Genomic DNA, 69,161 nt, shown 5'->3' with positions numbered 1-69,161 from the left:
GGGGGGCTGTAAACCCAAAGCAGGCAACACTGGTGGATTCACTGGGCAGTCACCAGCCTGAATATGGCCATTGAGGAAATGTTGGATCAGATCCTGAGGGCTGCTCCCAGGATACCATACCTCAGTGGTGAGCGATAGCTGTCTGGATCAAATGTAGGTCAGTTGTCTGCCAGGGAAATTCCTTAGCCTCTATCCTGTTTCCTCTGGGTCTATACATCCTTTGTGGCCACAGCACCTCTTTTTTGTTTTGTTTTGTTTCGGTGCCACATCTGGAGTTATTCCTGGCTCTATGCTCAGGAGAGTTCCTGGTAATGCTCAAGGGACCCTATGAGATGCTGAGGTTAAAACAACCTGGATCGGGCCCGGAGAGATAGCACAGCGGCGTTTGCCTTGCAAACAGCCAATCCAGAACCAAAGGTGGTTGGTTCGAATCCCGGTGTCCCATATGGTCCCCTGTGCCTGCCAGGAGCTATTTCTGAGCAGACAGCCAGGAGTAACCTCTGAGCACCGCCAGGTGTGGCCCCCCCCCAAAAAAAAAAAAACAACAACCTGGATCAGGGGCCGGAGAGATAGCATGGAGGTAGGGCATTAGCCTTGCAGGCAGAAGGACGGTGATTCAAATCCCAGCATCCCATATAGTCCCCCGAGCCTGCCAGGAGCGATTTCTGAGCATAGAGCCAGGAGTAACTCCTGAGTGCTGCTGGGTGTGACCCAAAACAACCAACCAACCAACCAAACAAAAAACCTGGATCAACAGTGTGAAAGGCAAAAGCCCTACCTGCTGTGTTTCTTTCTTTCTTTCTTCCTCCTCCCTCCCTCTTCTCTCTCTCTCTCTCTCTCTCTCTCTCTCTCTCTCTCTCTCTCTCTCTCTCTCTCTCTCTCTCTCTCTCTCTCTCTCTCTCTCTCTCTCTCTCTCTCTCTCTCTCTCTCTCTCTCTCTCTCTCTCTCTCTCTCTCTCTCTCTCTCTCTCTCTCTCTCTCTCTCTCTCTCTTTCGTCATACCCAGTAGCGCTCAGGGGTTACTCCTGGCTCCACGCTCAGAAACCTCTCCTGGCAGGCTTGGGGGACCATATGGGATGTTGGGATTCAAACTGATGACCTGAAGCATGAAAGGTAAACGCCTTACCTCCATGCTATCTCTCCGGCCCCTCTTTCTTTCTTTTATATTTATTTAATATATAAAATCTTTATTTAGGCACCATGATTACAAGCATTATTGTAGTTGAGTTTCAGTCATAAATAGAACACACACCCCTTCACCAGTGCAACATTTCCACCACCACTGCCCCCTCCCTCCTTCCCAACCTTTGCTTGTATTTGAGACATGCATTTTACTTCTCTCACTCATTAAGATTGTCATGAGGGACCGGAGAGATAGCATGGAAGTAGCGCATTTGCCTTGCATGCAGAAGGATGGTGGTTCAAATTCTGGCATTCCATATGGTCCCCCAAGCCTGCCAGGAGCGATTTCTAAGTGTAGACCCAGAAATAACCCCTGAGCACTGCTGGGTGTGGACCCCCCCAAAACAAAACAAAAGAAAAGATTGGCATGATTGTTGTTAGTGTAGTTATTTTTCTAACTGCACCACTACTCTTTGTGATGAGCTTCATATTGTGGCTGGTCCTTCAGGCCCTCATTTCTATTGTCTCTGGGAATCATTACAATAATATCCTTGATTTTTCTTTTCTTTTTTTTTTTTTTTTTTGGTTTTTGGGCCATACCCGGCAGTGCTCAGGGGTTATTCCTGGCTGTCTGCTCAGAAATAGCTCCTGGCAGGCATGGGAATCCATATGGGACACCGGGATTCGAACCAACCACCTTTGGTCCTGGATCGGCTGCTTGCAAGGCAAATGCCGCTGTGCTATCTCTCCGGGCCCCCTTGATTTTTCTTAAAACCCATAGATAAATGAGACTATTCTGTGTCTATTTCTCTCGGCTGCATAATATTCCCTTGTATATATGTATCACAGCTTCTTTAGCCATTCATCTGTTGAAGGGCATCTTGGTTGTTTCCAGAGTCTGGCTATTGTAAATAGTGCTGCAATGAATATAGGTGTGAGGAAGAGATTTTTTTTGGGGGGGGTTGGGCCACACCCGGTGACGCTCAGGGGTTACTCCTGGGTTGGGGGACCATATGGGACACCGGGGGATCGAACCGCGGTCTGTCCTAGGCTAGCACTGGCAAGGCAGACACCTTACTTCTAGCGCCACCGCCCAGCCCCAGAGGAAGAGATTTTTGGATTGTACTTTTCTGTTCCTAGGGTATATCCCTAGAAGTGGTATAGCTGGATCATATGGCAGCTCAATTTCCAGTTTTTTAAGGAATCTCCATATTGTTTTCCATAAAGGCTGGACTAGAGGACATTCCCAGCAGCAGTGAATGAGAGTTCCTTTCTCCCCACTTCCCCTCCAGCACTGATTGTTCTTGGTCTTTGTGACGTGTGCCAGTCTCTGTGGTACCTCTGTTTTCTTGGGGGAATCATTTCCTCTCTCCATTCCAGGGTGGAGAATGCTGAGAACCACAGTTGGTTTTAGGGATGAGCAGTATCCCCCAAAGGCTCTATCAGAGCACATGGCTAAATTTTGGGAGACCAAGCACATGGTGGGGGGGGGGGGACACAGCTGTTGGGGCTCTATCTCAGGAGGAAGGGTCTCTCTGGGTCAGGGGTTAGGGTGGAAGCATCCGTGGTGATCATTTGTGCATGCAGGCAGAGTTGAGTTGGGGAGCCCTGCAGAGCCATGTACACTCTCGTACACACCAGAAGATAAACAAGCGCCTGCGGCTCCTTGGCTGGTGCCCAGGCCGGGGGCGGAATAAACAAGCCCAGTGACTTTCTGCTAAGCAAGCGCGTGTGGCAACAGGCGCCATGGAGACCAGCGACTGTACTGGTGCTGGAGAGGGGACATTGGGTATCTGGCTGGTGCCTGCGCACAAGGGCTCGGGTGGCATGTCACAGTCGCCTCGTGGGCGCTCGTGTTGGTTTTCATGTTCACGTCCACTCCTGTCAATAGAAACCCACCTTCAGCAGTAGCCCACTGACCTTGGCATCTAGCAGGTAACCCCAAAAGGCTGATTTATCTCACTCAAGTTGAAATCAGCACATAGCAGTCTCTGGAGAAGGTGTGTGTGTGTGTGTGTGTGTGTGTGTGTGTGTGTGTGTGTGAAAAAGAGAGGGAGAAGCAGGAGGTGGGGATCACCTATGGAACATCTATGGCTGCAAGTGCCATATGCACTTCACTTTCTGTTAAATTCTTCTATTTGCTCCAGAAATGCACATAAACACCACCAGCAATGCCAAGAAACACCTGAGCCAGGGCCAGAGTGATAGCACAGTGAGGAGGGCGCTTGTCTTGCACCTGGTCAACCTGGAGCACTGCCAGGAATAATTCACGAGTAACCGCTGAGCATCATTGAATGTGGCCCATAAAAACAAACAAGCAGGGGCCAGAGCAATAGTGCAGTGGTAGGGTGTTTGCCTTGCACGCAGCAAATGGACCTGGGTTTGATCCCCAGCGTCCCTTATGGTCCCCCAAGCCAGGAGCGATTTCTGAGCACATCGCCAGGAGTAACCCTTGAGTGTCACAGGGTGTGGCCCCCAAAACAAACAAACAAAACAAGAAAAAATATACCAAGCAAGCAAAAAAGAAGCATCTGATCTATAAAGGTGATACTTCAAAGTGTTTGGAGTGCATGCTTTATATGTGGGAGGACACCATCGGTCTATCCTTGACATCACATGGTCCCGGAAGAGACCCTGGCTGTTACCAGATGTGCTCTCTGATTATAAAACAAACAAACAAACAAACAAAAACAGAGGCTAGAGCAATAGTATCCCCTAAAGGGAGTTTGTCTTGCATATACGATTTGATCCACAGCACCCCAGTTAGTCCCCTCAACCCTGCCAGGAGTGATCTCTGTACAAAGAACCATGAGGAAATCCTAAGCACCACCAGCTCTGACTCCGCCAAATACACAAAACCCACCCAGAACATTCTTCCTTGCAGTGTCTACAATCTCCTATCCTTCCCCAATATAAACACCCAGGTATGTTTGGGAATGGATGGTCCAGAGAGGAGTATTTTTGATTTATTTGCTCAAAGAAAGTGGATTAAGTAGATTTCTGAGGATGAGAGTGGGGTGATGATGTTTGTTTATTTTTTTGAAAGGGAGGCCATAGGCCAAATAAGTTAGGGTCCTTTGAAATGCTGAGATTGGGGCCCGGAGAGATAGCACAGTGGTGCTTGCCTTGCAAGCAGCCAATCCAGAACCTAAGGTGGTTGGTTCGAATCCCGGTGTCCCATATGGTCCCCCGTGCCTGCCAGGAGCTATTTCTGAGCAGACAGCCAGGAGTAACCCCTGAGCACCGCTGGGTGTGGCCCAAAAACCAAAAAAAAAAAAGAAATGCTGAGATTGCTGGTATGGCAAGTAAACTTTCACTGGTCAGCTAAGGATTCAACAATCAGTCTGACTGAACTTCCCTTCGGGAAAATGAGGTAAGTTGGATACTTTTCTCCCATTCTTGTCAATGGAGAAACAAAAGTCCTGAGAGGTTCAATAACTTGCCAGAATCACACAACTGGAGCCAGAGGCCAGGGGCTGGGGCACAGAGGTAAGATGTTTGAATGATCCTCAGCATCTCATATGGTCCCCCAAATCCACCAAGAGTGATCCTTGAGGGGAAAGTCAGGAGTAAGCCCTATACACTGCTGGGTGTGGCCCCCAAAAAAGATGTATGCCTCCTATGCGACAGACCCTGGTGTCCAAGAAATGTACAACTCCCACGGGACAGTGTGATAATACGGCAGGTAGGGCATTTGTCTTGTACACGGTTGACCCAGGTTCATCCTATATAGTCCCCTGAGCACCACCAGGAGTAATTACTGAGTGCAGAGCCAGGAGTGACTCCTGAGCACCACCAGTGTGGCGCCTGAACAAAACAAAAATAAAATCAACAAACAACCCTCTAAAACCAATCAAATGAAAGCTGGAAGCAAACTCTAGCCTTTCCTTCTCAGATATATGGTTTAAGTACACACACACACACACACACACACACACACACACACACACACACACACACACACACCCCGGATGATTGATCTCTAGAGGGTCACCTTCTTCACTCACACACACACACACCCTTGCTTCTGCATTCACACACACACACACACACACACACTCACACACACCCTTGCTTCTGCATTCACACACACACACACACACACACCCTTGCTTCTGCATTCCCGGATGATTGATCTCTAGAGGGGCACCTTCTTCCCTCCCTGACCCCACTTATGCATTATCCCCATTGAGCCTCACCAAACAACCCTGAGACTCAGAAGAGGCTCAAGTCTGGGTGACTGCAGCTCATACCAGCCTCCCCCTCCCCCCAAGATCTCTGCGGCAGCTGCAAGCCCCCGGCCCAGCTGGGGGCAGTCTGGGAGTTAGATGGGTGACTCAGGCTGAATCACAGCCCAACTGCTCCCCCTCGCTTCTCAGAGAACCTATTTTGAAGGCAGAGGTGGACCCCGGGGAATGAGGGAACAGCAAATTGGGGGAAGGGTGCTCCAGGAAGAGCGGTCAGCAAAGGTTGGGACTTGGCGGAAGGGCCCCAGGGTCCAGATCTGGGATTTCATTAATCCCATAGCCCACTGGAGTTTGAGGCCAGATTCAAAACAAAAACAGTGGGTAGAGCAATAGTACAGCGAGGAGAGTTCTGACCTTGCACACAGGTGACTGGGGTTTGGTCCCAGGTATCCCATAGGATCCCCTGAACACCACCAGGAGTAATTCCTGAGTACAGAGCCAGGAGTGATCGCTGAGCAACAATAGTGTGGCCTCAAAACAAACAAACATTAAAAGAGCCAGATCTGGGCTGGAGAGATAGCACAGCAGTAGGGCATTTGCCTTGCACGCAGCCAATCCAGAACAGACGGTGGTTTCGAATCCCTGGCATCTAAGCCTGCCAGGAGCGATTTCTTTTTTTTTGTTTTTTTTTTTTTTTTTTTTTTTTTTTTTTTTTTTTTTTTGTTTTTGGGCCACACCCGGTAACGCTCAGGGGTTACTCCTGGCTATGCGCTCAGAAGTCGCTCCTGGCTTGGGGGACCATATGGGACGCCGGGGGATCGAACCGCGGTCCGTCTCCTAGGCTAGCGCAGGTAAGGAAGGCACCTTACCTCCAGCGCCACCGCCCGGCCCTAGGAGCGATTTCTAAGCGCAGAACCAGGAGTAACCCCTGAGCATTGCTGGGTGTGACCCAAAAAACAAACCAAAAAAAGAAAAAAGAAAAAAAGAAAAAAAAAGAGCCAGATCTGTGCCAGAGCGATAGCACAGTGGTAGGACATTTGCATTGCACGCAGGAGACCCAGGCATCCCATATGGTCCCCCCAAGCCTGCCAGGAGCGATTTCTTTCTTTCTTTCTTCCTTCCTTTTTTTTTTTTTTTTTACGCTCCCCATCAGGAGCAATTTCTGAGCGTAGAACCAGGAGTAACCCCTGAGTACTGTCGCCGGGTGTGCCCCCCCCAATAAAAGCCAGATCAATTTTTCTCCCCTTTGGTGTCATATGTATTTGGGGGCCACACGCCAAGGTGCTCAGGGCTTCCTTCTGGCTCTGTGCTCAGAGATCACTCCTGGCGGGCCTCAAGGAACCCTCAGGAATGTCTGCGACGGAACTAGGTCTGTATATAAAGCAAAAGCCCTCCCTGCTGGACTATCTTTCGCTTAGGTCCGAAACCAGGCTACTGGGGCCACCTTCAGTCAGGCTGCCGCTTCGTCTTGTAAAGACCCCCAGTGGGTGCCGGGGGTGCTGTGCACAGGCTGGGGGTGGGCGTGTGGGAGCGAGGGAAGGGGCGTGGGGGTGCCGGCGACAGCTTTTCCTCTTCTAGCCAGGGTTGGGCCTGGCCTTCATCCACCGCAGCCTGGAGCTGGTTTCTAGGCAACGGAATGGATGCAGAGATGGCTCGGAAGGGAGAGAGAGCTATAAATAGGGGAGGAAGAAAACAAAAATAAAGTTCCCGAGGGATCGGTGGAAACACATTATCAGAGGACGGGGGTGGAGGGCGGAAGGAAGGAGAGCAGTAAATGGGGGCACATGGCAAGCCCCCAGCTTTTTCATGAGGGTGAAAGGGCTGTGTGCACAGTGAAGAACCTCAAGTAGGGCTGGAGAGATCGGATACATTGGTCCAAGCCCAGGTTGAATCTCGCGCCCCTTAAGGCCCCTGAAAACACCACCAGGGGTCACGCGTGAGCACAACCTGTAATTGCTCCTGAGGGCACACCAAATGCTAAGGGAGCTGGGCACAGCTCAGTCGTGTGTGGAGGGAGTGTTGAAGTCGCCTCTCATTGGAAAACGGACCTATTTAAACAGGCAGCCTTGAGGGTACCAGGTAGAAAGGGGAGGAAAATGTGGATTGGGCGAAGCAGAGAGATCTGGGTACTTGGCAGAGCTCAGCCTCACTGACCACAACGCCCTCCTGCCCACACTACCAGGCAGATGGGGTTACCAGCTCCACCTCTTTCCAGAACCCCATGCCCTCTGCTTTCCAGCCAAGTTTCAGTGCCAGGCTTACTTCCTCCAACACAAGCTTGCACCCCAATGCAGTGTTGATCACCATCCTCCTTCCTGGCTCTATCCTTCACAAGGTGTCAGTCCTGCATAAAAATTCACAATCAGGGCTGGAGAAATAATACAGTGGGTAGAACAATACAGCTGGTAGGACGTTACCTTGCACACAGATGACCATCCTCGGCATCCCATACTTGGTCTCCTGATCCTGGCCAGGAGTGACTCCTGAGTGCAGAGCCAGGAAGGTGTAAGCCCTGATCACTTCTGGATATGGATAACCCCCCCCCCAATGTTTTTTGTTTTGTTTCAGGGCCACATCTGATGATGCTCAGGGGTTACTCCTGGCTGTCTGCTCAGAAATAGCTCCTGGCAGGCACCGGGGACCATATGGGACACCGGGATTCGAACCAACCACCTTTGGTCCTGGATCGGCTGCTTGCAAGGCAAACGCCGCTGTGCTATCTCTCCGGGCCCCCCAATGTTTTTTGTTTTGTTTCAGGGCCACATCTGATGATGCTCAGGGGTTACTCCTGGCAATGTTCAGGGCATGTTCATATGGGACGCTAGGGATCAAACCTGGGTCAACTGCACGAAAGGTAAGAATCCTACCCACTGCGCTATCTTCATCTAAGTCATTGTGTGTGTTTTGTTTTTGTTTTTCTTATTGAGACACACCTGGTGGTGCTCAAGGCTTTCCTGGTTCTGCATTCAGGAATCACTCCTGGTGGTGCTGGGGGGTGGGGCATATGGACTGCCCAGGATCAAACCTGGATGGGTCAGCTACATGCGCGGCAAATGTCTTCTGTTGCACTACTGCTCTGGCCTCTCATTGTATATTCTTTGTGTGTGTGTGTGTGTGGTTTTTGGGTCACACCCGGCAGTGCTCAGGGTTTTTTCCTGGCTCCGTGCTCAGAAATCGCTCCTGGCAGGCACGGGGGACCATATGGGACGCCGGGATTCGAACTGATGACCTTCTGCATGGAAGGTAAATGCCTTACCTCCATGCTATCTCTCCGGCCCCTCATTTATATTCTTGTCCCTGTACATTTCTGAGTTCCATTAGAAGGCTAGTTTGCCCTGTCCATGCTTCTAATAACACAGAATGATAAAAAATAAATGCACACAACACACAAGCCACCCCATATCAGATCTGAATACTATGTAACACACCCACATCACAGAGATAAATGTGCGTGCACAGCTCCTCCCCACCGCAACACGCTCCGTAACACACCTCTCTTGCACACAATGAAATTGGACCAACCCTTGCTGGCCCCTGCACTAACTATCCTATCCAAGCAAAATTCTGTTTGGAAAATTCGAGAATCTGGCTGGGCACTGGGAGAGGATGAAGGTGGACTCTGGCACTTCCCAGCAACATAACTGGGTGCAGGTACATGAGGGGGCATAAAAATAATCATTGAGGGTGGTTCCAAGTTAAATTGATGAAATAGCAATGGCGACCTAGAGATGGAGCAAGAGGTGAAATTGACAGCTCTGTTGGAGAAGGGTGAATTGATGGAGCGTGGCCCAAAGTGTCTAATGTAAGGTGGTGGGCCCCATTTTGATCCCTGGGCACCGAATATGGTCCCCTGAGCATCCCCAGGAGTGATCCCTTGGCATAGAATCAATTCTAAACCCAAACCGAAAAAAAAATCGACAAACCTGTTGGGGCCTTCCCGGGATTGCAGATTCACTCACAATTGTGTGGTATCACAATGGATACCAGTCAGGAATACTGTGTGTGGATGAGTCGAAAATGACGCCCTCCCTGGCAAGCCCCTCGCCCAAGAAAAAAATCACGGTCTTTGAACAGAAAATCAGGTGTGTAGCAAGAATGGGAAATAAACTTCCCTTTGGGACAGATGGTGAACCTGGTTTTGGTGTCAAAAAACAAAACAAAACAAAACAAAACAAAACAAAACAAAAAAAGTGAGAATCAGGGGTTGGGGCGATAGCGCAGCGGTAGAGCGTTTGCCTTGCACGCGGCTGACCAGGACTGACCTGGGTTCGATCCCCGGAGTCCCGTAGGGTCCCCAAGCCAGGGGCGATTCCTGAGTGTCACCGGGTGTGGCCCCCCAAAAATCAAAAACCAAAACAAGTGAAAATCAGCTGCACGATCAGCCTGGCCCCCGTAAATCGTGTCTTCATTTCAGCCCAAAGGAATCTTCGGATCTGAGCGCTTCAAGGGTGCGTCCGAGTGACTCCAGATCCACTGCCCGATCCTCCCTGCGCTAACTTGGGCCGCCCACTTCCGAAAAGGGAAAAGGGATCCCCTGAATACAGTGTAACACACCCACACCATAAAGATAAATGTGCACGCACAGCTCCTCCCCACCGCAACACACGCTCCCTAACACACCTCTTGCGAACAATGAAATTGGACCATCCCTGCTGGTCTCTGGTCCTTGCACTATCCTATCCAAGCAAAATTCCTGGGACGGACAGGACTGCAGACATTCCGAACAGGGCTGCGGAGCGGACGGGCGCCCGGGAGGATCGCCCTCCCTAAAACGGGACCTGCGCAGGCGGAGAGGCCGAACCACTGCGGCAGGGATCCGCAAGATGGGCGTGACCAGTGCGAGAGTGGGCGTGGCTTAGCGACGCGCCAATCAGAGCGGCGCTCTCGTCCTGCGGAGGCGGGCCCCCATCATCGGCCCGCCCAGCCCAGCCCCTTCCCTGGCCTGGCAGTGTCAGGGCCCCCAAAGCCCAGGCAGACGCGCTGCGGGCTCCGGGCAGCGCCTTCGAGCTGATTGATGCAGGGGCCCACCGGCCGGCGACGCACCTTCAGCCTCAGGCGCCCTGCTGGAAACAGCAGCGGCAGCCCGAGCTCGGCTCCCCGCAGTGTCCGTGGCCTTGGGGGGTTTCCTGCCCCGGGGTGCAAGAGTCTGCGGTGCCCACCCCGCCGCTGGTCTCGGAGGCCCCCCCGACCGGCCCGCGCCCGGAGGCGCCTCCCGCGCTGCCGTCACCCGCTTTCCCTCCACCCGGCCCGGCGGGCTCCTTAGAAGCCAGCAGGCGGCGCATCCTCCGGCCTCCTGGCCAGGTCCTGGGCGTGGGGATGCGGGCACAGGTGGGCAACCGTTGCCCCCACCCGCCTGTCGTCCGATCGGTCGAAGGACGAGGCCAAGACGAGATCTGAGGCGGCCCCAGCCTAGCTGGTGGTGCGTCCGAGTGTCCCCAGAGAAAGGACCCCGTCCCCGTCTGTCTGCCCCAGTCCCCCAGCCCTGCCCAGCCCTGCCGTGCGGCGCCAGCTACAGACAGATTGGCTTTATTCATGGACACAGGGGCGGCCGGGCCCGCCCCCCGGACACGCTCACACAGGGGCTGGGGTCACTTTCCATGCCACGATCACGACACATGACGCCCGCGCTGGGAACCCGGCCGGCTGGAAGAGGGGAGATGGCGCAGCCTGGCTCCGGGTTTGGGGGTGAAGACAGAACTAAGAAGGGGCTGGGGCTGAGGGAGTGGAGTGGAGTGGAGGGGGGAGCCCTCCTAGTCTCCTCAAGGGTGGGTGTGGGGAGCTGTCACTTATCCGCTCTTGGCTTAAAAACACAGAACATGCGACATCCTCTAGACGCTGGACGCGAGGGGAGGGGGGTCGGGCAGGGAGCTCCGTGGGGGCGGGCGGGGCTCCAGACAGGGCTGCTGCCCCGGCCCAGGCCACACACCCGGGTCGGACACGGGCTGGGAAGGAGAGACGGATGGACAGACACGAACACAGGCTCCGAGGGGGCTGCCCCGGAGCGAAGGAAGATCTGGACTCATGTGTGCATATGTGTGTGTGTGTGTGTGTGTGTGTGTGTGTGTGTGTGTGTGTGTGTGTGTGTGTGTGTGTAGGGTCAAAGGACAGCCCTGGCTTATTTTTGGGGGGGATAGGGAAGAGGGAAAGGATTGTGCTGCTGGTGGGGGCGCCGTCCTTGGGCCCTTACGCCTCTGGCTCATATTCCTGATAATCCTCCTGCATGAGGGGGTGGGAGAAAGAAGAAAGGGAGAGAGAAAGAGGGAGAGATGGGGAGAGAGAGAGAAATAAGAGAGAGAATGAGAGAGAGGAGAGAGAGAAAGAGAATGAGGGTGAAAGAGAGAGAGGGAGAGAGGGGGGACAGAGGGGAGAGAGAGGAGAGGAGAGAGGGAGAGGGAAAGGGAGAGAGAGGAGAGAGAGGGGAGAGAGAGAAAGAGAGAGAGAGAGAGAGAGAGAGAGAGAGAGAGAGAGAGAGAGAGAGAGAGAGAGAGAGAGAGAGAGAGAGAGAGAGAGAGAGAGATTGTTGAGAAAGGGCTGGATCCTGGCCCTGAAAAACCTACTCCTCCTCCCCATGTTGCAGAGCCATGGGGAAGCATGGCATAGTCAGCGTGCTCCTGGGGTGGGTTCCAGGCCAACCCCTCTTTTTTTCCCTTCCCACCCAGATGCCAGCTCTTGGGTCCTGAATTCCAGATAAGTGGGGATGGGAGGGCTAAAACGCCCAGATCCAGTATTCTCCTGCCAGGGAATTCCCAGCAGCAGGAGAGGTCAGTTCTCCTGAGAATGCCCCGAGTCCCACCAGCCATCATGCCTCTCACCTGTGGTGGCTCATCATAGCCCTCCCCTTCTGGCTCCATCATGGGCTCTATCAGAGGCTCCTCACCAGCTTCCTGGGCCACTTCCTCTGGCTGTAGGCAGAGAAGGGACGGGACTGGTCAGAATCGCTGGGGAGGACCCCCTCTTCTTGCTTCCCCGTACTCTAAAACTTTTGACTAATTGGTCCAAAGGAGATGGCTGGGCTTTGTATGACCAGAACCTTAAAGTACAGGCCAGAGATCTAGAGTCCAGGGAATTGGGCGCTCGCCTTGCAGATGGTCCACCCAAGTCAGTCCCTGGGGTCCCTGAGCCGGCCAGGAGTGATCCTGGAGTGTAGAGCCAAGAGGAAGCCCTGAGCACTGCTGGGTGTGTCTCACAAAAGCAAAATAAAATGAAATGAAATAAAAAAATATCTTTTGGTGTGCCTTGGAAGTGAGGAGAAGGTGTGAGGTGTGGAACCCACATTCCCCCCTTCACTACAGGAAGCGAGGATGGGGTCCCCAGAACACCTGTCAGCTTCCCTCTTTGCCATCATCCGGCTGCCTGGCACACAGGGTGGCAATCAGCACACTGTCACACCTATTTCTCTCTCTCCTCTGTGGAAGGCTCTGGAGGACCCCAGGGAAAAGCTGGGAAGCTGTTCAGGGCTGAAGGGAGGTGGAGTGGGGCCAGGGCGCCTGCCGGGGCTCTGAGCCATTCCCCTGCCACCTTCTACCCGGCCTCCCCCAGGGCCCTGCCTGGCCTGGTTTCTTCAGCTGCAGCTATTTTAAGCAAAGCTGGAAGCAACAACTCATGGCGCAGCTTGGATGTGTGAGTTAAGACTCTCCCTTCCCCCTGCATCTGCTGCGGGGGAGGAGTGAGGAGGTGAAGGTGTGAATGCTGCAGGGCCACCCACCTGCAGACCAGCACAGGCTCCCAAACACTGGTGGTCAGGCTGGCATTCACACAGTCACTCAGGGGAGAACTAGTCTGTGCCCCGGTCATTTTGTTTTCTTTTGGGGCCACACCCGGCAGTGCTCAGGGTTTACTCCCTGCTCTGCACTCTGGGATCACTCCTTGTGGGATCAAACCCACGTGGGTTGAATGCAAGACAAGGATTCTATCCACTGTACTATCATTCTGCCCCTTCCCAGGTTTTCTTGTTTGGGGGCTATATCTGACTATGCTTACAGTTTACTCCTGGCTCTCTATGAGTTGCAGAGACTGATTCTGGCTTGGCTGTGTACAAAGCAAACACTTTGCCTGATATTCTATTTCTCTGGCCGTGCCTGTGTCATTTGGAAGACACCCACTTCTGCACATTAGGTGCAACCACTGTCCCTAATCTTCTGAGAGGAGAGTTTTAAGAGCCTGGGGGCCAGAGCAAGAGTACAGTGGGGAGGAAGCTTCCTTGCCATGGATGACCCAGGATTGATCCCCAGCATCCAATTCAGTCCCCTGAGCCCACCATAAGCAATCCCTGAGCACCACCAGGTATGACCCCCTCCAAAAAGAACCAAAACAAAACAAAACAAAACAAGTCTGAGGAGACTGGAAGACAGCCTAGCAGGCAGATTCAGCTCTTTTGCCTTTGTCTGTCCACTGGAGGTGCCATATTATGACCAGGCTCCACCAAGGCAAGGGGCCAGAAATGCCCATTGGCCCAAAGCTGTAGAGTTCTTCCCCCTAGATCCAGGAAGCACCTAGAGTTCTGAGGGGAGGCGTGGGAGAGGGGAAGGGAGAGAAAAATAGGAGCAGACTGAACATATGAGCCCAGGTGTTTGGTTTTGGGCCATACCCAGCTGTAGACCATACCCAGGTCTTACTCTTGGCTTTCTGCTGAGGGATCACTCTTGGCACCACTTAGAAAAACCCATGTAGTTCTGGGGATCGAACCTGGGTCAGATGCATGCAAAGTAAGCAAGTAACCTATTAATCTCTCTAGCCCAAGAACCCTGGGTTCTATCCCTGGCACTGCATGATTCCTTGAGCACAACAGGGAGTAGCTTGAACACTGCCAGGAGTAGCCCCTGAGCACTACCAAAAACAAGCATACTTTTTATTTCAAACCCCAGATCAGGACATGAGAGATAGTACCATGAGTGAGGCACTTGCCTTACATGCAGCCCACCAGAGTTCAAGCTCAGCATCCATCCCATATGATCCCTGAGCATCACCAGGAGTAGCCCCTGAGCATTGGTGTGTATGGCCCAGGAATTATGGAGGAGGAGAAGGAGGAATTTCCCAGGATCAGAATCATCACAGAGCGTACAGAAGTGATCCCCTTCCCCCAAAAAATACTTAGGGAAAAAAGTCAGAGATAGACACCTGGAAAGGCACACTGCTTGTTCACACAAGACTACTGCTGCATTATAAATATTGACCTTGGGGACTCCCCCAGAGAAAATGTCAGGTGCTAGTCAAAGGCAGCTCTGCCTAGGCCTGTCCCCTGCCCCAGTGCCTGTCCCTGCCTTATCACTAAGCAACTCTAATGCCCTAGGTCTTTTTTTTTTTTTGGTTTTTGGGTCACACCCGGCAGTGCTCAGGGGTTATTCCTGGCTCCAGGCTCAGAAATTGCTCCTGGCAGGCACCGGCCGGGATTCGAACCGATGACCTCCTGCATGAAAGGCAAACGCTTTACCTCCATGCTATCTCTCCGGCCCGCCCTAGGTCTTATTTATCAACCTACCCCCATCCTTCATTTTCTTTGACAGGAGGGAAGATTTGATCTACATCTGACAGTACTGGGGGCCACTCCCAGCACAATGCTTAGGGAGTGCTCTTGGTGGTGCTTAGGGAGTGCTCAGGGATCAAACTCAGGATTCCTGGGACCAAAGAGAGATAGTCCAGCAGATAAGGAGCTTGTCTTGAGCATATCAAAACCAGGTTTAGGGGACGCTGGAGAGATAGCATGGAGATAAGGCGTTTGCCTTGCATACAGAAGGACAGTGGTTCGAATCCCGGCATCCCATATGGTCCCCCAAGCTGCCAGGAGTGATTTCTGAGTGTAGAGCCAGGTGTGACCAAAACCAAACCAAACCAAACCAGATTTAGGGACTGGCTGAAGTGACAGTACAGTGGGTAGGGTGTTTGCCTTGCATGCAGCTGACCAAGGCTCGATCCCTGTGCATCCCATAGGGTCCCCTGTCAGGAGTGATTTCTGATTGGAGTAACCCCTGGGTGCCACTGGGTGTAGCCCCAAAACAAAAACAAAACAGGTTAAAAATTCAGCACCACATATGGTCTCCAAATTGGTCAGGAGAGATCCCTGAGCAGAGCCCAGAGTGAGTTCTGAGCACAGTGGGACAAGGCCCAAAACAAAACAACCACCAAAAATAATCCACCATAATATACATACACACAAAAACAATTCTGAAACTCCTGTATGCAAAGCCTGCATTCTAAGCCCAGCATTCTATCTCTTCCTTAGGAAGGCACTCTGGCTTTGGAGTATGTTATGAAATCAAGCTAAACCTCAGTCTCTCCATGCACAGCCAGTGGTATTCAAGAGTTACTCCTAGCTCTGAGCCCAAAAATCACTCTTGGCAGGCTTGGAGGACCATATAGGATGCTGGGATCAAACCCGGGTTTGCTGCATGCAAGACAAATGCCTACCTGCTGTGCTATTGCTCCAGACCCCCAAAATCAGTGGTTAAATCAGTGGTTCTTTTTTTTTTGTTTTGTTTTGTTTTTTTTGTTTTTGGGCCACACCCTGTGACGTTCAGGGGTTACTCCTGGCTATGCGCTCAGAAGTTGCTCCTGGCTTCTTGGGGGACCATATGGGACTCCGGGGGATCAAACCTCGGTCCGTCCTAGGCTAGCGCAGGCAAGGCAGGCACCTTACCTCCAGCGCCACCGCCCGGCCCCCAAATCAGTGGTTCTTAAAGTGGAGTTTGGACTTGTCCCTGGGCCTTTTGTGATTCTAAGGATGGAGCCAGTAGGCTGGGCTTCTCCTGCCTGATAAGTAGTGCTGATGGCTATCAAAAGAACCTATAAGTCTAGCATGTCCATAGTGCCTGCCTTAGAGATCAAGAATCACAGCCAAGGGACCAGAGCGAGTGCATAGAGCAGGTAGGGTGTTTACCTTGTTCACCCCCAACCTATGTTCAATCCCAGATATCCCATATGATCCCAGGTGGTAGCAAAGAGTGATCCCTGAGCACAGAGCCAGGAGTAAACCGTGAGCAACCAAACCAAGCTAACAAACAATAAAATAGAGCACAGCTGAGACCTGCTCACAGTTCGAAACTCAGGAAGGTGAGGGTTCCAAGTAGCCAGATCTTCCCCTCATCGTATGCGCCAATGGAGTGGTCTTGTTTGGAAGAGTGACCGATCGCCCCCACTTTTGTGAAGCAGGTCTGCACAATCCATCTGTCCCACTAGCTCTCCCCCCCCCCCCTACGCTTGCCTCAGGACCTTTGCAACTGCTGCTCTGCCCTGCCTGAAACTCACACAGCATTGGTCAGCCTCGTGGGGGTATCAGCTCCAAGGGCACCTCCTAAGACAATCTCCCAGTTAAAGTCACCACATTTCTTTCCCCTCCTCCTCTTAGCACCCCTGGCAACCAGTCATCTTGGTTACTGCTTTGCTTTTTCCTACCTTGCCCAGTCGGAGACCCCTTCAGAGACGCAGCCTCCTCAGGCCGCCTCTAGGAGGTCCTGGTCACCTAAGTACGGTCTTGCGTGGGCGTGGGTGCCCGCTCGCTCACCTTCAGGTCAGCCGGGAATTCCTCCTTCTTTACCAGGCCTGTGGCGGCCGCGATGTTGCCGGCCCCGGAGAACACTGCTCCACCCAGGTGGGACGCCTGCTCCTTGGTCTTCTCAGCCACTAGGGCGGGAAATGGCGAGGGGCTCGTGGAGGGGTGGAGCCCCCCCCAACACCCCGGGATGCCCCCACCTCCCTCCTGGGGGCCATACCTGAGGCCACGCCCTGGACCACGCCCTCTCGGGTCCTGCTTCCTGCGGAGAGGAGGAGGAAGTGAGGCTAGGGCCCAGGTGAGGCCAGGGTTTGAGCCCTAGGTGCACCGCACAGGGCCCTCTGAGCCTCTCTTCAGCATGAGGCTCGCTGGTTTTCGCTACCGTCTGCTCCTCTGCATCCTGGGTGCTGCTGGGTGCACTGCAGTGTCAGACACAAGAAACCCAAGCGTACCTGGGGCCGAGTTTGATCCCTGGCATCCCATAGGGTCCCCCAAGCCTGCCAGGAACGATTGATTTCCGAGCGCAGAGCCAGGAGTAGGTCCCAAACGAACAAACAACAACAAACCCCCCCCAAACCTCAGTTCACATACAAATCCCACCCCAGCTCCTAAGTGACTTAACTGGCTAAAAGTTTGGGTCTTTCTGATCCTCAAACTCCAGCACTGGGTTTAGGGCTGGGATGAGAAACTTGCTGAAGGCTATGTATTTAAATAGGTGCCTGGTCTCCCACATTCCACCTGTACCCATCCCCACCACGCCCTTCTTCCAGGGCCCACATTCTAACAGGGGTGCACCTCCCTCCTCCCAAGTGCTAACTGTCATCCCTTGTCCCCACTGGTGGCCAACACCCTTGGGTTGAGGGGAAGATTGTGATATGGCCTCAAAAATATGGGGGGGTGTTGATCTGAGGTGGTAACTTGGTAACACAGGGGTGCTCAAGGAAGTGGGGTCTCCCATCCTGAGACCTTGCCAATCACACCAAAGCAGAGGGAGCCAGAACTGGATATCTGGAGAGACAGAAGTTGTGCAAGGTGATGTGGGAGTTGGGTGGTTTGGGGGAAATATGGGAAAGAAGACTTCTCAAGGAGAATCAGGGTTAGGCAGACCAGGAATAAGGGGAGGGCAAGCTGAAGGCGTCCCTATGCATTCCCCCCATAGACATTTACTAGCACCTGCTCTGTCACAGGCTTAGGTACCACCACACTAGACATCTGATGAGAGAGGGGGACAGGGATGGTCAGGTGTGACTCCACCCTGATACTATGTGTAACTTAACCGGCAAGACCCCACCCATTGCTGGGAGGGGCCTTGGGAAGGTTAGATAAGGCCTTTGACCCAAGGGATTAGGGTCTTTTGCCAGCATGGAGGTTGGAGAAAAGATGGCTGAAAGGAGTTAAGGAGCAGGGCAAGCTAAGAATGGCTGAATGCTTAAATAGGTTTATGATATAGGCCACACAAGTGATGGCCAGGGCCAATAAAGATGTTATCTCTCATGAAGCCTGTCTGAGTGAGTCTGATTCCTGCCGTGACCACCTGAAGTTGCTGACCCGCCAGTTAATGGGGGATGGAGCCACATGGCCAGGGCCTAAGGACAAAGGCCTCCATCCACCATCCAAGCCCTACCTAAGGGCTGTAAGACTACAGTCAGGTTCCAGGGTCAGAATCTCAAGTCTTACATTGATTACATTGGCCCTTCAGGCTCCAGCCACACAGGAGGGGAAAGGTGTGCTACTTGGAGCTATGTTAGAGCAGTGTTTGGGGTCAGCATAAAGAGTCCAGAAACCAGGCAGGCAGCAAAGCATGAAGTTATTCCCCCCATTTTGATCTTTGTTTTGGGGTCACACCCAGTGATGCTCAGGGGACCTTGTGAGATGCTAGGAATCGAACCCTTGTGTGCAAGGCAAGTGCCCTCCTACCCCCAGAGATGCCCCCTTAAAGGCCAGGGTAAAACAGCGGAAAAGCAGGATATACCAACCAAAGGGGGAAGGACGGGACCAAACTTGTTAAAAGAAAATGTCCATAGGCTCAATGGATCTGCAGAGCAAAAAGAATTGTAGAACAGGGACTAGAGGTAAGGTGCCTGCCTTGCCTGCGCTAGCCTTGGACGGACCTCCGTTCGATCCCCCGGTGTCCCATATGGTCCCCCAAGCCAGGAGCGACTTTGAGCGCATAGCCAGGAGTAACCCCTGAGCATCACTGGGTGTGGCCCAAAAACCAAAAAAAAAAAAAAACTAAAAAAAAAAAAAAAGAATTGTAGGAGAGAAAGGAAGGGGGGAGAGAGAGAGAGAGAGAGAGAGAGAGAGAGAGAGAGAGACAGAGAGACAGAGAGACAGAGACAGAGAGAGACAGAGAGACAGAGAGAGAGACAGACAGAGGGAGAGAGAGAATAGAGTAAAAAGAATGGGAGAGAGGCTAGAGGGGTAGGGGTGTGTGTGTATCTACAGAGTAAAAAAATCTTAAGAGGGAGGTTAGAGGGTGTGTGTGTGTGTGTGTGTGTGTGTGTGTGTGTGTGTGTGTGTGTATTAAGCCTGCCCCATCTTTATCCTCTCTGTCCTAGTCCCCATGAGGGGCTCTGCCAGCAGGCCTCCCTGTGATCCATTCTATCCCCAGACTACTGGGCATCTTTCTAAACTGAAGTCAGACACACCAGTTCTTCAAGATGTTAAGATGCTTTTTTAGGGGAAAAGAGAGATAGTACAGTGAACATGGCAAAAGTCTTGCATACATCAGACTGGATTCAATCCCAGGCCATAGAGTCCCCTGAGCACCCCTGGGAGCAATTTCTGAGTACATAGCAAGGAGGAAGCCCAGAGCATTATTAGGTGAGGCTCCAAAACAGTCTGAGCATATTTCTGGCACCATCTCCTCACTCCTTGGCACCTGTGTTTCCTGCTCCCCTCACCCCTCCCAGGCTCTTTAATCTTTGGAGAGGAGGGCCTACTCAGCTCAAATGCCAGGGAGCTCCTCAGAGACTGAGCAAAGGATAAAGGGTGGGGTGGGGGCTAAGGTTGTAACGATAATACAGTGGGTCAGCACATAGCTTGCAAGCGACTAACCCAGATTCGGTCCCCAGCATCCCATATGGTTCCCTGATTAGTAGGAGTGATTCCTGAGCTAAGAGTCAGGAGTTATCCTTGATAGATTTATTTATTTAATTTTCAATCCAGATGGGATGTGAGGGATCAAATCCAGTTGCCACGTGGAAAGCAGACTTCAGGAGTTACCCTTGAGTACCTCCAATTGTGACCCAAAAATCCAAACAAAACAGAAGATGGGGAGGGGAATCCTCCTGCAACTTCTAAGTGGTACATGAATATATGTTGCACAATCATCAATCTGCTGGGTCCAACAACCCCACATGCTCAGAGAAGTTCTGAATTACCTCTTTGAGAAGTAGAAGTAATTCAGGGGTGGGGCAGAAAGGACTTTTTTGGGTTTGGGGCAACAACTAGCTGTGCCCAGAAATTACTCCTGGTAGTCTGGGGAACCATATGGGATGCCAGGGATCAAACCTGGGTTGGCCACAGGCAAGGCAAACATCCTATCACTCTGGTCCCAGCAAGAAGTTTTATTGCCTCCCATTTTCAGAGGCACACTAGGCAGTTCTGAGGGCTTACTGCTGGCTCCAACTGCTTCCCCTTTTTGTTTGTTTTGGGCGACACCTGGTTATTCCCTGCCCCCTAGTCCCCATTCCTCTTTTTAGTGGAAGATGTTTATTGATATGGGCAGTGGTGTTCAGGAGATTTCAGAGATGGAGGCTAGGAAGGAATCATATTTTGTAAAGCCTGCACTCAGGTCTTGAGCTCTCTCTCCCAGATTTCCTCCCTTTCATGCAAGGATCCCTATGGGCTCCCTCTCCTTTCCCACTTAGGTTGACCAAATTTTGTTTTATTGGTTTTGGGACCACGCCCAGTAGTGCTCAGGTTCTTTGCTCAGGGATCCTGGTGAGCCTGAAGGTACACCATGGGATGTCTAGGATCTAATCGGGTCAGCCTCATGCAAGCAAAAGCCCTCCCCACTGTTATCCCTCGGCCTGAGTGATCAATTTTTTACAGCTGGATTCATCTCCAATGTCAGCTGGAAGCTCTGAGGTGGGTAGCCTCAGAGGAGAAAGGACAGTGGTGGAGCTCAAGTCTTGGGGAGGCCACAAGACAGAAAGAACCAGTCCAAAGTGTTCGTCAGGAGAGGGGCTGGAAGGGGACCCTAGTTAATAGCACTGGAGATGGGTTCAGCCTTCGGAGGGAAGGGATGCCCTTTAGGGTGACAGGTGCTGGGCTCCATCTCCAGCCTCCGGATGTATCCACTGTGTGTGTGACCTTGGCCAAGAAGACTGCCTCTGTTACTCTGGGAACCCCATCTTGCCCTGTTGTGTGGAAAGGCTGGGGTGGGAGCAGGATGCTGGCATTACTCACAGTGGGCTGGCTCAAGACCAGGGGAAAGAGAGAAGGCGACTCAGAAAGAGGACAGCAGTCAGCTTCCATCACGACGTCGGTTTCGAGCCTTCCGGTGGAGTTCCTCCCCTGGCCCCCAACTCCCACTCCCCACTGTCTCCTTGGCTGATGATCGCGAGAACACAGGCTGCCTACCGGGCTCATCTCCAAGGAGCTTGCAGGGTCTAACCCCTCCTGGTCTACTGACATAGACGATGACCTGCTAGGCCACCGCAGCAGCCTTCCTTTAGAGACCCGGGGCTGGGCTCCCCCTTCCCGCAGAGGGGCCGCAGATAGCGACAGAGAAGCCCCGCCCCGGGCCCAGTGCTCCTCCCCCGAGCCCTGTAGCTCCGCCCACGACCCCCATAACCCTGCCCACGACCCCCATAGCCCCCCCCAAGCCCCGCCGCCCCGCCCACGACCCACATAGCCCCTCCCCAAACATCACAGCCCCACCCACGAGCCCCATCGCTCCGCCCACGACCCCTCGCCCACCGACGTAGAGGACGCCCTCCTTGGTCTTCTCGGCCGCCTCGGTGACCCCCTGCTTGGTCTTCTCGGCGGCGGCCACGACGCCCTCCTTGGCCATGGACAGGCCCTTCATGAACACGTCCATCCTGGCGGCCTGCGGGGACGGACACGCGGGCGGGCTCGGGGTCGCGAGGGTCCCCCGCCCAGCCCCGGGAGACCCCCGAGGCCTCCGCGCCCACCCGCCCGCTCTCCGCGCGTGCCCCGACACCCCCGCGCCGGCCCCTGCGCCGCGCGGCCCGAGTCTCGGCGTCCTTGAGACCCGGGCACGCCGACGGGCGCCCCCGCCCCGCGCCCTCTCCGGCGCGCCGGGCATCCGCAGACCCCCGACGGACACGACCCCGCATCTGCAGGCCGGGTGCGGAGCTCCGCCCGCCGGGCGCCCCTCGCCCCGCATCGCCCCGCATCGCCCCAGGCCCTGCCCGCGCCCAGGACCCGAGGACCGCGTCTCACCTGGTGCGGGGCCGGGCTGCAGAGACGCGGCGGCGGCGGCGGTGCGGGCGCGCGGCGCGGGGCGCGGGGCTCGGCCGGGCGGGCTGGGCCGGGAGCGGAGCGGAGGGGACGCGGGCGCTCGGCCGGGCCTGATCGGCACGCACGGTGCGGCAGAGCAGGGCTCGGGGTGCGTGCGTCGCTGTCCCCGCCGCTCCGTCCGCTGGCGCCCTGCTCGCTCGGGCTCGGCTCGGCTCGGCTCGCTCCGGCTCCGGCTCCGGCTCCGGCTCCGGCTCGGGCGCTGCGGCAGCTCTGAGCTCAGCGCCCCCCCTGCCGGCCGCGCCGCCCCTCGGCCTGACTGACAGGGGGCGGGGAGGGCCGCGTCTCCGCGGAGGCCGCCCGTCTCGTCTCGGGGGCGCGCTGGGGACGCGCCCCGGGGGACCCCGAGACGTCACGTCACGGGCGGAGAGAGAGACAGACAGACGGAGACAGAGGAGAGCGGCAGAGAAAGGAGAGAGAAAGACAGACAGAGACAGAGAGAGGAGAAAGAGAGACAGAGACAGAGGAGAAAGAGACAGACAGAGAGAGGAGAGAGAGAGCGCGCGCGTGCCAAGATGAGGTGCAGGGCAAACGTGCAACGAGTCAACCCCTGAAGCAAACAAGCCTTTGTGAAAAGTGTTAGGAAAATATTCAAATAGCAGGGTGCAGGATGAGGTGACTTGTCATCAGGAGACTCGATAAGGAAAGCTTATCTGGGAAGGCTTCTGGAAAGATCTAAACGAGAAGAGCGCTCTCTAGAGGGGCCCTAAGGTCAAAGTGGACGAGGGGGAAATGCCTGCTGTAACAAAGGCCCTGGAGCAGGACTGCGCATAGAACCAGCTCAAAGGCCTGGCAGCTGTGGAGCCAAGATCCTGGATGGATTATTGTCTTGGGGGAGTTATGGTGGAGGTGATCAAAATGATCCTCAAAAGCCTATAATTCTGCCCAAGAAGCTGTGGGGCCCCAGAGGTAGAAAATTCTACGTAGAGTGTAGAAGTCTGTAAAGAAAAAAAAAAAAGTGACATGCAGGACTAAAGAGACAGTGCGGTGGGTAGGGTGCTTGTCTTGCACGTTGCCAAAAATAAGTGACTTTGGCCAGAAAAATGGGTAATGGCTCATGCATGTGACCTGGGTTCCATCTCCAGCTACCATAAAACAAACAAGTCTAGGTAAACCTGGGAACTGAGACTCAGGACTCCATAATATTTGAACTGTCAGATAAGGAGCAAGTGGGTTTTAGGTTGTGGGAAGAACATGAAAAAGGCACTGTAGTTGGATGACCTGGAGTGTGACAAGTGATGAATGGAATCAGGAACCGTCTAGCAAGACACAGGGTGAAAAAAAGAAAATGCTCACAGGCAACTGGCAGGATTGCAAATTGGCACATGCTTTTTGGAAGGCAAGTTGGCTGAATTTACACAAAACATAAACTGTATGTGCCCATGGAGCCAACAGTTCCCTTCTAGGAATTCATCCCTTGGATCACTACCCAAAAATATCCACAAGAAAACATTTGCCCAGGGGTCAGAGCGATAGCATAGTGGCAGGGTGTTTGCCTTGCACGCTGCCAACACAGGACGGTCCAGATTCGATTCTGGCATCCAAATGCCCCCCTCCCCAGTCTGTGAGGAGCAATTTCTGAGCCTCAGAGCCAGGAGTCACCCCTGAGTGCCTCCAGGTATGACCCCCAAACCAAAAGAAAGTTAGAAATAAAACATTTGCCCAAGATTCACTGTAGTAAGAATCCTGTGGGATCCACATTGGAGGATTTGCTGGTTAATTTCAGGATCCCATGATGGATTTCAGGCCTGCTCACCTTCGTAGTTTTAGCCAGAAGGCCTACCAAGTCCAAGTTTCTGCGACTTGTCAAAATTAAGATGCTGAGGGGCCAGGGGGTGTGGCTCAGTGATATAAGTTCTACTTAGAAGAGTGAAGTCCTAAATTGGCCCTCCCTCCAGCTCGGCTCCCTGCATCCACTGCCTGCTTAAGGCTTAAGGCAAAGCTTAAGGCTTAAGGCAAAGCTTAAGGCTCTGCTGTTTGGGGTCCTGGACCATAGCTGAGTGTATAATCCCTGGACATTGTAACAAAGAAGAGGAGAAAAAAAATAAAGAAAAAATCAAATACTATCGAAATAGACAAAGTGTTTACCTTGCACATGTCTGACCCAGGTTTAATTTGTGATACCCTGTTTGTATGTAAACATTTCAATGGAATTATTATGCTACTGACCCTACCCTGATTGGTGATTGTGCCCAACCCTAGGGTGTGACCTGGCATTCTGCTCCCACCCTAGGGTGGCACCTGATTCTGCTCCCATCATTGGATGGTACCTGATTCTGGGGTATAAAGCAAGGGTCTGTGAAAGAAAGGCAAAAGGCTTTTTTTCCTGGGGCCTATTCTGGGGCCTTTTAGCTTTGGCCTCTTCATGGAATAAAGAGCTGTTTTCTTCGGAAGCCTGACTGTCTGTTGACTTTCTTCCTGCCTCATTCACCTCAGAACCGCTGGCTGAACAGGGTAACAGACGCATGGTCCGAGCTGGAGGAGAAAGGCCTCATCCTCCATCCCTTCATCAGTCAACCCCATCAAGGGCTGACTTGCAACAATACCCGATATGGTCTGAACCCATCAGGAATGATTCCTGAGCACAAAGTCAGGACTCCTCAGCACTGCTGGGTGTGGCTCAAAAACCAAAGAAAAAGTCAATAAGAGAAATCAACTAAATGCTTTTTTTGGGGGGGGGTCTCACCCATCAGTGCTCGGGGCTTACTTCTGGCTCTATGCTCAGGGATCTCTTCTGGCTGAGTCCATGAGATCCTATGGAGTATAGAGAATTGAACCTTGGTTAGGCACATGTGAGACAAAAGCCTTACCTGTCCCCAAAGTGCATAATTTTTTTTTTTTTTTTTTTTTTTTTTTTTGGTTTTTGGGCCACACCCGGTGACACTCAGGGGTTACTCCTGGCTATGCGCTCAGAAGTCGCTCCTGGCTTGGGGGACCATATGGGACGCCGGGGGATCGAACCGCGGTCCGTCTCCTAGGCTAGCGCAGGTAAGGCAGGCACCTTACCTCGAGCGCCACCGCCCGGCCCCCCAAAGTGCATAATTTTAATTCTTCTAAAAGTTAGATGCCCGACTGGATTAGGGCTAGACAAGACAATTATAATACACAAAAATCACATTAAAATATACAAATCCACTCCAATTTATCAGGTGGGATATATATATATATATATATATATATATATATATATATATATATTGGTTTATGGGTCACACCCAGCTGTGCTCAGGGGTTACTCCTGGCTCTATGCACAGAAATCGCTCCTGGCAGGCTTGGGGGACCATAAGGAATGCCGCAATTCGAACCACCATCCTTCTGCATGCAAGGCAGAGCTCTACCTCTGTGCTATCTCTCCAGCCCCAGTTGGGATATATGTTATCAAGATCACTAATATATATCCTACTTTTTTTTTTTTGGGTTTTTGGGCCACACCCATTTGACGCTCAGGGGTTACTCCTGGCTATGCGCTCAGAAGTCGCTCCTGGCTTGGGGGACCATATGAGATGCCGGGGGATCGAACCGCGGTCCGTCCTAGGCTAGCGCAGGCAAGGCAGGCACCTTACCTCTAGCGCCACCGCCCGGCCCCTATATCCTACTTTTTGCTCTATAGGATTCACCTGACCATAAGACACAGTTTTTAGATGTTCTCTTCTGCACAAGGCTTCAGCTTCAGGTGGCATTCACTCCATAAGGCTTTTTTGGGAGGGGAGTGTATCTTCTTTCTCCTCTCCTCCTTCCCCTCCTCCTCCCCTTCCCTTCCTTCTCCCCTCAGGGACCTTGTGGGGTGCCAGGGGACTCAATTCAAGTCAAACACTGATGTGTTATTGCTCTCACCCCAGGCCCCAACTGATTCCCCCTAACTTGGAGCCAGGCTTCAAGCATGTAGCAGGGATAGGAAGCGCTTTATTGCCTACCCACCACTTGGTCCCTCATCAACCTCCCATTTTATAGTTGGGAAAGCTGTGGCTAGGGGTCAGAGCAGGCAGGATTTGCTGAGTGCTTGCAGATGCACCCACTTTCTCCCCTAGTTATCTCCTGCTTAAAAGGCTGCAGCTGGCAGCGGTAGGGGGAACTTGCCATTCTGATTCTGTGAAGCCAGATGGAATGGCTGCAGCAAGCTCTGTATGTTTGCTTCTTACCCGAACCCCCACTGCAGCTGGCTGATGTCTTGGTTGTGAAGAGCAGCGGGGCCAGTCTTTATAGCTCATCCTGATTTATTCTTCCTTTGCCAGACTAAAGAGGCTGATGGTGCCATCCTGGACTGCGAGAAGGACATGGAGAAAGAGGAGAAGGGAGCGGCAGGAGTGCCCTCAGGGACCCCCAAATCTCCTGGAGCTCCACTGTCTCTGAGGAGGAAGGGCTGGGATGATGGCACCACAGGGTTCAAGGTACAGCTGCACCCACTGCTGACCAGGTAAATGGGCCCCACTCTGTGGCCACTGAACCCCTTCCAGTCCCCAAAAGGCCAATGTAGGCAAAGGGTTGAACCTGGAAAATCCTTTAATCCTCATAGTCCATATCCCTGAAACACTTTTGTTGTTTTTTTGAGCTACACCCAGCAAAAGTCAGGTCTTGCTTCTGGCTCTGCACTCAGGAATCAGAATTCTGGCAGGGTTAGGAGGACCTTTTGCTATGTTATTACTGTGTTATTAATCTGGTCCCAAAACCCTGAAATTCATGGTAAAACACTTCCAAGCTTTACCTCCCCAACCCTGTATCTTAGAGACACTCTGGTCCAACTGCTGGAGGCCCTCTGCTACCTCCTGATCACCCCCTTCCCAGGTGGGCTCTGTGGTTCTCCAAGAATGATCGAAGCCGAGCCTGGCATGACAATCTGCACCTAGTCACCAAGTTTGACACCGTGGAAGACTTCTGGGCGTGAGTGCTATTGCCACATAGGGGGCTCTGTACTGAGGGACACATGGTAGGCCTCTGTCAACTGTACCCCTTGTCAGAAATCAGCTTCTTCACCTTCTTTCCCAGATCTTCCCTGGGTACTTTCAGCATTTGCCGAGAGCAGGAGCTTTCCTTCTGCTTGGGTCTATAGGCATGGGAGCGGGGTATTCAGTGGGGCTGGGGAATTTGCACCCACGCCAACTTCATTGGGAATTAGGGAGCCTAGGGAGTTAGTAAGATTATATCTTTGATGCGGCCTGTTGCACTGCTGTGTGACCTTGGCCAAGTCACTTGCCTGCTCTGAGCTGCTCTCAGCCACTAAGTGAAGATCAAGTTGTTTCAGAGTGTCCACAGGTGATCAAGAGGTATGTGTGTGTGTATGTATGTGTGTGTGTGTGTATGTATATTGGGGGTTTCTGAAAACTGTTGCATGAACTTTCAGATTCTACAAACAAACAAGTCCTCATGTTCCTGTACTGCTCTCAAGCAGTACAGGATCCTCGGGGATAGCTCCAGAAAAAAAGTGCTCTCTTTTTGTTTTGGGGCCACACCTAATGATACTCATGGGTTATTCCTGGATCTGCACTCCTGGAGGTGCTTGGGGATGCCATAACTTATGGCATATGGGATGCTGAGAAATGAACCCAGGTAGGCCAAATGCAAGACAAACGCCTCTGTACTATTTCTCTGGCCCCAAGACTCGTGCTTTGTGGGTTTAAAGAGGGACAGAATTCCCAGGAAAGAGGGAGGGAAGAAAAAGGCTGAAAGCTGGTAAGTGGGTTGGAAGCAGTGAGGTCTAGCAAGACCCCTGATGAAGCAGGGACAGTTGGAAGCATAGTGCTGGAGGGGGTAGTACTAAAAACAGTCACAGAAGTTCAGGTGTGTGTATGCACTTCTCTGTAGGGTCTACAGCAACATCACGCTGGCCAGCCAGCTATCTATAGGCTGCGACTATGCCCTCTTCAAGGTAAGCCTCCCAGAATGCAGGGTATGCAACTGCTTTCCAGTTTTCGCAGTTTTGGGAGCGTGGTGGTGTTTTTGTGTGTGGTGCCCAGGGCTTCCTCGTGGCTCTGAACTCAGAGATCACTCCAGGTGGCACTGGAGTGCCGGAGATTGACCCTGGGTCAGCAGCGTGCAGGCCAAGCACCCTCCTATCTCTTTCTGTCTCTCCTATCACAGCAACATCCTTATCTAGACAAATGGGGTGTCCTCGACATCCCTCTCTTTAGTTAAAGTGTCATTTCGGATCTTGGTGCCCAGAACGGCCAGGCCCTTCATGTATCACCTCCACCCACCTAGCGCTGGCTTCGCCTCCCACACTCCCACACTCCCCATCACTGATCTTACATGCTGCTTGTTGCTGGGAACTCGGTTCAATAAAGGAGACAGCTTTTGCAAGGTAACACATGTGGTTCGCAGAGTGCTTCCCCCCACAGATCTTTGAATAAATGGGGGGTGCGGGGCCGTTGGTAGTACCTGCTTTGTCCATAGTGGCTAGGGTAAAAACAGTTGGGGTAGGTTTCTGGACTTTCCACACCCCTTCAAACAAAGGGACTGCGTTCCTGACCCTCAGGAGGGCATAGAGCCCATGTGGGAAGACTGCGCAAACAAGAGGGGAGGCCGCTGGCTACTCAGCCTGGACAGGCAGAAGCGCCACACACTTCTGGACCGCCTGTGGTTGGAGACGGTGAGTGTGTGAGTATGGGGGTGGGGTGGTCCCCAGGAAATGGGCTGCACTGGCTGCTGTTAGGCAGTGGTCACCAGGCTGGCTTTACCGGAGCTCTCATCTGTGACCCCCTATTTTTTTTATGTCCAGCTTTTGTGTCTGATTGGGGAAAGCTTTGCAGAGCATGGACCGGAAGTGTGTGGGGCTGTTATCAATATTCGTACCAAGTGGGACAAGATAGCCTTGTGGACCAAGGAGGCGGAGAACCAGGACCGAGTACTGCACATTGGGTGAGGGTTGCCTCTGGCAGAGGGTAGGGTATGGAGTCTCTTCTAGGGATAAAGGTGAATACAAGGGGGCTGGAGAGATAGCACAGCGGTGTTTGCCTTGCAAGCAGCCAATCCAGGACCTAATGTGGTTGGTTCGAATCCGGGTGTCCCATATGGTCCCCAGTGCCTGCCAGGAGCTATTTCTGAGCAGATAGCCAGGAGTAACCCCCAAGTGCTGCTGGCTGTGGCCCAAAAACCAAAAAAAAGAAAAAAAAAGCTAATACAAGGTGACTTGGTCCCTGGAAAAACCTCTGCAAATCTCTAAGGCCACTTCTTTCTGACATGAATGAACTTTATGTTGTTGTTTTTGGGCCACATCCGGCGGTGCTCATGGGGTTCCTCCTGGCTCTGTGCTCAGAAATTGTTCCTGGCAGGCTGGAGGGACCCTATATATAGGATGTTAGGAATTGAACCTGGGTCTGTCCCAGATCAGCTGCAAATGATCAACCGCTGTGCTATCCCAAGGTGCCTAATTGTTAGAACAAGTTTTGCATTAAAGAGTTCTACTTCCAGAGCTGGTGAACTCGTAGAGTGGGTAGGCACTTGCTCAACTTGGTGTTGAGCCCCAACACTCCATAGGGTTCCCTGAACTTGCCATGAATGTGGCCCCCTAAACAAAAACAACAGAACAACAACAAAACAATAATAAAGTCTTCTCCCTGGTTAAGGCACGAAACAGTTACTGTGGCTGGTATGAGGTAGGGGCTCTAGGCAAACGACCAGGTTATCTCTTTGCTAACTACCTACCTCATTTTTTGACACCCCCTTATTTTGCAGGCGTATTTACAAAGAACATCTGGGACTCTCCACCAAGGTCATCATCGGGTACCAGGCTCATGCAGATGCTGCTGTCAAGAGCAGTTCCTTAGCCAAAAACAAATTCCTGGTGTGAGGGACCCTGAGTTTCACTAGGGCATTGAGTTGTACCACGCTCACTGGGTTGAACTCAATCTTTCCAATCCTGAGGTGAAGACATCAACTTTTTTTGAGGGGTCACAACCTGGCAGCACTTAGGGGTTACTCTGGCTCTGCGCTCAGAAATCACTCCTGGCTGGCTAGGGGGACCTGGATTCGAACCACTGTCTGTCCTGGGTCGGCTGCGTGCAAGACAAACGCCCTACCGCGTGTTATCTCTCCAGCCCCAGACATCAACTTTTAGACTTTCGGGATTTCCTCCAAACGGATCCCTTGGGCTTCCAGCTCTTGTGTTCAGGAGTGCCCTCTGGTGGTGCTCACTAGGCAGTGCCAAGGAAACAAACCAGGGTGGACTGCTGCTTTCCTTCTACTTCTATCTCTCTGGCCCTGTTAACCGGCATTCAGACGTGGGTTTAACTCAGAGGCCTGAGAAAACTCAAGGCAGCAGAGGGAAGAAACCCAAGTGTTCCTTGAGTGGTTGGAGATTAGGGCTCAGTGAATCATTCAATGATCCCGAACTTTTTTTTTTTTTTTAATTGTTTTGGGTCACATCTGATGGTACTCTGGGTTTATTTACTCTTGGTTCTGTTATCAGGGTGTCCATATAGGATGCTGGAATTGAGCCCAGGTCAGTAAGTACAAGGCAAACTCTGCTGTACTATCTCTTTGGTCCCAATGATCTAGCACTTTTTCTCTGCAGTTCTCAGCCCCAATATCCAATCATTCAGCACCTTGCACAGGACTGGGTGGGAAGGAGGCTGGGTCTAGAAACTACCGTATTTGCCGGCGTATAAGTCGACTGGGCGTATAAGACAACGCCCTAATTTTGTAGTTAAAACATAGGTTTAGGCCTATATTCGCTGTATCAAACAGAACGTTCCTGTGCTGCAACTGTATGTACCACAGTGAGCCAATCACAACAAGCAGAGGTTCAAAGGTTATACTGTAATAGATTTCCCCTCTGACTCTGGCCGATCTGAGCAGGCTTTTGACAGTGTAGATTCGGGTCCAGAACATTGTCTAATTTGCATGCATCAAAAGCCTGCTTGGATTGGCTGAGTTAGAGAGGCGGTTGGAGCAGCCTTGCAATGATTGGTGCAGGATCGAGTTGGAAAATTCGTTTTGTGGCAATAGTCAGACAATTTTTCGTTTAGAGGCATATTGAAACATTTTTCGGGATATACTCGGCGTGTGAGACGACCCCCGATTTTCGGTTGACTTTTGTTTCAAAAGTCATCTTATACACCGGAAAATACAGTACTTCTTCCATGTGCAGGGGGAAAATGGGTTCAAGGTCACAAAGTCTTTGGGGATAGAGATGGGGCTTCTCTCTTGTTGGTCACTTTGCTTCTAAACCTTTGTGTTTTTTGTTGTTGTTATTGTTCAGTTTGTAGCCTTGGAGACAGACGATGCAACTTCCAGTCCCCTTGATCAAGTGAGAGTGGGCCACTGAGTGTTTTCTTTTCTTTTTTGGTGGTTTTTTTTTGGGTCACACCCGGCAGTGCTCAGGGGTTATTTCTGGCTCCAGGCTCAGAAATTGCTCCTGGCAGGCACAGGGGACCATATGGGGCTCTGGGATTCGAACCGATGACCTCCTGCATGAAAGGCAAACGCCTTACCTCCATGCTATCTCTCCAGCCCCCACTGAGTGTTTTCTAAACCCCATTTCATCCTGCAGAGAGTGGTAGTCAAAGGCCTAAGGGGGGGGGGTTTGAGTCTTGTCTGCCGCAGGACCTGGATGAACTGCAAATGGGGTGGCTGGAAGATTAGGTGGTAGATTAGGATGGGTTAAGAAGTAGCTGAGCTTGATGCTCACATACTTTCAGGATCCTTTTCTAAATAAATACTTTGGAAGCTAATTGGGATGAGCTCGCTCTTTTTGACTTTTTTGACCACATCCAGATGTGCTCAGGATTTAGTCGTGGCTCTGCACTTGGGGGCCATTTCTGTCAGGCTCAGGGGACCGAGTGAGGTGCCTGGGATGGAACCCGGGATGGTCACCTGCAAGGCAAGCACTTTCCCTGCTGTGCTCGACTTGCAGCCTCTTTCTCCCTCGCTTGGAGGTGCTGGGCAGGGAACACATACGAGGCAAACCCTGTATGGCTGAGCTGCATGCGTCCCTGCGAGACGGGAATGAGTTTTAAGGACTTTAAAGCTGGATAAGCTAGAACAGCGGGACTCCTAGGTCTGCGTCTGGGGGACCTCGAGCCGCAGGGCTGCTCCAACCACCCAAGGGTTGGGGTGCTCGCTGGCGAAGCCCGAAGGTGCAGGGAGCGGGGCACTCGCAGGCCCAGAAGGCGTCTGTGTTGGGTTGCAGCCAGGAGGCGGGGAGCTGGAGTTGCCGGGAATTCGGGTTCCATCCTGAGAGGAAGCAGAGGAGTCCTCTCTGAGGACTCTCTCTCGGTCTCTGAGGCCAAAAGTCCCGGGGTTCCTCTTCCAAGTGCGCCCGTCCTCGGAGTCGCTCCCCTCTCGGCTAGGTGGGCTTCCTTCCGCAGCGAGGGCTGACGAGGACGGGCCGGTCCAGCTGCAGAGGCCGGTCAGGTGGCGCGTGAGGCGGGGGAGAACTTCCTTCGCTCCGAACGAGCCGCGCCACAGACGAGCATCCACCCCTCGGAGCAACGCGCTCAAGGACGCGCGAGGAAGGGCGGGCCAAGGCGGCTGCGCGGAGGGCGGGGCCTTGCGGCGCTCGCTCGGAGGCGGGGCTAAGTGGGCGAAACGACCAATCGAATTCTGGAAAGGCGGGGCTAGGGCTGCGGAACGCGGCGTTCCTATTGGGGGAAGCACGGCCGGGAGCGGAGCCAAGCCTAGCCCAGCCCAGCCTGAGGGTCTCGGGCTCGGGGGGCGGGTCCTGGGGGTGGGGAACGCTCGCTCGGAGGCGGGGCTAGATGGGAGAAGAAATGACCAATAGGATTCGGCCAGGGGCGGGCTCACGGCGGGCGGGGCGGGGCTAGGACAGAGGAACCCGCCAAGGCGGCTGCGCGGGGGACGGGGCCTGGCGACGCTCGCTCGGAGGCGGGCTAGATGGGGAAGGAACGACCCATCAAATCCGGCCCGGGGCGGGGCTTGGGCTAGGGCTGCGGAATAAGGCGTTCCTATTGGAGGAATCACGGCCGGGGGCGGGGCTTGGTCTCCGGACGGGGGGCGGAGCCTCACCGAGCCCAGCCAAGCCGGAGGGCCTCGGCGCGCGGTGCGGCCCCCGGGGCAGGTGCGGGCAGGCGGCGGCCATGAAGCCGCAGCAGCCGCCGGGCTAGGCTGGGGAGGCGCCCGCCAGGGGCCCGCTCGGGGCCGCCATGCCCGGCAAGCACCCGCCCTACCCGGAGCCCGAGGTCGGCTGCTGCGGGAAGTACTTCCTGTTCGGCTTCAACGTCGTCTTCTGGGTGAGCCGGGCCGGGGACCGGGGCCGAGTCGCGTGGGGGTCCCCGGGCTCGGGGCGCTCCCCGCGGCGCCGGTGCCAGCCCGCCCAGCCGCTCCGGGCCCGTCTGCGGCCTCGCCCCGGAGCCCCTTCTCCGGGCCTGCCCAGGCCGGGAGAGCATCCCCGGGGCAGGAGGCCTTGGAGGCCACCGCGCTGGGGTCCCCCGGCGCCCTGGATGCCGAGTCATCTTTTGCAGGCGCCCCGCGCCCCCCAGGTCCGCCCAGTCCAGTCGGAGCCCTGTCCAGACTCTGCCGGCCCTGGGGGGCTCGGGGTGACTCCACAAGGCAGGGAAGAAGGAGAGGAAGCCAGGACCCCACGACGGGGTGGCCGAAACTCCTCGTTGCCCCTGGCCTCAGTTTCCCGGCCTGGGGCACTGCCCCTCCGGGTTGTGTGCCTCCGAATAGAAATACAGATAGGAATATAAAATCGCAGCCCTTGGCTTCCTGCTTTAGTCGCCAAGGATGCTACAGGCCCGGAGAGATTGGTTAGCAGTGGAACTTTGGAATGGCACAGCCTTGGGAAGAGCCGACGGAGTGACGAGGCAGTGGGGGTGGGGTTGGGGGAGTGAGGCAGGACTTTGAACGGAGAGGAAGGGGTGCAGGCATGAGACTCCCAACTGATTCCAGGGGGGTGGGGCTAGGAATTTGGAGGGTGCCTAGGAGGACAGTGGTGGCAAGAGCTTTTCAAAGTCTTACATGCACTTCACTCCACTCCCCAGCACCCCATCGGGTCCCCCAAGCCCATCAGGAATGTTCCCTGAATGTGGCCCCCAAACCAAAATTAAAAAAAAAAAAAAAAAAAAACTCAGGGAAAAGAAAGGAGCTAAACTGGAAGGATTGGGTGCTCTTGGAGGGTGGAGAGAGGGTTTTGTTTGTGAAGTAGATCTTGGGGTTACCTGTCAGAACCTTCTGCAATTCTTACTAGGACCCTAGAAATGGGCACTCAACCCCCCTCCCTTCGGGCCCAGCACCTCAGCCTAGCTCATCTGGCACTGCCACTTTTCTACCTTTTCATGTATCTACCTCAGTTGAACTGTCACCAGTTTCCCTGGCACCTTCTTTTTATTTTTTTATTAATATTCTTTTGGTTTTTTGGGAGGATACATCCTATGGTGCTCAGGGGTTACTCCTGGCTCTGCATTCAGAAATGACTCCTAGCAGGCACAGAGGGGGCTATAGGAGATACCAGGGATCAAACACAGGACCTCCACATGCAAGGCAAATGCCATACCCGCTATGCTACTATGCTATCGCTTCAGCCCCTTCTTTCTTTTTTTTTTTGGGGGGGGGGGTCATACCTGGCAAGCTCGGGTTACTTGTGGCTCTGCATTCAGATATTGCTCCTGGCAAGCTCAGGACCATATGGAATGCCGAGGATTAAAACCAGTTTAGCTGAGTGTAAGGCAAACGCCCTCCCCACTGTACTGTGGGTCTGGCCCTCAGGCACCTCCCCCCCCCATTTTTTTGGCTTTGGAGACGCATCAGGCAGCACTCAGGAGTTACTCCTGGCTCTGGGCTCAGAAATCACTCCTGGCAGTCTCGGGGGACCATATGGGATACTGGGGATTGAACCTGGGTCCTTCCTGGCTCTTCTGCATGCAAAGCAAATGCCCTAACGCTGTGCTATCGCTCCGGCCCCTAGCCTCGTCTTTTTAATTTCTTTCTTTTTCTTCTTTTTATCTTATCTTTTTAATTTCTAATTTCTAATGCCACATCCAGAAGTGCTCAGGTCTTTACTCCTGGGTCATTCCTGGTGAGCTTATGTGATCATATGGGATGCCAGGGATCAAACCCAGGTATGCTGCTTGCAAGCTATCCAGCCTCAATAGTTTATTGCGGGGGGGGGGGGTTGCACACCCAACGGTGTTTAGGGCTTTCCTGGCTCTGAGCTCAGGAATTACTCCTGGCAGTGCTCATTCAGGGACTGATCCTGGTTGGCCTCTTGTAAAGCAAACCCCTACCTCTTGTACTATTGCTTGGCCCTTCCTGATAACCTCTTTTTTGAGTGTGTGTGTGTTTGGTTTTTGGGCCACATCTGTTTTTGTGCTATTGTTCTGCTCCTCCCCCAAACCTCTTAATTTATTTTTATTATTATTATTATTTATTTATTTATTTTTTGGTTTTTGGGTCACACCCGGCAGCGCTCAGGGGTTACTCCTGGCTCTAGGCTCAGAAATTGCCCCGGCAGGCACAGGGAACCATATGGGATGCCAGGATTCGAACCACCTCCTTCATGAAAGGCAAACGCCTTACCTCCATGCTATCTCTCTGGCCCTCCCCCAGAACCTCTTTAAAAGGCATTTCCCCACTCCATTCCCACCACACGCCCCCTAATCAAATTCCTTTTTGTTCTCATTTTTGGGTCACACCCAACAGTGCTCAGGACTTATTGGCTCTATATTTAAGAATCACTTCTGCCAAAGCTTGGGCAACCCTTGGTTATGTGTGTATGACAGGCATGTTTTCTGCTGCTTCTCCAGTCCGAAGTGTCTTTGTTTTGCTTTGTCTTTTTGGGGTTACACCTGGCCATATTTAGGGGTTACTTCTTACTCTTCACTCAGGGATTGCTCCATCGGTGCTAGGGGGACCTTTGGGGTCTTGTGGAGTGACTCAGGTCGCCAGTGCAAGGGATTTTCTACTTGCCATACTCTCTGTTATAAGGGGACAGGCTGCCACTGTCTGGCAAAAGTCTGTTCCAGGGCTGGGTTCCAAAATAGGGCTGTCCTGGATGTCAGGTACCCCCAATCCTGATGAAACCCTTCTCTTTTCCTCACTTCCTTCTTCTTTATCTCCCTCCCTCCCTCCTTGTCTTTCTCTTCCTCTTGGTTCTGGGTCCTACAACCTGATGGTGCTGGTGGGGGGTGTGATAGTATTGTGCAAGGGTGGAACCCAGACTTCCTGCAGAGTTTGCCTGCAAGCCCACCTGCTTGCTGAAGACTGAGCACTGGGGAGGTGAGAGTGGGGGAAGTTTGGATGTGAGCAAAGCAGAGATCACACCCAGCTCAGCCTTGTGCTGCTTCTCTTGCAGGTAGTGGGAGCCTTGTTCCTGGCCATTGGACTATGGGCCTGGGGTGAGAAGGTAAGATAATGGGGTAGGGGGGCCGGGTAGGTGGCGCTGGAGGTAAGGTGTCTGCCTTGCAAGCGCTAACCAAGGAAGGACCGCGGTTCAATCCCCCGGCGTCCCATATGGTCCCCCCAAGCCAGGGGCGATTTCTGAGCACATAGCCAGGAGTAACCCCTGAGCGTCAAACGGGTGTGGCCCAAAAAACCAAAAAAAAAAAAAAAAAAAAAAAGATAATGGGGTAGGGAGGCCTGGAAGGGATTGTCTATGGGTCAGGATGCTGGGAGGGAGATGGGCCAGATTGATAGTATGCTTGCCTTGTAAATGGCTGATCCAGGTTTATCTCCTGCACTGGGTCCCCTGAGTTATCCCTGAGCTCTGTGAATCAAGAGTGAGCCCAGGGGACCACTAGGTGTGCCCTTTCCCCTCCCCCCAAGATAAGATTGTTGGAGAATTTGATCCCACCTACGGCAGCCCCATCACCTCTCTCCCCCACCCCATCCTCCCTCCAGGGCGTTCTCTCCAACATCTCAGCGCTGACCGATCTGGGAGGTCTTGATCCTGTGTGGCTGTTTGTCGTGGTTGGGGGCGTCATGTCGGTGCTTGGCTTTGCCGGCTGCATTGGGGCTCTCCGGGAAAACACCTTCTTGCTCAAATTTGTGAGTGTGCCCAACCTGAGTCCACTAGGGGGGTGGACAGACACCAAAGTCGTGCTTAGTATTGGGGTGGTTTGATTATAGATGCTGTTAAAATAGGAACTACCAGGGGCCAGAGCAATCAGTACATTGGGGAGGGTGTTTGTCTTGCATGGGTCTGGCCAGCATCAGTCCTTAGCATCCCCTGAGCACCACCAGGAGTGATCCCTGACTACAGAACCAAGCGTAAGCCCTGAGCATCTCTGGGTGTGGCCCCACATCCTTTGGAAATAATACATTAAAAACAATAAAAATCAGGAACCACCAGCTTCCTATTATGGGGGGAATTTCTCTTGGAAGTGACTGAAACCCTTCGGAAGGAGGATGGCGCATCAGGGGTCACCCCAGCCACATAGTCTGCCCCTCTGAGTATAAGATGCCAAGGAATCTGCGGGTGCTGGGTGCTGGTTCTGGTCCAGAAGTTCCAAGGATTGTGGAGGTTCAGGGCTCCCAGGACTTTTGCCAAGATACTATTTAATTGTATCTTTGGGTTTGGGATTGGCTGTTGCTGGGCCAATCCTTCTGGCTGGAGGGTGGAGAGAGGAGAAGGTAGAGCTCTGATTGGTGGGTCCTTGGCTGGGGGATGTGGTGAGCTTCTCTGGAACCCTTACAGATGAAAGTACTGGGGAGTGGAAAGGGAGGAAGAAAGTCGTTCAGTGTCATCAGAAGTAATACAAAGGGACTGGAGAGATAGCACAGTGGTCGTGCACTGTCCTTACTCATGCCAAACCCATTATGGGCCCCCAGGACTGCCGGAGTGATCCCTGAGCACGGCCAGGAGTAACCTCTGAGTACTGAGTACCGCCAGATGTGACCCTAAAACACACAAGAAGTGGGGGGACCAGAGCTATAGTACAGCTGGTTGGGTGCTTGCCTTCCACGTGCAAACCCAGGTCGGATCCCTGGCACCACTTATTGTCCCCTGAGCACCACCATGAGTGACTCCTGAGAGTGGAACCAGGTGTGGCTCTAAAACCAAATAAAAAGGGGCTAGATAGCATAGTGGAAAGGGTGCTTGCTGTGATGCGGCCTACCTAGTTTCAATCCCCCACTCCAGATGATCTGTCAAATTCTGCCTGGAGTGACCCTGAGTGTAGAGCCAGGTGTAAGCCCTGATCAACGTGGGGTGTATAGGCGCCCCCCCCAAAGAAAAGGCAATAGAGAGGCCTGAGATATAGCCAAAGTGGTGGACCATATTCTTTGCCCTGCCATTAGTACTCCAGGTGTGGCCCTAGTAGTCCCCCCCGCCCTTACCAGAGCATCCAAGTGTAGGTCTCCCCAACAACTAGAGCAGAAAAGAAAAATTAGCTCTAGGGGCCAGAGCGATACTTGGAGCATTAGTTTTTTCGTTTTGTTTTTGTTTTTTTGTTTGTTTGTTTGTTTTGGTTTTTGGGCCACACCCAGTGGTGCTCAGGGGTTACTCCTGGCTGTCTGCTCAGAAATAGCTCCTGGCAGGCACGGGGGACCATATGGGACACCGGGATTCGAACCAACCACCTTTGGTCCTGGATCGGCTGCTTGCAAGGCAAACGCCGCTGTGCTATCTCTCTGGGCCCGGAGCATTAGTTTTTCATGTGGTTGATCTAGGTTCCACCCTAGTCATCCTGTAGGGTCCCCCAAGCACCACCACTGAGTCCTGATCCTTGAGTGCAGGGTGGTATAGTCCAACCCTCCCCCGCCCCAAATGCTAGCCCCTACTGACTTGGCTGGGGTGGAGTTCGCTCTAGCGTCTCTGACTCTTTACCCCCCCCCCCCTCCACACCGATCCCTGCTCCACATCCCAGTTCTCCGTGTTCCTTGGCCTCATCTTCTTCCTGGAACTGGCTACTGGGATTCTGGCCTTTGTCTTCAAGGACTGGATTCGAGACCAGCTGAATCTATTCATCAACAACAACCTCAAGGCCTACCGCGACGACATTGACCTCCAGAACCTCATCGATTTTGCTCAGGAATACGTGAGTCCTGCACAGTAGGCTCGCCGTTTAGTGGCTGGGAGGCTTCTGTGGTTCTCCCTCTGGAGGGCCAGGTCTCAGGAAAGGGAGCCAGGAGTGCCCCCTATTGGAAAGAGAGGCCACTGCAGGCACAGGTCAGAACTCCACTCTGGCCCCTTCCATGCAGGGTTACTGAGGAATAGAGAAAAGTGTCCTTGGAAGGCTAGAGGGTGTCAAGAGTTGAGCGTTGGTTTTTGCCTCACCCAGTGATGCTCAGGGGTTACTCCTGGCTCTGCACTCACAAATCACTTCTGGTGGTGCTGGAAGAATCCTAAGGGATACTGGGGATTCAAACCCAGGCCAGCTGCTTGCAAGGCAAGCACCCTGCCTGCTGTGCTATTGCTCCAACCCCCGATGCAGATTTTATATGTCTGAAGCCTGGGTTTGGGTTTTAATACCAATCATCACCTGTTTCTTTCTCTTCCACATCAGCACCATGGGAAGTGAGCCAGAAGTAGTTTCCCTGGGGATGGCTAGTAGTACTCCCCATACCAAAAAGCAACAAGTAGATGAAAAGGAGGACATAGGATATCTTTTCCACCTCCGGCACTCAGGGATCAGAACTACATCGTCATTGTGGCCTTGACAAGTTTGGGGAATCTCTGGGCACTATTTATGCCAATTGGGGTGTCAGCCTCTGTTGATGAGCCTTTCTCCCTTTTTATTTTATTTCATTTTATTTCATTTTTGTTTTGTGTTTTGGGTCACTCCTGACAGTGCTCAGGGGTTACTCCTAGCTCTATGCTCAGAAATCACTCCTGGCAGGATCAGGGGACCATATGGGATGCCAGGCCTTGAACCACCGTCTTTCTGCATGCAAGGCAAACGTCTTACCTCTGTGCTATCTCTCTGCCCCTTTCTTCCTTTTTTAAGGGAAGGGTACCCCAATCGGTGCTTAGGGTTTAGTCCTGGCTCTGCACTCATGGATCATTACTGATGAAGTCATGGGATATCAAACCCAGGTCAGTTGCACACAAGGCAAGCGCCCTTCCTGCTGTGCCATCACTGTGTCCCTGGTATGTGGCTTCTACTCGAGCATGAGAATGTCAGGACAGCCATTGGAGTTGCAGTCTGGCATTCAGCGCAGCAGTGATGCTGGGGTTCAAGTACAGCAGTTGCTAAGATCAAGTTCCAGTCAAGGTTCCATCAAGTTGGGCAGGGTAACTAACAGGATGAAAGAAAAGGTATTTACTGGGGCCAGAGAGATAGCATGGAGGTAAGGCGTTTGCCTTGCATGCAGAAGGTCGGTGGTTCGAATCCTGGCATCCCGTATATGGTCCCCTGAGCCTGCCACAAGCGATTTCTGAGCGTAGAGCCAGGAATGACCCCTGAGCGCTGCCGGGGTGACCCAAAAACCAAAAAAAAAAAAAAAAGGAAAGGTATTTCCTGAGGACCTGAGAGAAGGGCGCTTGCCTTCTACAGGGCCAACTTGGGTTCAATCCCCAACATCCCATAGGTTCCCCTGAGCACCGCAGGAGTGATTCCTGAGTGCAGAGCCAGGAGTAACCCCTGTATTACTGGCTGTGGCCCCAAAACAAAACCAAAAAGGGTTCCCTGAAATACTTTTATGCTTTTGTAGTTAACATCTTGTACAAGCGACTCACAAGCCACATGGTACAGAGGGTCCTTAATCCTGGCCCTATGTCTTTGATGCTGCTACCCCAAGTGTACTCTGGGCCCCTGAGATGGCCCAGGACTGCTGCCAGCTTTAACATGCTCTCAGCCCATTGTGGAGGGGGACAGAGTTCTGGTTCTTTGGATGAATTGAGGTTATGAGTGAGATGTTGGGAGTTCTGGGTGAAACACTGCCTGTTCTCATGGGCGGGGAGAGACAGTTTGGAGCCAGAATACAGCAGGAAGGGAGCTTACCTTTCACATAGCTGGCCTGATTTGATCTTGACATCCCATAGCCACCCCTACCCCATACCATGCCAGGGTGATCCTAGAGTACAGAGCCAGGGGTAAGCCCTGAGCACCACCAAGTATGGTTCAGAAGCTATCCCACACCCCTTCCCTCCCCTCAAAGAAAAGACAGATGAGGGGCTGGAGCAGTGGCACAAGCAGTAAGGCATCTGCCTTGCCTGAGCTAGCCTGAGACTGACCACAGTTTGATCCCCCGCTGTCCTGTATGGTCCCTCAAGCCAGGAGTTTTCTGAGGACATAGCCAGGAGTAACCCCTGAGCATCACCTGGTGTGCCCCCCCCCTTTAAAAAAATAAAGAAAAAAAAAAAAAAAGACAGGCCGGTAGGCAAGGCTAGTACACTTGTGTGTCCTCGCACTTGGAAAATGGAGAAGTGGACCGAGTGTTAACTGGGCTGAGCACAAACTTTGTATGTAAGAACTCCAGCTTCAAGTCCTAGCACTGCATGTTCCTCTGAGCACAGATCCAGAGACAGTTCCTGAGCACTGATGGAACAAAAACAAACCAACCCAAAACAGAACCAGAGGGCTAAAGATATAATGTGGCAGGAAGGAACTTGCCTGGTCTGTGGCTTACTCAGAGTCAGTCTCTGAGCACAAACAAGTGTAACCCCATGAAAAGAAGGGGCAGCCAGGAAGAAGGACATTGAGAGGGTAGAGCACTTGGCCGTGCTCATGACACACAGGATTCAGTCCCTAGCACCACAAAGGGAAAAGAAATCATACATAGTGGGGGGTTTGGGACAAAGTGGGGAGTGTCTGACAGGCAAAATCATGCCGGGATATATACCCCTGCTCACTGTCTGCAGCTGAGCTGACCCCCAGCACTCCAGCACTGGCAGCGTCAGGAGCGCATCACAGTGCCTCCCACAGGAAGCAGGGAAAGTGTTTCAGAGGGGCTGATGGGGGCCAGCAGCATTGTTGAAAGGAGGCAGGAGGGCTTGAGAGTGCCTGGCACTGCCTACTTGTCCCTTTGGAGTGGAGAAATGGTCACTGGGCAGTCTTTTATTTTTTGGTTTCGGTACCACATCTGGAGGCACCCTGAACCCTTCCCAGTGCATCTTTAACATTCCAACACTCTAGCAAGCCAAAATCGAGCGGCCCCACCCACACCCATCATCTTCCAGCAGAGACGGACTGGCTCCACTGCTAAGCTCCAAAAGAACATGCTGCTGCTAAATCATCCAGGCTGACAACTCTGGGGCCTTCTTGGAATGAGGCAGCAAAACCTCCTTAGCTGTCTGAAGCCACAGCAGCCCCCAGGCACACCCAATGACACCCTCCTACAGAAATGGCCCAGCCCCACAACTGAACCTTAGCAAATCACCAAGAAGCCAAATTGTTCCAGATCTGCACATCCTGACTACCACAAGACTTGCTAGTCATGTCGGGCCAGCAGGATCATGGCAAATCTGATGGGAAAGTTCCACAGAAATCTACGAAACCCAAACAGTAGCCCAGAAGGTACAAGCAGTACCAACCAAAGGCCAGTAAATCTTTCAACAATGACTTCAGTAATACCATGGAGAGAATAGCAATCATTTCAAGTTGACCCTTGTTGATCTAAGGGGTTTTTTAATGGTTTATTTGGGGTTTTTGTTTGGTTGGTTTTGGTTTTTGGGCCACATCCAGCAGCACTCAGGGGTTACTCATGGCTCTGTGCTCAGAAATCACCCCTAGCAGGCTTGGGGGAACAAATGGAATGTGGGAATCGAACCCAGGTCGGTTGCATGCAAGACCCTACCTTTGTGCTATCATCACTCAGGTCCTGATTTAGGTTTTGATAGTTTCATTTGCTGTTGTGTTATAACAAACAATATGAAATAAATGTCTTTGTGCCTACAAGGGGACGGCTGGAGGGATCAGTGAGAAACTGAGGACTCTGGTAGAGGAAGGTGGGATTGATGTTGAAATAGTGAATGCCTGAAACTTAAAATCACTACATTATGAACAACTTGGTATTATAATAAAATAAACAAATAAGAGATTGTGAGGCCAGAGTGATAGCACAGCCAGAGGGTGTCTGCCTTGCATGAAGCTGACCCGAGTTCGATCCCCAGCATCCATATGGTCCGCCAAGCCTTCCAGGAGTAATTTCTGAACACAGAGCCAGCAGTGGAGCCAGTCCATCTCTGCTGGAAGATGATGGGTGTGGGTGGGGCCGCTCGATTTTGGCTTGCTAGAGTGTTGGAATGTTAAAGATGCACTGGGAAGGGTTCAGGGTGTCTCTTGCCAGGGAACTGACACCTACCTGCCTTTCTGAGGTCCTCCTTTGTCCTGAAGCCAGCCTTTTCCTGAACCTCCTCTTATAAGCCTTGAGCTCCTTCTTTAGGCCCCCTAAACTCAGGAGCCTGCAGCCTCCCAGAATGCAGGCCCACCTAGGCCTGTATGGTGGGGGCAGTGGGGAGACCCCTCCCCCTGTGCCCTTGCAGTGGGGGAATCCCTCTCCAGTAGGAAGTAGCTGCACTCTGTCTGGTTCACTTGGAACTCTTTTCTTGCCTTTAGTGGTCTTGCTGTGGTGCCCGTGGCCCCAACGATTGGAACCTCAACATCTACTTCAACTGCACTGACCTGAACCCCAGCCGAGAGCGCTGTGGGGTGCCCTTCTCCTGCTGCGTCAGAGACCCTGCGGTGAGTAGGGGGTCTTGTGGAGAGGAGGCCCAGCCTGAGATCAGTGATTTGGCCTGCTTTGGGAATTCAGTGGGGGGAGCTTTAAGAATACGAGGTCCCATTGCAAGTAGGATAGCACTCTCTGGGGGAGACAGAGACTTCTTGGGGGTGGGGAGTGGAGCTGTTGGGGTGCAGGAACAAAAGTTTTTTTTTTTTGAGTCACATTCATGGTACCTAGGGGTCACTCCTGGCAGGCTCAGAGGACCCTATGGGATGCTGGGGATTAATCCGTTAGCTATGTGCAAGGCCAGCACGTCACCTTTTCTGTTGCTCTCGCCCTGTTTTTCCTTTTTGTGGCACTGGGGATCCAACCCAACGCCTCCTAGACATGAGCCTTTGCTTTGCCACTAGCCAGCCTGAGAGCTCTGGGCATGGCAGAAGCTTGGATGTACTCTATTTTCTGCCTCAAAGGAAGAGAAAGAATGGTGCTGGGACACAAGGTGGAGTGCTGGGGTGGTATTTGCAGATCCTCACGGGTCTGTTTCTTTTCAGGAAGATGTTCTCAACACCCAGTGTGGCTATGACATCCGGCTCAAACTGGTAAGGGGGCTGGTGAGGCTGGAGGCCAGAGACAAGACAGGTGGATATATGTATGGAGGTGGGGAGCTTCCTCCCCACTGAAGAGCAGAAGATTCTGGGGGAGAGATGAGTCCCAGAAATGCCCCAGACATGCATGGCGTGATATTGCCAGGCAGACAGGCCCCCACGGGAGTTGAGTACACCCGTGTCTTTGTTCATCCAGCTTTTCATGGAAAACCTTTGAGGAAAGAGGTGTTGATGGTTTGGGGACTTGCAGTCAGGGGAAGGTTCTTGGAGAAGGGGGCAATTGGGCTGAGGCCAAAAGAGTTAGTTTTGCAAAGGGGATTTTTTTTTTTTTTTAATTTGGCTACAACTGGCTATGTTCAGGTGTTACTTCTGGTTCTGCACTCAGAGATCACTCCTGGCAGGGCTCAAGGGACATTATGATGCTGAGGATGAATCCAGGTTGGACATTCAATGCAAGGGGATTTTGAAGTAGGGAAGTTGATAGATGGAAGTGGGGCTGGCAGTCGGGGCACTCCTTAGCTGAGGGGGCATATGGGCTGAGCCCAAAAGGAGTTGATAGGGAGTTGAAAGGGGAGATAGGGAGGTAACAGATGTGAACAAGCTTAAAAGTTGGTGGGGGTGGACCTCTAAAAGGAGGGAGCTTTTGGGCTGAGACAGAGGAGCAGGATTGGAGCCCTGGGTTGGCAGCTACAGGTAGAAGGCCTGGGGATGGGTAAGGGTGAATCTGGGAGGCAAAATGGGGGATAGCTCCTGCACTCCACCTTCCTACTGTGGTCTTGCTTGGCCCCTCACAGGAGCTGGAGCAGCAGGGCTCCATTCACACCAAAGGCTGCGTGGGCCAGTTCGAGAAGTGGCTCCAGGACAACCTCATCGTGGTGGCAGGTGTCTTTGTGGGCATTGCGTTGCTCCAGATCTTTGGCATCTGCCTGGCCCAGAACCTCGTGAGCGACATCAAGGCAGTGAAGGCCAGCTGGTGAGGCCAGCCCTCTTCCCCCCACAGGCTAAAGGAGGGTTTGCACGAGGGCCTGAGCCCAACAAAGCTGCTTGAGGGCTGGCTCAGAGGTTGACGATGCTGGTGGACATGCCCCCTATGAATACCACTGCTCAGGTGTCCTGGGGTAATGATGCTCTCCTGGGGAACAGGCATGACATAGCTCACAGGGTGGGATGGGGTCTGCCCACATCCCCTCACCCTGACTGGGTCACAGCTCCCTGGGCCAGCTCTGGGGCCTCCCATAGCCTAACCTTTCCATGAGCCAAGACCTTGACTGGGGCCCTGGCCTTGATCCTGCCAGGGGAATCCTGCTTTTACCTCAGACGCTGATTTGGTTTTGGGTCACACCCTACAGTGCTTTGGGCTTACTCCTGGTGGGACTCAGAGGACCCTTTGGTTGAGGCAAATGCCTCCCTGCTGTATTACTGCCCCGCTTCTAAGACTGAAACAGATGCAAGAACCTTTTCTCCGTTGCTTGCTTCACAGGATCAAACAGGAGGACGGCTACAAGCTTCTCAAATAAAACCAAATCTGGCTTTCGTGAACCACTGGGCAGAGCCAGCGATCCCGGAGCCCCTGGCTCAGGCCCCAGCCCCGCCTCTCACATGTCCCACGTGGCCACAACCACAACAGTTCTGTTGGCTGCGTGTCCTGCGACAGGAGCTTCTCTCTTCCGAGGGCCCCCACTCTTCCCGCTCACCCAAGTGCCCTGCCTGACGCCCGCTAGGCTGCAAGTTGGTCCCCTCACTTCCGTAGGGTGTTGCCCTCCCAAAGTGCCATGTGGCTGCTGCAGACCCAGCCTGGGAAGGAGGGGCTCTACGGACCAAGAGTGAGACCTCAACCTGGGAGCAGGGCTCCACCCTCTCGGCACCAAGTATGCCCCGGAAAGTGGCTGAGGAGTGGGATTAAAGTCAGGAAGGGTTTTGGAAAGAGTCGGCTAGAAATGCGAGGCGTAGTGCTCCTTGCAGTTGGGCAGTGACTGGCTTATGGGCTTCCAGTACCTGATTCTGGACTTCCATTAGGTTCATTCTAGACCATCACCTTCGTCATGAACCACAGAGTTGCCTCGTGGTCACTAGAGGGTGCACCACGCAGCATTGCTTGGGTCTGGCAGCCTTGCAAGCGTCAGTCGCCGCCGCCTCCAGCTGGGGTATCCACCCTGCTTCCTAGCGCTTTGGCACCAGGGAATCCGGAACTGCAGGCCAACAATATCCAGGAGTCCCAGACAGGTGCTGGCCAGGGAGTGGTTTATACTCGCTACAATAAAACAGAGCTCATGGTGTGGTACTTTCTGGTGGTATTTTCCGATTCAGAGAAAGGAACCGGCACCCCAGGGAAGCCTGGAGGCTGCTCTCTCTCAGCTGTGTCTTTGCTGTGTGCAGTCCCAGGGGCAGTGCTTGGAGTTCCTGTCCTGCCCTTCATGGTCTTTGCAGCTGAAAAGTTAAACTGGGCCGTTCTCATGGCCGGGTGGTCTTAGTAAATCAACAGAATGATTTGTGGATCTGACTGCCCTTCCCAGAGACAAGGCTAGGCAAGAGATACCCTTTGTAAAACCGGATGGAAGAATGGGGGGACTGTGGGAAAGTGCAGGACCCCCTCCGTGTCTTTGACTAAGGAGAAGGGGGATGCAAATTTAAGATAGACCTTGGAGAATATCCAGTTGCTCAGTGGTTAGCATGCATATAGAAAAGATCTACCTGGGAGCACACAGCAGTGTTCAGGGCTTATTTCTGGCTCTGCAAGCAGGTATCACTACTCCTACCATAGGGGGTGGCAGGAATTGAACCTGGATTCAGTACAAGTGCCCTTGTCTCACCAACCTCACTCAGATTTTTTTTTGTTTTTTGTTTTTGGGCCACACCCAGCGTTGCTCAGGGATTACTCCTGGCTGTCTGCTCAGAAATAGCTCTTGGGGGGCCGGAGAGATAGCATGGAGGTAAGGCATTTGCCTTTCATGCAGAAGGTCATCGGTTTGAATCCTGGCGTACCATATGGTCCCCCGAGCCTGCCAGGAGCGATTTCTGAGCATGAAGCCAGGAGTAACCCTTGAGTGCTGCCGGGTGTGACCCAAAAACCAAAAACCAAAAAAAAAAAAAAAAAAAAAAAAAAAAAGAAAAGAAAAAGAAAAAGAAATAGCTCTTGGCAGGCACAGGGGACCATATGGGACACCGGGATTCGAACCAACCACCTTTGGTCCTGGATTGGCTGCTTGCAAGGCAAACGCCGCTGTGCTATCTCTCCGGGCCCTCAGATTTTTTTTTAAGCTTCATTTATGGATTGGTTAGTTGGTTTTGGGGCCACACCTGGGAATGCTCGGGGGGGGAGGGTAATTCCTGGCTCTGTACTCAGAAATCACCCCTGACAGGCTGGGGGACCATATGGGATGCCAGGTATCAAACCTGGTCCCGGGTCTGCCACATGTAAGGCAAATATCCACAGCTGTGCTATCTCTCCCACCCCACACTCAGATTGTTATGTAAAGTACCCCTCTTATGTCCGAAGCACCATTCTTCTGGGAGTGCTGGGTGTAGTGAACACCTATCAAAACCCATCAAATACCCATCAATGGAACCAGGGTGGCAGCATTCCCTAGAAATGTCCTCAAGCCCTTGCTTTGGCCATTCACATGATTGTTGGGGCCAGGGGGCAGCATCCACTCAGCTGTGGTGCATCCTGCCACAGGTAGATGAGAACTCTCCACTAACACTGGAGAATTCAAACAGTGGGCGAGGCACAGGCTTTACATGCTGGAAGACCAGATGGATTTTCAGCACCTCCAGGAATGACTTCTGAGCACTGCAGAGTCTGGTTCCCAAATAAAGTGGTAGGATCAGCTGGGGTGCTGTGGAGGAAGGTCCCCCCTGATGGAGTGGTTTGGGGAAACTTGGCAACTTGGTGTCCCTGGAAACTTTTTGGGTCACAGCCTACGGGACTCGGGATGCTCAGTGATTCTCAGCACGCACCTCCCCAAGCCCGAGGTGTCCTCTGACAGACTACCCCAGAGAGACAGGAGGGAGAGCTCAGAGCGACAAGTCTCTTGATTCTAGGGGCCAGAAGGGTCTAGCCAGGATGTTTTTGCAAGAATGGACATTTGGAATGGACTAAGACAACCCACTTTCTGGTTGGACATTCTTCCCAGTGGCCACCAGATGGCGGCAAAGTGTAGCTGATGCCGTGGAAGAGATGTGGCCTGGGCAGCGAGGTGGGAGCTTGCAGAAAGGGAGGTGGGAAGAAGGTTCAGGACAGGACACCTGACCCCTTCCTCACCTGGGGCAGGTGTGAGTGAGTGCATGGAGACAGCAGTCAGGGTACATGTGACAAAATAGGGTGGTTAAGCTGGAGCAATAGTATGTATGGTGGGGGAGGGCCCATCCCATTTGTCCCCTGAGCCCCAACAGGAATAATTCCTGAGTACAGAAGCAATCACCCAGAACAAATGAAAAACTCAACAAACCAAATAGAAAGTAAAAAGATATGGAGTGATAAAGTCTTACTGAGAAAATTAGATAGATAGTTTTGGGGAGTTTGGGGACCCCACTCGACTTACTCCAGGTTCTGTGTTCAGGGATCATTCCTAATGGGGTTCAGGGGTGCTGGTGATTGAACTAGGTCTGGCTGTGTAGAAGGCAAGTACCTTGATCTCTTCTATCATTCCAGCTTTGAGAAAATTTTTTTCTCTTAATTTTTAATTAAGACTCTGATTTTACTCATACATTGAGAGCTATGACAGTTATTTAAAATTGACCCTTGGGCCAGTGAGGTGGCGCTAGAGGTAAGATAATCTGCCTTGCAAGCGCTAGCCAAGGAAGGACCGCGATTCGACACAGGTTGGGGTGGTGGGTGGGAAACTGAGGACACTGGTGAGGGAAGGCCATATTAGCGGTGAGATTGGTGTCTGAACAGTTAATGCGTGGAACAACTGATTTATGAGCAGTTTAGTAAGTCACAATGTTATAATAATTTTTTTGTGTGGTTTTTGGATCACACCCAGCAGTGCTCAGGGGATACTCCTGGCTCCATGCTCAGAAATTGCTCCTGGCAGGCACGGGAGACCATATGGGACACCGGGTTCCAACTGATGACCTTCTGCATGAAAGGCAAACGCCTTATCTCCATGCTATCTCTCTGGCCCCTATAATAAAAATTTTAAACAAAACCAAACTCCAAAGCCCCATTCAAGTTGTTTATAATAGAAGTGTTTCATGCGGGGCCGGGCGGTGGCGCTAGAGGTAAGGTGCCTGCCTTACCTGCGCTAGCCTAGGACGGACCTCGGTTCGAACCCTCAGCGTCCCATATGGTCCCCCAAGCCAGGAGCGACTTCTGAGCGCATAGCCAGGAGTAACCCCTGAGCGTCAAAAGGGTGTGGCCCAAAACACCAAAAACCAAAAAAAAAAAAAAAAAAAAAAAGAAGTGTTTCATGCATACAATGTTTCAACACTAATCATCACCAATGTCCTCTTCCCTATACAAATGTTTCCAATTTCCCTATCACCACCAAGCCTCAAATGTTGACAGGCATTTCATATTACATAGGGAAATGTTTTTGGTCCACACCCAGCAATTCTCAGGGCTTACTCCTGGCTAGACACTCAGGAATCACTCCTGGCAGTGCTCAGGAGATCATACGAGGTGCCAGGGATTGATCCCAGCTGGCCTTGCAAGTGCTGTACTGTCACTCTGGCTGGAACTTTTTTTTATTTTGTTTTGGAGTCACACCCAATGTTGCTCAATGGTCACCTCTGGTTCTGCACTCAGGAATTACTCCAGGCAGTGCTTGGGGACCATATGAAATGCTGGGGATCAAACTGGTTGGCCATGTGCAAGGCAAATGCCCTACCTACTGTACTATTGCTCCAGCCCTGGAAAATTTTTAGTTGAATATTGAATATGCAGAGGAAACATAAAAGATTCTGTCCCCACCCATCCCTGGTGGTCTCACAGATGGAAAATCTAGACGTAACCCCAAGCCTTCAAGTCTCCACACGTCATGCACCCCAAGAAATACTTCAGTCCCAGCTGCCAGAGCTGCCTTACAAGCATGTTATAACTTCGATTTCCTGTGTTACCATGTGTGTAAGTACCATTCCCTGTGTCACCATGTGTGCTGGACCTAGCAGCAATGTTGTCTGGGGTCTCTGGCATCACAATTTCAGGCCGTACCTGGATGTAGGTGACACTTCCTTGTTCTATCCCCTCAGAGAGCATTGCAGCTGACATGTTGTGAGTGTGACTGGCAGATAGGAGCCCAGGATGGGGCTGGGAGAACTAAGGAGGGCGCCCTCACATGTGTGTCTGTATGAATTGGTGTTATTCCATCCACAGGTCATGCCTGGAAGCTGCTTCATCTGTGTGGTGCATCCCTGCCAGGATTGGCCACCGAGAGCCTCTTACCCTTTGGATATTGACCAAGTTGCCTCAATGGTGGGATGGCAGGGGACCTATTTGGACCCAGGGCTTAGTCCTCCTGACTCCAAAGGTTTGGCTGTGGAGGAGGCAGAAGGACAGTCTAGTAAGGGGTGCCCCCAAGTGGGACTCGGTCCCTTCAAAGCTCTGGCTAGGGGCTTTGTTGCTACTATTCCTCTTTAACCTGTCCATCAAGGGAGCCTATATTGGGGGCAATGCTGGGTGTGGGGTGCTGGAGCTCAGCCCATCTGTGGCATATGGACCCCTTGATGCTGCATTGGGTGTTGCTATGGCAATGCCTTCCCAGTCCCCACTGCAATCCACAGACAGAAGGGAACACCGGCGTGAGGCTCCAGAGATAGCTTTACCTCTGGATCCCTAGGCCAACATGTCCTGGGATCTTACAAAGGTTCCAGGAATGGGATTGGGGTTCTAACACACTTTTTTTTATGTTCAACAGTGGTGGGAGATGCAGACAGATCTCCCTATGCCACCACAATGGATTTTTTTGTTTTTGTTTCTTTGGGCCACACCCGTTTGATGCTCAGGGGTTACTCCTGGCTAAGTGCTCAGAAATTGCCCCTGGCTTGGGGGGACCAAATGGGATGCCGGGGGATCGAACCACGGTCCTTCCTTGGCTAGCGCTTGCAAGGCAGACACCTTACCTCTAGCGCCACCTCACCAGCCCCCCACAATGGATTTTTGGGGGGGAGATTGGATCACAACTGACAGTGCTCAGGACTTTTTCCTGGCTCTGCATTCAGTGATCATTCCTGGTGGGCGTGGAGGGCTCTTTGGGGTACTGGGAATCAAACCTAGCTAGGTTAATCATACCTAGTACCATCTCTTCAGTCCCCACCTCAATGGATTTTGTGGGGGCACACATGGATCTGAGCTCAGAAATTACTCCTGGCAGGCTCGTGGGACCATATGGTTTGCTGAGGATCAAACCCGGCTTGACTACACACAAGGCAAACACCTTGCCTATTGTGCTATTGCTCCAGTCCTCAATGAATTTATTGATATGTGTGTGCCTGTGTTTAAGCCCTGCAGATCACACAAAAGGGGGACTTTGAACCCCACTTCTTTTTCCCTCTGGGCTGGTCTCTGGCACCTCCCAGGGAGGACCAGCTGCATTCTCAAGGAAATGGGAAGGAGGCCATGGGTGGGTGCGGGCACCCCTGCCCAGCTTTCTCTGTATTTGTCGCTGCTAGATAATTACATATCAGTCCTTGCCGATCAAGTTGTCTTTTCAACAACAGCAAACCCATATTAATAGCGAGAACTTAGACTTAATATGGGCTGAGAGCTTCTCTTAGCATTTTATTTATGGAAATGAATTTGCTGCCCCCACAGCTTGGAGAAGGTGTTCTGCAGACCAGAGAGGGTGGGAAATTCTCTCTCTCTCTCTCTCTCTCTCTCTCTCTCTTTCTCTCTCTCTCTCTCTGTGTGTGTGTGTGTGTGTGTGTGTGTGTGAAATTCTGTGTATGTGTGTGCATGCATGATATAGAGAAACAGACAGAGTGATAGAGATTTGGTTTTCTTGGTTCCTCCAGATGGACACATAAGATATTTCCAGACAGGGATGAAGAGATAATATAGCAAGGAAGGTGCTTCCCTTATATATGCCAACCCAGGTTCAATCCATGGCACCCCATGGAGAGAGAGTACAGAGGACATGGTGCTTGCACAGCACGTGACTGACCCAGATTTAATCCCTAACAGCCATAAAGTCCCCTGAGTACCACCAATCTTTGAGCATAGACTCTGGAGTAAGCCCTAAGCATTGCCAGGTGTGGTCCCAAAACAAACAAAAAACATTTGCTAGAAGTACATGTACTTATCCTTAGGAAGTTGTATATCTCCAAGGATAAGTCTCGATGGTTGGCAAGCAAGGCATGGGGGCAATAGTTCAAAGGGCTGGGGCATACTTGCATAAACAGAGCTTAATACTTGGCACTACCTAGTTTCCTGGTGGCCCTCTGGCACCACTGGGGAGGCAATTCCCCCTGAAAAAAGAAACCAAAACAATCAAGGCTGGCAAGTGAATACCTGGGAGGAGATTTGGGCCACACTCAGTCATGCTCAGAAGCTGCTCCTGGCTTGGTGCCCATGGGGGTTATTCCTTGAAGTGCTTGGCAAATTGTGTGGTACCAGACGAAATATTGGGCTTCCCAAGGCTGGAGGGAGAGAACAGTAGGTAGGGCACTTGCAGACCGGGTTCAATCCCCAGCACCTCAGAGAGTTTCTTAGCGATTCCTGAGCACAGAGCCAGGAGCCAGCCCTGAGCAAACTTCTCCACTGTACTATGGCTGATGCAAGGAGACTGAGTTGGTCTGAGGCAAAGATCGGTGTGTGCAAAAGAAGAGGTGCTTTAGTGCCAGACCTAACAACTCACCTGCCTTCCCACAACCCCCAGTAGGCTGCCAGGCCATTTCCTTGGCCTCCCTTTTCCATCTTGAGCTAAACCCCACTTCTTGGGGTGGGAGTGGGGATCTTGGCTTCTATGGCCCTGCCCCTCCTGTTCCCCTCTCCCTTCCTGCCACCTGCTGGCGAGCTATGTCCTTATTAGCACGGTTCAGTGGCCAGCGCTCATCATCGATCTCCCTGTGGTCTAGCATGGACAGCGGCTAATGGAAATGAATGAATTGGGCGGTGTCGCTGAGGGACACTCACCCGAGGGCTCTGCTGAGACACAGTAGGAGAGGGGGAGATGGTGAGCCAACCAGATATGACCCCAAACTCCAGTCCTGGAATTCAATTGTCATTGAGGGGCAGCTAGGAAAGACTGAGCACTGGAGGTCCAATGTCAGGTGGGGCGTTGCTCTGATTGATCATGGAGAGGAGGAGGGAGGGAGGAAGGGATGGGCACCAGGGGTCACACCCGGCTGCTCAGTGGCTACTCCTGGCTCTACGCTCAGAAATCGCTCCTGGCAGGCTCGGGGGACCATATAGGATGCCAGGATTCAAACCATCGTCCTTCTGCATGCAAGGCAAACACCTTACCTCCATGCTATCTCTTTGGCCCCCATGACCAATATTTTATCCCTTGTCCTGGACTGGTGGTGATGGTCGCTGCCGATGGTCCAGACATCTTCTTTTCATGGCTCTAGGGGAAATAGGCAGGAACTCGGTAAAGAAATATTGAAGTGGGGCTGGAGAGATAGCATGGAGGTAAGGCGTTTGCCTTTCATGCAGGAGGTCATCAGTTCAAATCCCGGCGTCCCATATGGTCCCCCGTGCCTGCCAGGAGCAATTTCTGAGCATGGAGCCAGGAATAACCCCTGAGTACTGCCAGGTGTGACCCAAAAACTACAAAAAAAAAATATATTGAAGTCACATTTTTTTCCTTTTGCTAGATTAAGCTTTTGTGCGGTGCCTGGAAATGCCCCACACGAAATAAGCATGCACGCTACTGCTGAGGCCACCCACCCCATCCCCGGCCAGAAAGAATTAAAGGCAGGTAATATGTGGTGAAAGATGATCACAAGGACTTCCAGGCAAAGGTTGGGCATGTGAGGAGGGAAAAGGACTATTGTGCCTGGAGTGGGAGATGAAGTGAGCAAAGAAATGGGGAACAGAGGGGCCGGGTTGGTGGCGCAAGTGGTAGGGCATTTGCCTGGCACATGCTAACCTAGGATGGACCTCGGTTTGATCCCCCGGTGTCCCATATGGTTCCCCAAGCCAGGAGCGATTTCTGAGCACAGAGCCAGAAGTAACCCCTGAGTGTCACTGAGTGTGGCCCAAAAACCAAAAAAATAAATGAAATGGCATCAGGAGCCCAGTGATAAAACAGCAGGGAGGGTGCTTGCCTTATAGGCAGCAGACCCAAGTTTGATCTTGGGCATCCTATATGGTTCCTTGAGCTCCACCAGGAATGATCCTTGAGCAGAGAGTTAGGAGTCAGGTCTGAGCACCTCCAGGCGTGGCACCAAAACAGAAACAGAGAAAAAGGAAAGAAATCAGCAGCAATGAATCAAGGCTCTGGGAGGTATAAGACCAAGGTTACTTGCCAGGTCTGTGGAGGTGTCTAAGGACTGGACCTCTTTTTTTCTTTTATTATATTTTTTGTTTTTGTTTTTGGGTCACACCCAGCAGCGCTCTGGGGGTTACTCCTTACGCTGTGCTCAGAAATCACTCCTGGCAGGCTCGGGGAACCATATGGGATGCCGGGATTCGAACCAATATTGGTCCTGGGTTGGTGGCTTGCAAGGCAAATGCCATACCGCTATTGCTCCGGCTCCTGGACCTCTTTCTTGAGGTGATCCTGGACATGGACAGCGGAGTAAATTCAATCTGCATCAGCTGGGCTTGAACACCCATCATTGTTCTGGGTTGGGGATGTTCCTGAGGGTGTGGAGACATAGTGAGGAAACATGCAGGTGCTCCTGGTCATTCCAGCTGATGAGATCTGGCCCCAGGCACAGTGTGTTGACCTTCGCTGGAGTAAGAGCAGGCAATCACACTAACATCCAGCCTTCCCCCTAATGAGCATTCACCATCCAGGAGAGAGAGGAATACAAGAAGTGGTTTGGAATTCACCGACCCACAGCAGCAACACTCTAGAATTTTTACAGAGTTTTAGACATAAAGCCCACGTATGTTTTTTATGGGCAAATTAAGCAATTTCCAAAGATAATCTCAACTGTTCTCTTGATTTTTTGCCATATGCGCTGACTCCACTGTTGAATGCCCAAGTTAACATTGCTTCGGGTTTGGAGATAGGGTCTGGGGTCCTGGGCGGCAGGATTAGCAAAAGAGGAGAGGGGTTCTCACAGGAGAGGATTGGTCCCACTAGTGCCCAGTCTCCAAAGGCAGGTTTGTACCTTCATCTTCTTGTGTAGATTGACTCCTATCCCTACACTCAATCTGTTCCCTCTGTGTGTTGCCTGTCCTGCTTCTTCGTGTCCTTGGTGTCCTTGAAAGATCTACTCAAGTGTTCTTCCTTTTTTTCTGAGAGTTCCATGTCCTCTTCTGGGCTTTTGTATATACTCTACTAAAGCCCTATGTACAAAACTTTCGGATAACAGAGCCTAGTAAAATATGATCTAGAAAAATCATTTGATAATTTTATGATTTAAAAATGCATGGGGGCAGAGAGATAGCACAGCAGTAAGGCATTTGTCTTAGACTTAGAAGGATGGTGGTTCGAATCCCATTATCCATATGATCCCCTGAGCCTGCCAGGAGCTATTTCTGAACATACAGTCAGGAGTAACCCCTGAGCGCTGCCAGGTGTGATCCAAAAACCAAAAAAAAGGGGCCGGCGAGGTGGCGCTAGAGGTAAGGTCTCTACCTTGCAAGCGCTAGCCAAGGAAGGACTGAGGTTCGATCCCCCCCCCCCCCCGTGTTCCATATGGTCCCCCCAAGCCAGGGGCAATTTCTGAGCGCTTAGCCAGGAGTAAGCCCTGAGCATCAAACGGGTGTGGCTCGAAAAACCAAAAACAAACAAACAAACAAACAAAACAAAACAAAAAATCCATGGGGGGCCCTGGAGTGGTGGTGTGGAGCGATAAGGCATCTGCCTTGCCAGTGCTAGCCTAGGACGGACTTTGTTCGATCCCCCGGCATCCCATATGGTCCTCCCAAGCCAGGAGTGATTTTTAAGCACATAGCCAGGAGTAACCCCTGAGCATCACTGGGTGTGGCCCCAAAACAAAAAAATATAAACAAATAAATAAAACTCCATGGGGCCAGAGCATTAGCACAGTAGGTAGGATGTTTGCCTTGCATGCAGCCAACGCAGTTTCAATCCCTAGCATCCCATATGGTCCTCTGAACATGCCAGGAGTAATTTCTGAGCACAGAGCAAGTAGTAACCCCTGAGTACTGCTGGATGTGGCCCCAAATAAAAAACAAAATTACAATATTAGGAAGTAGACAAAAAAGGGATTTTTATGTTTTGTTATTAGGCCACACAATTACTTCTGGAGGTGCTCAGGGGACCATATGGGGGGCCAGGTCATTCATATGCAATGCATGTACTATTGCTTCATTAAGAGTTTTTTTAGGGGGGCCCGGAGAGATAGCACAGTGGCATTTGCCTTGCAAGCAGCCGATCCAGGACCAAAGGTGGTTGGTTCGAATCCCGGCGTCCCATATGGTCCCCCGTGCTTGCCAGGGGCGATTTCTGAGCAGAGAGCCAGGAGTAACCCCTGAGTGCTGCCAGGTGTGACCCAAAAACCAAAAAAAAAAAAAAAAAAGAGTTTTTTTTTAGGGGCCGGAGAGATAGCATGGAGGTAAGGTATTTTGCCTTTCATGCAGAAGGACAGTGGTTTGAATTCTGGCATCCCATATGGTCCCCTGTGCCTGCCAGGGGCAATTTCTGAGATAGAGCCAGGAGTAACCCCTGAGCACTGCCAGGTGTGACCCAAAAAACAAACAAAAAAAAAAAACAAAAAAGAGTTTTAAATAAAACAAAACTTGGGGCCGGGAATGTGGCGCTAGAGGTAAGGTGTCTGCCTTGCAAGCGTAGGACGAACCTCGGTTCGATCCCCCGGCATCCCATATGGTCCCCCCAAGCCAGGGGCGATTTCTGAGAGCTTAGCCAGGAGTAATCCCTGAGCGTCAAACAGGTGTGGCCAAAAAAAAAACAAAAAACAAAAAACAAAAAACAAAAAAACAAACACCTTGATAAAAGGCATTGAGAATAAAGACATAAAAGTGGGGCCGGGAAGGTGGTGTTAGAGGTAAGGTGTCTGCCTTGCAAGCGCTACCATAGGACGGACCGCGGTTTGATCCCCCGGCGTCCCATATGGTTCCCCCAAGCCAGGAGCAATTTCTGAGCGCTTAGCCAGGAGTAACCCCTAAGCATCAAATGGGTGTGGCCCAAAAAAAACCCCAAAAAAGAGTAAACTTGACACCTTATATTGAAACATTTGTAGTAGCACAAGGTATTGATTATTTGTTATTAGTTAGCATTGTTGTAGTTTGAATCAATGTAATAACATAAGAAAGTATTTAAGAAATACCATGGAGTTCACCACAAAGAGTGGTGAGTACAGCTATAGAAATAACTACACAGAGAACTACCATAATCAAGTGAATGAAAGAGGGAACTGGAAAGCCTGTCTGGAGTACAGGTGGGGGTGGGGTGGGACGGAGGGAGATTTGGGACATTGGTGGTGGGAATGTTGCACTGGTGAAGGGGGGTATTCTTTACATGACTGAAACCTAATCACAATCATTTATGTAATCAAGATATTTAAATAAAGAGAAATAAAAGAAAAAAAACCTTATATAAACATAAAAGTAGTTAAGAAATACAGATTATGAAGAAAGAGAGAAAACAGGCACTATTTGCCTTCATTGTCTTCAACAAGCAGATTAATTTTTTTGTTTTTGTGCCATACCCAGCCATATTCAAGGGTTACTCTTGGCTCTACACTCGGGAGTCACTCCTGATGGTGCTTGGGGGACCATATAGGATGCCAGGGATGGAACCCAAATTGGTTGCATGTAAAGCAAGTATCCTACCCACTATATTATCTTGTTAGCCCCCAATGAGATACTTAACTAATGTTTACTCAATTTAAGGAAAAATCTGGGACTGGAGAAATAGTGCAGCAGGTAGGATGCTTGCCTGCATGTAGCTAATCCTGGTTCAATACCCAGAGGATCTGCTGAACCCTCCCAGGAGTAATCTCTGAGATAGAGCAAGGCAGTGAGCATTATTGAATGTGCTCTCCCAAACAACAAAATATTGAATAAAAATTCAATGTATTTTCAAAGATGCTCTTAGGTAGAAGTCATAGTTATGTTTGAGGATCATATGGTGCCAGGGATTATACCCAGGCTTTCCACATACAAAGTATACTGAGCTATTTCCCTGACAAAAACTCTTCTCCTTTCCCTCTCCTCCTCTTCCTTCTTTTTTATTTCCTTCTCTTCCTTCTCCTTCTTCACTTCTTCCTCCTCCTCCTCCTTCTCCTCCTCTCCCTCTGCTTCCTACTTCATCTTATTATATTGGGATATTATCTATGTAACTTGGGGACTATCAGTACTGGAAATCAAATTCAGAGCCTTGAACATGCAAGATATGATGCCTCTAACCTATGAGCCACGTTCCAGCCTCCCAGCCTGGTTGGTTTCTTTATTTATTCACCAGATGATAGAGAATTTGGATGGCTTGGTTTGGAGAAAATTGCAAATTAACTTCTTTGACCTTTTCTATATATGTATTTGTATGGACATATGTTTTCATTTCTATTGCTAGTATTTTCTTACAGGCAAATCAAATTCCGTGTTCATTGTATCCATACTATTCCTCAAAGCAAGCTCATCTTACACATTAGGGGTCTAGGCTCCCAACTCTTGCTCCAAACAGCAGCATTCAACCCTCCCTCTGGGAGAATTTGAGAATCCCTCTCTCTATCTAGGATCAGTTCATTGCTAGGAGACAGTGTGGAGAATCTCAGATTTGTCTGTGTATCTTCAACTGGAAATGGACCACATCTAGGCACTGATTCTCCAGGTGTCCTCTTCTTTTCTCTCTCACTGTTGGGCCACATTTAATGGTACTCCAGGCTTACGCTTGGCTTTTCACTCAGGAGTCAGTTCTGGCAGGGCTTGAGGGACAATTTGGGGTTCCAGGGATCAAAATTGGGTTAATTGTACATAATGCCAGTGGCTTTTCTTGTTTGTTTGTTTTTGGGCCACACCCAGCAGTGCTCGGGGGTTATTCCTGGCTATGCACTCAGAAATTGCTCCTGGCAGGCTCAGGGGACCATATGGGATGCCGGGATTCAAACCACCATCCTTCTGCATGCAAGGCCAATGCTCTGCCTCCATGCCATCTCTTCGGCCCCGGGTTTCTTTTTTAACTTGCTCACCTGTTCCCATATTTTTAGAAGAATTGTATCACATCGGATAATGTTCAGGCGCTACTGCTGGATCAGAGCTCAGGAATCATCCCCAGTGGTGCTCCAGGAAGCATGTGGTACTGGGGATTGAACCTGGGCCTCCTGCATGCAAAGCATGTGCTTCCCACTTTGGACTATTCCAACTTCCTTCTTTCCACGTATGGCCCAACCAAGATAAATAATTAAATAAGCTGGATAGAGCCAATTTCTTGTGGCAATGGGGTGGTTGAGCTATACCCAATTGTGCTCAGGGTTTACTCCTGGCTCTGTGCCCTAACACAAAAATACTTGGAGGAACCTGTGTGGTGTTGGGGCTTGAACTTGTGTCAGACACGTGCAAGAGAAGCTCCCTACCCACTGTGGTATCTGTCCAGTATCTTTCCCTAGCTTAGTTGAGAAGCACCCAAGGCTGCTATCCCAGTCACTGTCCATGGTTCTGGAGTTAGATGCTCTGAATACTGTCCATGGTTCTGAGGAGACTGGGTGAGGTGAGCAATTCCCTGCTCTCCTGTTCTAATTAGGGGAGGGGTAGACATGATTTTGGGTTTTTGTTGTTGTTGTTGTTGTTGTTGTTTTGGGCCATAACAGAAGTTCTCAGGGAACTAACTCACAAATCACTCCTGTTGGGCTTGGGGGACCATATGGGATGTGGGGGATCAAACGGGGGTGTATGCATGTCAAACACCCTCTGTACTGTACTGTCTCTCCAGCCCAGTGGGGGCAGACATGAGATATCACAGCTAAATAAGGGTAATGAGGCCTTAGAAAGATAGTACAGTGGGTAGGGAACGTGCCTTGCATCTATTATGGTCCCCGAGCACCTCCAGGACACTGTCAGTGTGCCTTTTCCCAACAAATGAGAGGATAGAGTCAATTCCAATGCCTTAGAGGCCAGTTCAGGGCACTGTTTACACCATGATACTTCCTTCAGACAGGCATTGACTTTGGCCATGTTTTCAAACAATGAACAATTCTGCCAATGGTCTGGAATCTCTGAGAGTGTCTGGCTGGCTTCAGGGAGTGGATCAGTTTGCACCAGGGTACAGGATCCTCTGATAAACGGCCTGTCACACTGCCTGTGGTGGGGGGCAGTGTGAGTCTCAGGTCTAAAAATGCAGGGAGCATGGGGCTGAAGAGAGAGCACAGTGGTAGGGAATTTGCCAACCCTGGAGGGACCCAGTTCATTTCCTGGCATCCCATATGGTTCTCTAGCCTGCCAGGAGTAATTTCTGAGTGCAGAGCCAGGAGTAACCCCTGAGCATTGCTGTGTGTGGCCCCCAAACCAATCAATCAATCAATCAATAAAATTTAAAAAAATGCAGGGCGGGACCGAAGCAATGGTGCAAGTGATAAGGCATCTGTCTTGCGTGCACTAGCCTAGGGCAGATGGTGGTTCGATCCCCTGGCATCCCCTATGGTCCCCCAAGCCAGGAGCAATTTCTGAGCACATAGTCAGGAGTAACCCCTGAGTGTTAACAGGTGTGGCCCAAAAACCAAAAAAAAAAAAAAAATGCAAGGAGCACAAAAGCCCAGACCCAGAGACTTAGAAGAAGTCTTAAGAAGGAGACCCCAGGGCCCGGAGAGATAGCACAGCAATGTTTGCCTTGCAAGCAGCCGATCCAGGACCTAAGGTGGTTGGTTCGAATTCCGGTGTCCCATATGGTCCCCTGTGCCTGACAGGAGCTATTTCTGAGCAGACAGCCAGGAGTAACCCCTGAGCACTGCCGGATGTGGCCCAAAAACCAAAAAAAAAAAAAAAAAAGAAGGAGACCCTAACATACAGAGCATATGCATGAGGCCATGCTCCAGAAAGGGGGTTGACTGCCCTCAGCAGGAGCTGCCCACCTGTTCCAAAGTGGAAAAGAAGGTGGGGCATGGGACACATGGAATGAATGAAGCATGAAACATGAAACGCTGTGGTTTGGCAGGAGTGAGGGTGGCCAAGCCAATGCCAGGTGCCCCCCCTCTGGAATTTAAAATTTATGGGATGGAGTGGATAGGAGCAGTTTGGCATGACTGGGACAGGGCGAGAGACAGACCAAGACAGGGAGTCACGGAGACTTTCAAGTGTGCACAGAGCCATGGGGATAATCAGGTTGCATGTTTAAAGGTTCTCTGAAACAAGGCATTTCAGTGGAGATGCTTTATCGGGTGGGGGGGCCTACCCAGCAGTGCTCTGGACTTACTCCTGGCTCTACGGGCCTAGGGAAGCCATACAGGTCACTGGGGATTGAACATGATTATTTTTTTGGTTTTGGGTCTACACTCAGTGACACTTAGGGGTTACTCCTGGCTATGTGCTCAGAAACCCTCCTGGCAGGACTTGAAGCCATTTAGGGCACTGGGGATTGAACCTGAGGCAGCCCGAAACTGCACTATCGCTCTGCCCCAGCATTTGACTTTTTGTTTTTATTTTTTTCTGATTTTTTGGTGATCAGGGCTTACTTCTCGCTCTGTCCTCAGGATCATTCCTGGTGGAGCTCAGGGGACCCTGTGGGCTGCCAGGAATCAAGTTCAGGTCAGTCACATGCAAGACAAGTGCCCTACTGCTGTACAACTGCCCCAGCCCGAAGCACTAGCTTTTAAATCAGGAGTTCTAATCAGGGGACTTAGGGCTGTTGGGAGCTGAGCAGACAGGTGGGGAGCTTGGTGGGAAATGGGGGGAGGGCAGCGTGGGGTTCCAGGTCTATTGCTGGCTGTAGAGGACACCCCAAGGTTACCTTGGCCGGTGGCTTGGGGGCTGGAACCGCAGCCAGCAATGACAACAGTGAACCCGCAGCCTCTCCAAGTTTTATTATCATTCAAATGAGGACGCGGAGAGGTATTTCATTTGATTGGTAGAATAATAGGGGCCATTTATCTACCTTCTCTCAACCTTTCATATCTGTTTCACTATTTTATGGGAGCGCATACATCACAGTAAAGGCAAAAATGTAGTTTTTCCTTCTCCTTCTCCCCCCTCCCTCTTTGGGGTGGGTAAGCAGAAGGGAGGGGGGAGCGAGCGCTTAGACTGGCGGGGCCAGAGCTGAAGGAAATGAAATCGAAAAAGACTATTATTGGTGACAGACAGTCACTTCTGGAGAGGAATAAGAAAGTCCCAGTGCGGCAGGCAGGAGGCTGAGGTGGCTTAGAAGGAAGATCTAACAGCCTGAGGGAAAGTGGGGGTCCAGGGCAGATTGCAGGAAGGTTGGGGGACAGGCGGGGGTGGGTGGGTGGGCAGGGTGCCAGGAGGAGGCCGATTCCTGGGGGTAGAGCTCAGGCATTGGGATTCCTTGTCGCGCTTCGGTTATAATAAATTACACGTGTCATACAAGGCTCCGTTCTCTGCTGGAAACAATTAGAACATTCCAGGTAAGAGACTGTGACCACAGCTGTCCCGGTTCCCCACCTCCACTTTCTCCTGAGATATCCACGATTAAGGTGACCATCCCCCACCTTATTTTCTTTTTTATTTTTATTTTTTTTTTACAAATCCTTCAAGGGATCTGGAAAGGGGCTGAGCTATTCTGTCCACCCTCCCCCCAAGCCACACACCTTTAACAGCTCTGCGTCTCTCAGCCTGTCTGCAAGCTGCAAGTGTCCTCCTGACTCACTTGTATCTCCAGCCTCATGACCTTTCCCTGCCTCCATCAGCCTGTGTTTTAGCTATTCAGAGGGCCCCCAGATCTACATTGGGGTGATTTCCAGCTTTTCGCAGATGCTAACACTACTCAAGGCTCTTGGGTCTTCCCAGGGTCCAGCTTGAGGGCAGGTGAGAAGGAACTGGCTTGTGGGGTGGTAGTGCTGGGGATGCTCTCAGGGGGTGATGCTACCTCCCCAAAGCCTCATGCACTTTGGCATTGAGGTTTATGCCCAAGGCGAGGGAAGCAGGAAAGGGCTGGCTGGAGAGAGAGAGAGAGAGAGAGAGAGAGAGAGAGAGAGAGAGAGAGAGAGAGAGAGAGAGAGAGAGAGAGAGAGAGAGAGAGAGAGAGAGAGAGAGAGTGAGTGTGTGTGTGTGTGTGTGTGAACAGGCAAGAGCTACAGAGAAGGGTACTGGGACAGCACTGGAGTGAAGGCGTTGTCTAATACTCAGCTCACCAGGGTTCATTTGATTCCCAGTATTAAATAGGGACCCCTGAGCCCCTCAAGAATAATCCCCGAGAAGAGTCAGTTTCCCCCAGCATCACAAGATATGGGCTGAAAAGCAAACAAAATTCAAACAATCACCACCACCAAACCCAACCATCAGGTCCAAGGTGATTCTTTTTTTCTTTCTGAATTTTTTGTTTATTTGATTGCTTAATTTTTCTTTTAGCTTTTGGGTCACCCCTTGCAGTGCTCAGAAGTAACTACTGGCTCTGAGCTCAGGGATCACTCCTGGCAGGCTCAGGAACATGTAGAATGCCAGACATTGAACCCAGGTCAGCTGCGTGCAAAGCAGACATCCTACCCTTTGTACTATCTCTCCCCCATTCTTTTCTGGTACTTGTCCTTTAGATAATTCTGTCATCCATGATATCAGTCTCAAATACCCCCTAAAAATAACCTCCCTTTTTTTTATGAAACAGGTTTTTTGTTTTTGGACCACACCTCGCTATGCTCAGGGTGACTCCTGGCTCTGCACTTAGGAATCAGCCCTGGCAGTGCTTGGGGGACCATATGGGATGCTGGGGATCAAATGGGTGAGCTGCATGCAGGCTGGGCTCTCTATTCTGTACTATTATTGTTCTGGCCTTTGCAAGATAGTTTTATTGAATGAAATTTACTTAGAGATGTGAGGGGTGAGAAAGAAAGATATGTCTGTTGAAAGGACAACACAGGTTTGAGAGAGCAAACAGAACCTACCTTGTGACATTCCAAAAATTTCTTTCCTGGTCAAGAGTGATAGCACAGCAGTAGGGCGTTTGCCTTAAATTCAGCTGATCCAGGACGAACCTGGTTCAATCCCTGGCATCTCAAATGGTCCCCCTAGCCAGGAGTAACCCCTGAGCATCACTGGGTATAGCTCCAAAACAAACAAATAAAAAGCAAAAATTCCTCTTTTGGGTGGAGTCTATACCCAACAGTGCTCGGGGCTTACTCCTGGTCCTGGGCCCTAGGGGATGCTAGGGGGTGCTGGGGAGCAAACCAGGCTTGGCCAATAGAAAGCAAATATTTACCTGCTATACTATCTCGGTGATCCTGTGTGGTTAAAAATGTTATTTGGGGGGCCAGCAAGGTGGCGCTAGAGGTAAGGTGTCTGCCTTGCAAGCGCTAGCCAAGGAAGGACCGAGGTTTGATCCCCCGGCATCCCATATGGTCCCCCCAAGCCAGGGGCAATTTCTGAGCGCTTAGCCAGGATTAAGCCCTGAGCATCAAATGGGTGTGGCCCGAAAAACAAAAAAAAATGTTATTTGGGGGACCAGAGAGATAGCATGGAGGTAGAGCATTTGTCTTGCATGCAGAAGGATGTTGGTTCGAATTCAGGCATCCCATATGGTCCCCCGAGCCTGCCAGGAACGATTTCTGAGCCTAGAGCCAGGAGTAACCCCTGAGCGCTGCCGGTGTGACCCAAAAACCAAAATAAAATGTCATTTTTCACTCTCCTCATTTTTTCTGCCATTACAATGCCAAGGGGTCACAAACTTGGTTGTGGCACCCACAAGTGAGGCTCTTCCTGACTCAAGACCCACACCCCTTAATTTTAGGAGGACAATCTGCTCTCCGGAGATCCTGAGCCTATATTCTGCTGGGTGTAGTCCCCAGATTTTTGTTTTTGTTTCTTTGGTTTGGGGCAATACTTGGTGGTGCTTAGGGGTTGCTTCTGATTCTGCACTCAGGGATCAGTCCTGGGAGGCTCAGAGGGGATCTTGTGGGGTGTTGAGGGATTAAATCCTCATCAGCAGCAAACAAGCCCCACTCCCTGCCCCATGTCCTATGTACAGGGCTCCAGTGTCTGGTGTTTTGATGACATCAGTTGAAGGTCTGAGGAGACTCACAGATGCACCCCAGAACAGCTCAGAAGGACCCCCACTCCCTAGCATGGGTGAACAGTAGCCAGGTTCTCTGTAGGGGCTTCTTGGTTGTGATAGGGAATATCCCCCGAGAAACAACAACAACAACAAAGCAAACAGTTTTGGCCTTTAAAATAGAGACCAGGAACACGGGCGGGCAGCTGGCAGGCCTCCGTATGTGCCAGCGGCCCCTTAGCCCGGCCTAGGGTAGGGGGGCTCGGACATGGGTCACCCGACCCCCCTCTCCCCCTTTCCTCCGGATCTCCAGGTGGGTTTCTGGAAGGAGCTGATGGGGCACCCTGGGTTTTCCACACTCCCTGGCCAGGTCTGGACCCTGGTCTAGGGTGGGGCTTAAATCCCTGTCCTTCGGGCTTGGGAGGGTCTCTCTCCCTTCCTGGAGCAGGATTCTTAGCCAACACGGGCGGGCAGCTGGCAGGCCTCCGTATGTGCCAGCGGCCCCTTAGCCCGGCCTAGGGTAGGGGGGCTCGGACATGGGTCACCCGACCCCCCTCTCCCCCTTTCCTCCGGATCTCCAGGTGGGTTTCTGGAAGGAGCTGATGGGGCACCCTGGGTTTTCCCCACTCCCTGGCCGGGTCCGGACCCTGGCCTAGGGTGGGGCTTAAATCCCTGTCCTTCGGGCTTGGGAGGGTCTCTCTCCCTTCCTGGAGCAGGATTCTTAGCCAACACGGGCGGGCAGCTGGCAGGCCTCCGTATGTGCCAGCGGCCCCTTAGCCCGGCCTAGGGTAGGGGGGCTCGGACATGGGTCACCCGACCCCCCTCTCCCCCTTTCCTCCGGATCTCCAGGTGGGTTTCTGGAAGGAGCTGATGGGGCACCCTGGGTTTTCCCCACTCCCTGGCCAGGTCCGGACCCTGGCCTAGGGTGGGGCTTAAATCCCTGTCCTTCGGCTTGGGAGGGTCTCTCTCCCTTCCTGGAGCAGGATTCTTAGCCAACACGGGCGGGCAGCTGGCAGGCCTCCGTATGTGCCAGCGGCCCCTTAGCCCGGCCTAGGGTAGGGGGGCTCGGACATGGGTCACCCGACCCCCCTCTCCCCCTTTCCTCCGGATCTCCAGGTGGGTTTCTGGAAGGAGCTGATGGGGCACCCTGGGTTTTCCCCACTCCCTGCCGGGTCCGGACCCTGGCCTAGGGTGGGGCTTAAATCCCTGTCCTTCGGGCTTGGGAGGGTCTCTCTCCCTTCCTGGAGCAGGATTCTTAGCCAACACGGGCGGGCAGCTGGCAGGCCTCCGTATGTGCCAGCGGCCCCTTAGCCCGGCCTAGGGTAGGGGGGCTCGGACATGGGTCACCCGACCCCCCTCTCCCCCTTTCCTCCGGATCTCCAGGTGGGTTTCTGGAAGGAGCTGATGGGGCACCCTGGGTTTTCCCCACTCCCTGGCCGGGTCTGGACCATGGCCTAGGGTGGGGCTTAAATCCCTGTCCTTCGGGCTTGGGAGGGTCTCTCTCCCTTCCTGGAGCAGGATTCTTAGCCAACACGGGCGGGCAGCTGGCAGGCCTCCGTATGTGCCAGCGGCCCCTTAGCCCGGCCTAGGGTAGGGGGGCTCGGACATGGGTCACCCGACCCCCCTCTCCCCCTTTCCTCCGGATCTCCAGGTGGGTTTCTGGAAGGAGCTGATGGGGCACCCTGGGTTTTCCACACTCCCTGGCCAGGTCTGGACCCTGGTCTAGGGTGGGGCTTAAATCCCTGTCCTTCGGGCTTGGGAGGGTCTCTCTCCCTTCCTGGAGCAGGATTCTTAGCCAACACGGGCGGGCAGCTGGCAGGCCTCCGTATGTGCCAGCGGCCCCTTAGCCCGGCCTAGGGTAGGGGGGCTCGGACATGGGTCAACCGACCCCCCTCTCCCCCTTTCCTCCGGATCTCCAGGTGGGTTTCTGGAAGGAGCTGATGGGGCACCCTGGGTTTTCCCCACTCCCTGGCAGGGTCCGGACCCTGGCCTAGGGTGGGGCTTAAATCCCTGTCCTTCGGGCTTGGGAGGGTCTCTCTCCCTTCCTGGAGCAGGATTCTTAGCCAACACGGGCGGGCAGCTGGCAGGCCTCCGTATGTGCCAGCGGCCCCTTAGCCCGGCCTAGGGTAGGGGGGCTCGGACATGGGTCACCCGACCCCCCTCTCCCCCTTTCCTCCGGATCTCCAGGTGGGTTTCTGGAAGGAGCTGATGGGGCACCCTGGGTTTTCCCCACTCCCTGGCCGGGTCCGGACCCTGGCCTAGGGTGGGGCTTAAATCCCTGTCCTTCGGGCTTGGGAGGGTCTCTCTCCCTTCCTGGAGCAGGATTCTTAGCCAACACGGGCGGGCAGCTGGCAGGCCTCCGTATGTGCCAGCGGCCCCTTAGCCCGGCCTAGGGTAGGGGGGCTCGGACATGGGTCACCCGACCCCCCTCTCCCCCTTTCCTCTGGATCTCCAGGTGGGTTTCTGGAAGGAGCTGATGGGGCACCCTGGGTTTTCCCCACTCCCTGGCCGGGTCCGGACCCTGGCCTAGGGTGGGGCTTAAATCCCTGTCCTTCGGGCTTGGGAGGGTCTCTCTCCCTTCCTGGAGCAGGATTCTTAGCCAACACGGGCGGGCAGCTGGCAGGCCTCCGTATGTGCCAGCGGCCCCTTAGCCCGGCCTAGGGTAGGGGGGCTCGGACATGGGTCACCCGACCCCCCTCTCCCCCTTTCCTCCGGATCTCCAGGTGGGTTTCTGGAAGGAGCTGATAGGGCACCCTGGGTTTTCCACACTCCCTGGCCGGGTCTGGACCCTGGCCTAGGGTGGGGCTTAAATCCCTGTCCTTCGGGCTTGGGAGGGTCTCTCTCCCTTCCTGGAGCAGGATTCTTAGCCAACACGGGCGGGCAGCTGGCAGGCCTCCGTATGTGCCAGCGGCCCCTTAGCCCGGCCTAGGGTAGGGGGGCTCGGACATGGGTCACCCGACCCCCCTCTCCCCCTTTCCTCCGGATCTCCAGGTGGGTTTCTGGAAGGAGCTGATGGGGCACCCTGGGTTTTCCCCACTCCCTGGCCGGGTCTGGACCCTGGCCTAGGGTGGGGCTTAAATCCCTGTCCTTCGGGCTTGGGAGGGTCTCTCTCCCTTCCTGGAGCAGGATTCTTAGCCAACACGGGCGGGCAGCTGGCAGGCCTCCGTATGTGCCAGCGGCCCCTTAGCCCGGCCTAGGGTAGGGGGGCTCGGACATGGGTCACCCGACCCCCCTCTCCCCCTTTCCTCCGGATCTCCAGGTGGGTTTCTGGAAGGAGCTGATGGGGCACCCTGGGTTTTCCCCACTCCCTGGCCGGGTCCGGACCCTGGCCTAGGGTGGGGCTTAAATCCCTGTCCTTCGGGCTTGGGAGGGTCTCTCTCCCTTTCTGGAGCAGGATTCTTAGCCAACACGGGCGGGCAGCTGGCAGGCCTCCGTATGTGCCAGCGGCCCCTTAGCCCGGCCTAGGGTAGGGGGGCTCGGACATGGGTCACCCGACCCCCCACTCCCCCTTTCCTCCGGATCTCCAGGTGGGTTTCTGGAAGGAGCTGATGGGGCACCCTGGGTTTTCCCCACTCCCTGGCCGGGTCTGGACCCTG

At 52.4% G+C, this 69,161-nt stretch overlaps 3 protein-coding genes across 3 annotated transcripts; 2 read left to right on the top strand and 1 right to left on the bottom strand.

The window, feature by feature from the left end:
• Nucleotides 1-10,818: 10,818 nt before the first annotated feature.
• On the bottom strand, nt 10,819-21,876 carry SNCB (synuclein beta). Its single transcript, XM_049775782.1, has 5 exons — nt 21,720-21,876; nt 17,014-17,055; nt 16,806-16,924; nt 12,121-12,210; nt 10,819-11,524 (listed from the first exon to the last, which is right to left on the bottom strand). The coding sequence occupies exons 1-5, from the start codon at nt 21,838-21,840 to the stop codon at nt 11,492-11,494; spliced, it is 405 nt and encodes a 134-aa protein (XP_049631739.1). The 5' UTR covers nt 21,841-21,876; the 3' UTR covers nt 10,819-11,491.
• A 4,508-nt stretch (nt 21,877-26,384) lies between these two features.
• EIF4E1B (eukaryotic translation initiation factor 4E family member 1B) lies at nt 26,385-30,063 on the top strand. Its single transcript, XM_049775641.1, has 7 exons — nt 26,385-26,402; nt 26,513-26,694; nt 27,063-27,158; nt 28,080-28,143; nt 28,750-28,863; nt 28,993-29,132; nt 29,949-30,063. Exons 1-7 carry the CDS (start codon nt 26,385-26,387, stop codon nt 30,061-30,063), a joined length of 729 nt encoding a protein of 242 aa, XP_049631598.1.
• A 3,209-nt stretch (nt 30,064-33,272) lies between these two features.
• TSPAN17 (tetraspanin 17) lies at nt 33,273-46,661 on the top strand. Its single transcript, XM_049775761.1, has 8 exons — nt 33,273-33,463; nt 36,526-36,576; nt 37,071-37,217; nt 39,038-39,208; nt 43,670-43,795; nt 44,327-44,374; nt 45,175-45,353; nt 45,861-46,661. Exons 1-8 carry the CDS (start codon nt 33,377-33,379, stop codon nt 45,895-45,897), a joined length of 846 nt encoding a protein of 281 aa, XP_049631718.1. The 5' UTR covers nt 33,273-33,376; the 3' UTR covers nt 45,898-46,661.
• Nucleotides 46,662-69,161: the final 22,500 nt, after the last annotated feature.

The sequence above is a fragment of the Suncus etruscus genome, chromosome 6 (genome assembly GCF_024139225.1).
Source record: "Suncus etruscus isolate mSunEtr1 chromosome 6, mSunEtr1.pri.cur, whole genome shotgun sequence".
Lineage (NCBI taxonomy): Eukaryota > Metazoa > Chordata > Mammalia > Eulipotyphla > Soricidae > Suncus > Suncus etruscus.
Note: the sequence above shows the minus strand (reverse complement) of the source record. Positions and strands in the feature narration are given on the sequence as shown.

What these genes read in the sequence shown, in the direction of transcription:
- TSPAN17 (XM_049775761.1), top strand. Translation starts at nt 33,377, where the DNA reads ATGCCCGGCAAGCACCCGCCCTACCCGGAGCCCGAGGTCGGCTGCTGC. An exon ending in GCTTCAACGTCGTCTTCTGG is followed by an intron (nt 33,464 to 36,525) that starts GTGAGCCGGGCC and finishes CTTCTCTTGCAG; the next exon opens with GTAGTGGGAGCCTTGTTCCT. An exon ending in ATGACATCCGGCTCAAACTG is followed by an intron (nt 44,375 to 45,174) that starts GTAAGGGGGCTG and finishes GGCCCCTCACAG; the next exon opens with GAGCTGGAGCAGCAGGGCTC.
- SNCB (XM_049775782.1), bottom strand. Translation starts at nt 21,840, where the DNA reads ATGGACGTGTTCATGAAGGGCCTGTCCATGGCCAAGGAGGGCGTCGTG. An exon ending in GGTCCAGGGCGTGGCCTCAG is followed by an intron (nt 16,925 to 17,013) that starts GTATGGCCCCCA and finishes TTCCCGCCCTAG; the next exon opens with TGGCTGAGAAGACCAAGGAG. An exon ending in AATTCCCGGCTGACCTGAAG is followed by an intron (nt 12,211 to 16,805) that starts GTGAGCGAGCGG and finishes CTCTGCCTACAG; the next exon opens with CCAGAGGAAGTGGCCCAGGA.
- EIF4E1B (XM_049775641.1), top strand. An exon ending in CTGCACCCACTGCTGACCAG is followed by an intron (nt 26,695 to 27,062) that starts GTAAATGGGCCC and finishes CCCCCTTCCCAG; the next exon opens with GTGGGCTCTGTGGTTCTCCA. An exon ending in ACCGCCTGTGGTTGGAGACG is followed by an intron (nt 28,864 to 28,992) that starts GTGAGTGTGTGA and finishes TTTTATGTCCAG; the next exon opens with CTTTTGTGTCTGATTGGGGA.